The sequence below is a fragment of the Ixodes scapularis genome, unplaced genomic scaffold (assembly GCF_016920785.2).
Source record: "Ixodes scapularis isolate PalLabHiFi unplaced genomic scaffold, ASM1692078v2 PGA_scaffold6__148_contigs__length_123643588, whole genome shotgun sequence".
Classification (NCBI taxonomy): Eukaryota; Metazoa; Arthropoda; class Arachnida; order Ixodida; family Ixodidae; genus Ixodes; species Ixodes scapularis.
Window position 1 is genome coordinate 69,233,882 of NW_024609881.1, and position 71,741 is coordinate 69,305,622.

At 46.0% G+C, this 71,741-nt stretch overlaps 2 protein-coding genes and 1 non-coding gene across 4 annotated transcripts; all 3 read right to left on the bottom strand.

Annotated features, from left to right (window-relative positions):
• Positions 1-1,190: 1,190 nt before the first annotated feature.
• Positions 1,191-27,394, bottom strand: LOC8031463 (NADH dehydrogenase [ubiquinone] 1 alpha subcomplex subunit 6). The gene is made up of 3 exons (XM_029977606.2): positions 27,234-27,394; positions 11,545-11,660; positions 1,191-1,424 (listed from the first exon to the last, which is right to left on the bottom strand). Exons 1-3 carry the CDS (start codon positions 27,358-27,360, stop codon positions 1,299-1,301), a joined length of 369 nt encoding a protein of 122 aa, XP_029833466.2. The 5' UTR covers positions 27,361-27,394; the 3' UTR covers positions 1,191-1,298.
• Positions 27,395-32,937: 5,543 nt separating this feature from the next.
• LOC8031468 (diphthine methyltransferase) lies at positions 32,938-53,234 on the bottom strand. Of its 2 annotated transcripts, none has more exons than XM_040212776.3 (7): positions 52,959-53,234; positions 50,154-50,413; positions 47,887-48,044; positions 40,819-40,868; positions 36,581-36,646; positions 34,413-34,585; positions 32,938-33,168 (listed from the first exon to the last, which is right to left on the bottom strand). In XM_040212776.3, exons 1-7 carry the CDS (start codon positions 53,058-53,060, stop codon positions 33,147-33,149), a joined length of 831 nt encoding a protein of 276 aa, XP_040068710.1. In that variant the 5' UTR covers positions 53,061-53,234; the 3' UTR covers positions 32,938-33,146. The 2 variants fall into 2 exon arrangements, with proteins under 2 accessions (XP_040068710.1, XP_040068709.1); XM_040212775.2 differs by having other exon boundaries at positions 40,802-40,868.
• On the bottom strand, positions 34,726-34,800 carry Trnat-agu. Its single transcript has one exon. It is a non-coding gene; the product is annotated as a tRNA-Thr (tRNA).
• Positions 53,235-71,741: the final 18,507 nt, after the last annotated feature.

A 71,741-nucleotide genomic window follows, 5' to 3' on the forward strand; every position in this document is an offset into this window, starting at 1 on the left:
GCTAGGGGATTCTTTTCGGCTTCTGGTTGGTCAAGAGAGCATGCCAAGCCCTCTTTCCGACTCTGCCGCACGCCTCGACTCTGCCCGCACCTCCCATTGACCAAACTCTCTCAATACACGGCTCTGGGTACCGTGCGTGCTTCCATTCATTCGGCGTTCGTTGCCATGGTGACGGCGAGGAAAGCAGACGAACTTTATGTTGCGGAAGAACGCTGCGGCGCAGCGATACCAGGTGCGTTCTAAGGCCCTTCCCGCATGCTTTTCAATGGGCGGAAGGCGAACAAAAAGGGTTCGAAATAAGGACTTAACGCAGAAGGCTGCATTTCTCCAGGGCCTCATAATTTGACGAGCCTTGCACGAAAAGCATGTTTTTAAACCAGAGTTTAGAAATAGTTTTTTTTTTTTTTTTTTTACACCAACATGGGTCTTAAGTATTAATGTGCCGAGGATTTGTAGTAACATGCGTGCTTAGGCTTTTTCGAGCATCCGGAGACCAATACCGTCAATATAAGAATTACAGCCGGACAATGCCGAGGGCTAAATAGCCCCTATCCTTCTGAAGTACCGGAGAAATAAAAAGTGTCTTTTCTCCGTCTTTAAGAAAAATGCAAACTTCTAAGCAGCTTCTGCAGCCGCTAGCAGTTTTCCTCGGGCTTGATGGCGACACAATTGACCATTTTTAAAAGTCCATCAATGGATGGATGGATAATGGCTATAACCTTTGTGACGGGCGGCAGCTTGCGCCACCTAGCCGAACATTTCGTCGTCCCTTCTTTTTTTTTTAATTTGTATCAATTTTGTTCTAACACTCCCTCCCCCTCTTTTAAAGTGTCCCTTATTGGCCAAGCAATGGGGGTTGCCAATGTTGCCTGATGTACTTTAGAAAAGAGTCAATCGAGGCGACCTCACTCAATGCCGTCGCCCCTTCAACAGATGCTTGCAGAAGCACCGAATGAAGCTTCGTTTTTCTACTGTTTCTCGTGCAACGAAATTCCTCATCGGGGCACTTCTCAGATAAAAAATATTCGAGGGTTTCCAAGACACTGACAATTTCAGGTGCAAGAATTTCCTTGGTATTCCAAAGATACCTGGGAAGCCCCGCTAAATAAACAGGAAACCAGAACGAGTGTCAATAGGCTGGTTCACAATCAATCTATTCATAAGTTGCTCAAAGAAATGAGTACAAACGATCAGCTCTAACCTCCCTTTCTTTATTTCCTATGTTGCCATATGTACAACCAAACACGGGCATGGCCAGAAAAGAGATGGCAGTGCGACGCTTGGTGCTCCTAGACTCTTCACTGGCCAGACAAAAACTTGGACATGAAGTCTGCCGGTTTCGGTTCCACTGTGTCCTTGAAGAAGGCCATCACGTGCGATTTCTGCTTGAAGATCTTCAAGGTCTCGACCAACTCCATCTGGCCCTGTAGGGACAAGGGTATCCAACCGCAGAATAACTATGCTGTTTATTTAGTTGTAAAATTATACACTACATATATCAACCAATTGTCCGCTTGAGACCCACACATACAATATGTTCACTCATGCTTCCAAATGGAGGCCAAGGTTACAATCCATCAGCTTCCATCTCATGTCTCTTGACGTAGCATAGGACCTCTCTGGCAAACATCCGCCTCAAGTAGACCGAAACCATGTGAAACACCTTGGGGTACAGGATTTGGGTGGACAACTGGACAACTTGTGGATTTGGCTTCTATGCTCCCATTTCACCTTACGATAAACCGCAGCAGATGATACAAGCAATCCCAACCAACACAGCACTGCAAACATATCACGTGACTGCGTGCCCCGCGCGTCGTCGTGCCTTTCATGAAGGTCTCGTGTGCCACGTGACCTTTGGGTCACATGGCACAGCATTGGATTGACTTAAGTGGCTTGTAGGCTTCAATGGCTCACTTCGGTTCATCGAATGGTGAAATAAGGTATAGTCAAACGGGGAGGGGAACAGAGTACAGAGGTGTGTAGTGGTTACAGTTATTACGTCAGGCATGGTGCTTTAGCAGATCACATTAGTTGGTCCAGGGTGGATCTATGCAAGTTGCATATCCTTAAATACTCAGGTTCCTTCTACAATCAAAAGAGCAACTAATTAAACTCGCAGCTTATATACACAAGTCTGTTACAAAGGCGAGTTTATGGAGCACCATATTTTCTGCACTGCAAAGCCGAATTATGCATTGCTCAAGGCTGACCTAAGAAGTTATGGTCACGCAATAAAAAAGTTCAAGCGAAGAAGGGTATGCACTTGAGCTAGTTGGTGATTCAGAGTTCTGAGGGTAAAAGCGCTAAAAAAACAACGAACAAGTGAAAGAAATGAAAAACATGGAGTGCTCCTTGCAACTGGAATTTATTCACGGAAAGGCACATATATATATCGGGCAGTCCCAGTCGCCAGGCTCAAACTCAAATGGACCGTAAAAATCGACGCCTGCACGTAGCAATCTAAACTTTTCGTCAAAGGTGTATTTCACAGGTCGGTTTTTTCTTGTAAATTTACAAAGCGCAGTTCTCTTTTAGTAAAAAAATAGGGCCAAGAAACTTGCCAAGGTCTAAGGCGGGCGGCGACCCAGACGACTAAGTCCAGTTGCGGGGTATGTTTGGCGTTCGTATTGATAGATGGCGCCGGGAGCAGCGTCTGAAGGTGCAGCTAGAGCACTATATAGCTCCTTCGGAGCAGAGTAGCGCAATCGAGAACGCCATCTCTCGGGACTAGCGGCAAACGCCCGAGGGTTCCAACTCCGATCAGAAATGCATGGGGAACGTGAGAAAATCATTGTTTCTTCAATATTGGGGGGATGTACGGAACGTCAATAGTTTTTGACATAATGTAGGAAAATTTTAAAATAATTTGCGCTAAGTTGCGAGCCATGTAAGGACGTAACTTTTTTAAAAAAAATTGCCTGAACGGCATCATGCAGCAGACGACGCGGCGACGTCACAGCGACATCGCAGCGTCCACGTGACCCGCTCCGGCCAACCCAAAAAGTTCCTCTCCGCTGCGCACACAAATCGTCTGCTTCAAACGCCATTGCCTTGGAAATTGCCTTCTCGCAATTTTCACACGCTTCCAACATAATTAAAACTTTGATAAAGTGTTTAGTGCTTTATCAGCTTCACGATAGACTAGTTTCGAAAAGTGGGAACACGGCGTTTATTTTTTGATGTGTTGTGTCGATCTCCATGTATTCTCCCATAGAGCGGGCCGCCTCTTGGAACCCTCAGTACCACGCGACTTGCGCCGAGGTGCTCTGTCGGCCATGTTGTCGGCAAAACACGCGGATCAAAGGATTGCGCTACTGTGCTCCGTAGGAGCTATATAGTGCTCTAGGTGCAGCCAACCAGCGAAAGAAAACAGACGACACGCAGACGAAATCCGTTGGCAGCAAAAGCGCCGCCATTATGCAGATGCATTTTTTACTTTAAGTGTTGCTTTTATTGTTCGCATTTAATTTTTAGCCGAACTTACATTTCAAAAAGATTATGTTCATTTTAATAAACTGCGGTGGTTGCGAGCCGTCGCAATGAGGAAGTAGCGCCATCTATCAATACCAACACCAAACATACCCTGCTACTAGACCCCTGCCGTCTGCGTCGCTGCCCGCCTAGACACTGGCAAGTTTCTTGGCCTTATTTTTTACAGAAAGAGAACTACGCTTTGTGATTTGACAAAAAAAAAAAAAAAAAATCGAAGTCTGTGAATTACATTGTTGACGAAAAGTTTAGATTGCTACGTGCAGGCGTCGATTGTTACGGTCCATTTTAGATCCAGCCTGGTGACTTGGACCACCCTATACATTATGAAAACACGACATGTACGATAGAAATGCGACATCATCCAATCAAGGCTTACCTATCTGCTATCTTCTTTACAAAAGATTTAAAAAAAAACGCCACCTCAGCACCAAACAGGGCTATCAATAAAGCACTGACACACATGCCTTCAATGCACTTCGTTATGAAGAATGCTTCGGATATCTCCCTTGTCATTTTGTTTTGGTTTTGGGCTAAGATAATGGTGTTGTCAAATCCACGACTGCTACAGTGCAGAGCCAGATTTCCCGAGGGCGACTATCTCACTGACAGTGCATGATCTCTGGGCCTATCATTTCTACGACGACCCGATTGGACTATGTATACTTTGCCACATGATAAATGAATCTTGCATAGCACGCCTTCGCTGCACTCCACATACCTGGTCCTATGTTTTTTTTTATGACATACACCTACGCGTGGCTGCTTTCGTCCCACTTTTCCACACTATCTGCCCTATTTTTGAGGAGCTGAGAGTAATACAGGAACCCCATGCTTTTCTGTGAGTAAACTTAAGTTGCAAGTAGCGCTCTGTGTTTCATTTCATTTCATTTATTTTTCCCTCAGGGCCCGAGGGCATTACAGAGGGGAGTGGGTTACATAATATAAAGTAAATCTAAGATATGCACATGAAACAGAACAAGAAAAATAACAATAGGTTAGTCAAATTCTGGAATATAAATATTGGCAATACAGTTTTTAAACGCCACACCATCGGAAATCGATACCGCAGAGGCTGGAAGGTGGTTCCAGTCAAGAGTGGTGCGAGGTATGAACGAACTATGAACGAACTTGTTCGTTTCTTTCACTTGTCTGTTGTTTCTTAGCGCTTTTACCCTTAGAACTTTGAAGCAAAGAGCTGACGTGGCCTAAAAGAGGTTGCTGTTGGGCAGCAGAAGCAAATGGAGAACATCTATAGTCGGTGACAGGTTAAGAGGCCAGGGAAAGTTCCTCACATCTTTCCACATTAGCAGAGTGAGGGCTGAAGAAGAGGTAGCCTCCTCTCCAGTGTTCGCTCTAACAAAGTGGAAATAGGTGAAAAGAGCTCCCCATAAACCCTAAACCTGCCACCGACTATAGTTACCGTCGCACTTCTCACATGGAGCCACTAGCAATAGCAAGCAGACATGAACACAAGCAAGTAACAACAGGTTTCTGTGTTCACATATGCTATTCAATGCTATCATAGGCACTGGCACCAACTGAGATCCAGAAAAAAAAACAGATGCACCCACTCTGCTTCTGCTACCCGACGGCACCTTCACGTAGGCAAAACAGTCTCTTACTTCCAACTTTTTGCTAACTTAACCGCACATTTTGGAAATTCGCCATCTTATCCTAACCACTGGCTCAGCCTTTCGATCGAGTCTGAGCATATGGCAACACATAGGTCATTCTTGTGACGCAAGAAAGAGAATTTTTCGTTTGTTTTCTTGACATTCTGTACTAAAGCTATGCGAATCCAGGTATTGAAAGCCTCTGCACCAAACATACTAATAAATGTGAAATAAAGAAGCAAGGCAGTGTTATGTGGGGCTTAACACCAAGTGCTTGGGCAAGTGCATGCCCTCAGCTGATCAATACTGCCTCTAGTACTTGGGTGTCTTGTAAGCTTTGCTTGGTATCCAAACAGACGAATTCAGGTGTGCAGACAGACATAATTTCAATGCTATCTTAAAAAGAGTGGCCCGATTGTTGATTATTATTGATTATTAAGTGTTTAATGGTGCAAAAAGCAACATAGGCTATGCTGCACCAAAGAAATAATTAAAATAATCTATAGTAAATTAAAGGAATTACTATGCAGAAAATCTATAACTGAAGCAGGTAGCCAGTTTAAAAAAAAAATATCTAAAGTAGGAACTAAAGGTTCATCTCCCAGCAAGAAGGCTGGATGAAATGGGAGATATCGGGAAAATGAGGGGAAACTTGTTTGACGTTCTTGATCAAAGAATTTGCAGTGCCATAGAATGTGCAATATAGTTAGCAATCCACCGCAATGCTCGCAGAATGGGGTGTCCTCACCACAAAGAAGATGTCGATGGGTCACACAAGAATGCCCAATTCTCAAACAACACATTAAAACTTCATGGCGATGGTCTCTATGGTGCAAACTCTCCCGTACCTCCAAACGTGGTTTGATGACATGTAGCTTATTATCTATTTCTTTGTCCCAGTCTAGCTGCCAGGCGTAATAAATTGCTTTTTTAAAAACTGGTTTAAAATCTTCTTGAGGGAGCCGAACGGGTGTTTCCAGAGCATCCTTAACAGAGGCTGCTAGCCTATCTGCCTTTTCATAACATGAAATTCCCACATGGCTTGGTACCCAGCACAGGTTGATATTGTATCCCATTTGGAAAGCCAGGTTTAACTCTGCACAAGCCGATTCTTAGAATCATTGAGGGAACAGAGAGAGAGATTGTAGCACTCTGGGAGTCCACAAACAAAATTGCTTTCCTGATATTGTTGCCTAATATATATTCATTAACCATGAGCACAACATAAAGCTCTGCAGTATAAATGCTGGCAACAGAGTCAAGCCTTCACAAAGTGTTCTGAATATACAGCCAAACCGACAAAGTGTGGAGTTCTTGCACCATCAGTGAAGAATTGTGCATAGTTCTTATACTCAGCTTGCAAGGTCATAAACTCTTGCTGAAGAACTAGTGGCGCAACAGATTGCTTATTGTAATTCACCAGCGACCAGTCACAGGTACAGTGCACCGTTTTCCAAGGAGCAATGCTTCAAACTCTCGTCATCAAGCTACGCTCAGGAAATGGAAGCTGCACGAATGCAGACATCCTTTGAATGCGGAGGATTAAAGGCCGTACTATCCTTGGCTTGTTCTCAAGAACACATAAAAAAGGAGATGCCCGCAAACAGCAGAAGGATGGGTGTTCAGGGTCAGATTTGACCTTATAACTACAGCATAGGCCGAGGTACTGTTTTTGTTTTTCTAGTAGCATTTGGTACGTCTCTGCATACAAACTCAGGATAGGCGACGCTCGGAAGGCCCCCATGGCAAGTCGAAGTCCAAGGTGATGGACAGGATCTAGCATTTTTAAAGATGACGGTCATGCCAAGCCATATACAACCGCACCATAGTTGAGTCGGGAACGAACCAGCAAGTTGTAGAGTCGCAGGAGGCACCTCCTGTCAGAACCCCAGGACATGTGTGCAAGTACTTTGAGAACATTAGCAGATTTAAAACATTCGCTTCAGCTCCTTTAGATGGGCCTGCAAAGTGATCTTCTTATCAAAAATAACACCGAAGAACTTGTGTTCATGCCTAATGGTTATGTCAGTGTCATTCTTTGCAAGCTGGGATCTAGTGACAACCCCCACGTAATGGGAAAGGCACGCACAGTTTTTTTCTGGTGCAAACCGGAAATCATTTTTATCGGCCCACTTACTCATCTTATTTATTGCTACCTGAAATTGGCGCTCACAGATTGACAAGTTGTATGAGGAGAAAGCGATCTGGACATCGTCTACATACAACGAATAAAAAACTGATGGTGGTATCACTGCAGCAAGGCTGAAGAGAGTGGCCTGCTTAGCCCGTGCATCGAGTGGCAAACAATAATCATCTTCATGATAAGAAACGGCCAAGTTAACAAACAATCTGGTGTCTTCTCTCAAATACAAAACTGCTTCAGCTTTAAACAAACAGAGGTTGTCACAGACGTGAAGAGTTGACACTTATGGTTGCCCCACACATCCAGCACTGAATTCAAGAAGAGTGGTTGTTTGGGCGAGTTGGTTTGACATCTTAGACAATCTTGTGCGCAACAAAGACGAGGACAAAAGCAGAAAAGAGGACACAACAAGGTCCTCTTCTCTGCTTTTGTCCTCGTCTTTGTTGCACACAAGATTGTATAAGATCCAGCACTGACCAAGCTTCACACTAAACGTTTTCTTTTCAGCCTTTTTCAACGAAACCCTAGCCCTCAGTAAACAGTGTTTGACAGAGCAGAACACATCTAAACAATATGCCCATTTCAATTCCTGGTGCACATGAACAAAGCTAGCATGTTAAAGATCTAAGTCGAAAACCCATTTACTGCACCTTCAGAAAAGCCTTGCTGGCCACCCCAGCCATTCCAGTTAAGCCGGCCCAACAATAGTTACAAGTAGAGCACCAAAACGTTCTCAGAGTACCAAAGCTCCCGAGCTTCGTTTTAGAATCGAGTCGCGGCGCAGCAGTCGTGCTCCAACCCGTCTCGAAATGGAGCTGCCTTGTGCGGTCGAAGTGAGGCGCATACAGGTGGCGTTCGTTCTTGGCGAGCTCCTTGATCCACGTTCCTGGCCTATGGCAACACTGGTTTGTTTCTATTAAAGTTTTCTTCTTTGTTCCGAGCGGTGCGCAACTTGCTCCTTGCTGTCTCCTTTCTCTTGCCTCGAAACACATTGAAGTCGAGTGTAAAGGCCCGTTCACACTTAGCGACCTCTTAAAACTGGGTTCCTTGAAACCTCTTACAACGAGAGGACACACTGGCACCACCTATTGGGTAGCAGTGTAAACTTGGCGGTCCGGCACATTTTCTATTTCTCTGGTGCATAATACTTTCTTTCTTGGCTGGAAACCTTTTGTCAACGTTATAAACGAGTCCTTCTTATAGGTACTACGCACATTTGACTTCGGAAATCCCGCAAAACCTTCGCTCTTGTGAAATGCAGTTTCAGTGTCACCGCCTAAATGGCACCAGCGTGCCAGTGTGTTCTCTCGTCCTAAGAAATTTTAAGAGGTTTCAACAAGTCTCGTGTCTCTTGGTCGTACTCGGTTGCAAGAGTGTGAACGGGCTTTTAGGCTTATCGTCTGAAGCACAGAGTTTGAAACGCAGCATCAGCGTGATCGGAGCGAGCAAATGAGCTGGCAATCTTCTTTGGCGAACCAGATTAGCGGCTACTTAATATAAGAAAAAAAGATCTAGAGAAAATCAACGGACCTTCCGCTAGATCCTAACTCATCGATGGTCAGATATCCCACCCAGGCGAACCCGCCATAGCTGTGGTAATGCAGAAACGTTTTATACATATTTTTTGTTGCTTTGGGCTCCAAAATGGCCGACTGACAATTTCCGCCACAGGCTAAGCCAGTTAGTCAGAACTGGATTCTGCAGGATTGACTCCCGGTAAGCGGACTGAATGGAATTCGGTACTCTGGGAACGTTCAACTCGAGACCTGTATAGCTACTACGGAGCAGAGCAACGCAATCCTTTGATCCGCGTGTTTTGCCGTCAGCATGGCCAACAGAGCACCTTGGTGCGAGTCACGTGGTACTCAGGGTTCCAGGAGGCGGCCTGCCCTATGGGAGAACACATGGAGATCGACGCAACACAGCTGATTAAGAAATAAACGGCAAGTTCAAACTTTTCAAAACTGGTCTGTTGTGAAGTTGGTAAAGCACTAAACACTTTATCAAAGTTTTCATAATACTGGATGCGTGTGAAAACTTTGAGAAGGCAATTTCCAAGGCAATGACGTTTGAAGCAGACGATTGTTTTACGCAGGGCAGATAGACTTTATAGGTTAGCCGGAGCAGGTCACGTGAACGATGTGACGTCGCCGCGTCTGCTGCATGATGCCGCTCAGGCAATTTTTAAAAAAATTGTGTTCTTACATGGCACACAACTTAGCGCAAATTATGGTAAACTGTTCCTTTGTTATGTCAAAAACTATTGTCATTCCGTACATCCCCAAAATATTCAAGAAACAATGATTTTCTCACGTTCCCTATGCATATCTGACCGGAGTTGGAACCGGGCGTTCGCCACTAGTCGCCGAGAGATGGCGTCCTAGATTGCGCTACTCTGCTCCGAAGGAACTATATAGTGCTCTATGTTCAACGACTCTAGTTAGAGCCACTAAGCAATGAAGTATTTCAGGGACTCCGCATCTCTGACGCATGGCTACTGTGTTGAAAGTCCGCGCGTGCCTTTTTCTCTTGCTCCCGTTCGTCACTGGGGGTGTGTGAATATTTGAGTTTCTAACTTGAAGTGAACAATGACTATCCGAATAATTCTATTCAACTTTCAGACTTCTAGTATCCAACTTTTCGAATAACTTGATACACTGAATATAAGCACTGCTGGCAAAAATATAGGCCTATTCAGGAACATAATTGATATGGTTAAACAGCGCAGTATCCCTTTCAAACGCCGGGGGAATGTGTAAAAGAGTGCGCAATGAAAAAGGAGGATGGCACGAGACCCGACGAGGGACGAGAACGAACGCCGTCGGAGTTGGAGAGAAGGGCAAGCGAGATTGGTAACCAGCCTCGGCACTTGGGGGTCAATACTCGAACTAAGACTGGGTTGCCGAGTCTCGTGCCCACGGGACTTCCGTTCAGGTACAGCACCGAGAGTACCCAGGGCTGTGACAAGTCAACTTGATTTTTGTCCAACAAAAAATGCCCTCCAAGGAAGTATCCCAAAGACCCGGATGCCAATGCTCTACCGCAAAGCTCCCACCCTCTGCTAGTAAGTGCAGATAACAGATCAAAAGGAATGCCAGCAATGCACCAATGCCGCCAGCAAAGGTCAGCAAACAACCCAAATGGACACTTCTCATACTCTGCCGTAAATAGTTTGATTTATAGATTCCTTTTTCTTGCGATTAGCTCCTTTCTCATCTTACTAATTGCTGGAATTCATTTTGGACTCATCTTCCTTTATTTACGATCATTATCGTTGCTATGAACCTCGTGACAGAAACGCTTAGCAAGGGGCAAGTCCTCATAAGTGTGCCGTACAGATTGTCTCTAATTTCCCAGAACGTGCCACACTGATCCGTTTACCGCATATGTATTTAAATGCTGCCTCGCGGCTCGCAGCTGGCACATTTAGTTGCTGGCAGCGATCCTGCAGCGGCACAGCAGTGGAGGTAGGGGCGAGAAATGCCTGTTCCATCGTAAATCGCCCTGCACTCGGCCCGTCAAAGGAGGCTCGAACAACTATGAATTGGGACGGTACGATGACCGCAGCCTCGATGCCCGCTCACCCATTTCGCTGGCACATTTACGATGAACAGCCATAACCGTGGCAAGTGAGCAAACGTGCCGACAGCTCTTGTCACCGATTCGGGATTATTTTGAATGTGTGGGCGGAATTAGATACCAAAAACAACTGCCAAAAATGCATTTCAGGTGCTGTAGAATCTCTGCTAAACGACACTGTAGCGACATTTCCAAAAAAAACTGTACCTGGGGTGCTTCGTGCGCTAACAGTATGTTCTTTCCTAAAATTTCGTACAATGGCTCTAATTAACGAGAAAAATTAACGTTAAAATTTGATTAAAAGGAGCACGTGTAATTAGCACTTTCGGTTCAACACGCGCAGGGCTACAGCTGCGGTGCCGGAACTTTCTTCTGCACACTGCAGACGGTAAACTGCCTTGAACAGGCCACAATGACCGGGTCGACGTGTGATGGAACGTGCGAATGATGTGGAGAAATGGTTGTGACATCTGAAATGACGACCCACAAATCTAAAGAAAAAAAATGCTGTTTGCCCCAGGCCGGAGCAGCATTTCACTCGGGCGGCACAACTTTCTGCATATAATTGCAGCACCTTGCGTATATTTACACTGTGGCTCCAGCAAGTAGGGACTTACAGACATCAACCCCCTTCAACCACAAACTGTGTGGGGAGGATGATCTGTCCTGCACAAACAACATTAAAGATGAAAACAATTTAGTGAGTTAACTGGCCTTGATTACTAGGAGGTCGATGGTCCTGATGTCCCTGACATGCTTGTTTCTGAGGAACTCTTGGTGGAGCTTGGTGCGCCCCTGTTCAGCAGTCACCGGGATGTCATACATCTTGACTGGAACGAAAGCAGAAAAGAAGGCTCTATGATGTGTCTCTAAACCTAAATAGTATTAAGAAAACAAGGCAGGAGAAAAGGACAACACTGAGAGTAAAGAAATGAGACAAAATGTGATATTAACGTATCTTATTACTATTTCCTTCACAACAATTTGCACTGATCTTGTAATGTCCTACCATCTACACTTCACCTTAAAAAGCCACTGAAAAGAAAAAAAAAAGTTTTTTTTAAACAGTTTGTAAAAATGTAACTTAAAATAATTTTACAGGGAAAAAAAAATTTTTTAGAGCAATATTGACGGCGTGAGACGCAATTTAGTAGGTAGTCACCTCTTTTCCACTTGTTTCCTCTCTCGGCATTTCGAGCATATGGAGGAGAGGTGGATCGGCTTGGCCATCTTGCGCTGTCAATGCTGCTCTAAAAATACTTTTTTTTTGTGCGAAATTTATTTTTTGACACGCGTGTCCCAAACTGTTTAAGAAAATGTTGTTCTTCTTCAAATGCCTTTTAAAGGGGCACTGAAGTCGATTTTGAGATCGTCCTTTTGTGGTGACAACTCAATCTGGGCACTCTAAGCATTCCAACAAACCCGAAATCACAATCGTACAAAGCTTATTCCCTCGTTAAAAGCGTGTTCAACAATCGCGACACACCCTTTCTGGGAAGAATTTTCTTCCGAGTGAAGTGGTCGACGAGGGGCGCTTGTCGGCAAGTTGCAAGCGATGGCTTCACCCACGGTGAAAAAGAGGAGTCTCATTTGAATGAGTACCTATCAGACTCTTTTCAAAACGAGTTACAATAAAATCATTCGGAATCTGCACATACTGTCCGACTTTCACTGGTCCACACAATGTAGTCCACGAGAAAAAAGAGTTCACGTTTTTCTACTGCCCCGAGATGATTGGCGGTTTAGTAATATAGGACTTAGTATACGTGGGAACTAACAGATTGTAAACAATATAAGATCAAAAACGACCTTTGTCAAAAATGACTTCAGTGCCCCTTTTAAGAGAGCATGAATCCTGTGTTGTTTTTCTTTTTTTCCCTTTCAAAAAAATACAGATGGCCAGTTCTGCTACCTAGAAGTCGCTAAAACAACCATGATTGTGCAAGCGGTGTGAGCCGGTCTGCGGGCTATGCCATGTCTTTAATAAAAAAAAAAGTAGACTCCTCAAATGTGCTCTCTCTCTCTTGTGCATGTGCCGTTTGGTGCGGCTTTGAGTGTGGCATAACCCGCGCTGCTGAGCGCGCATGCAGGGAAGATGTGAGGTTGCCGCAGTTAATGACAGGCATCTTCGGCCACTCCACGGGGGCCGAGATCGGCCTCTGCGCTGTGCTGTTTTGTGCAATGGCACTTGCAGCTGCTGGAGGTAGGGTGCCTGGGAATCTGTCCGCAACAGTGTGGAGACATTCTTCTCTACATCAAGTGCCCCTTAGCAGAAGAAAAGTGCCACTTAGCAAAAAAAAGAGTCGCGTGTATACACCAACTCATGTTTACAAACAAACCGGAGCGCCCCTAGCGGACGTCACCGGCGCCGCGCATGCGCCGTGGATGGTGGGCAAGAAGCCCGCCGTCGCCCATAAACAAACCATTGAATTGCGTTGTTGTCGGCGTCGGTGGGAGTCCCCGTGCTCTTTTTCGCGTTGGAATTGTTGATTCTACGTCCTCCTAACAATGTCTGACTACTTGAGCGGCTTCAGCAAAACTATCGAGGCAAAACTTTGCGTGAATAATGTGACGTGCGGCGATTCATTTCACGTGGACGCCGCAGAATAGGCGCTAAAGCCTGACTCCCACGTCGAGATTCTGCTCGCTAATTTCAGTCGCGACGTCGCTCGGACTGCAAAAGCGTGGACCGTAGCTGAGATGGTGGACATCGATACTGAAAACCTCAAGTAGAATCGGGCATTACAAGTCGGTGATGGCCACTGGTAACAATGATCAACAACTCCTTGTATCTGTTTACACTTAGCCGACTTACCCCAACCAACCTTCAAAAGTGTTTTGAGGCCTGCACTTAGTTCTTATCGCAATTACCGGGTCAATGTTTGGTTTACGAGCCGCTGTCGTTTGAACGAACTGACGACAAAAAGCAGCCAAGTTTGAAAGAGCAGACGACAGTTGGAACGCACGCGCAATGGAGTACGGGCAAGAAGCACCGCGTCCCGCGTCAACAAACCATTCGAATGTCACGTTGTCGGCGTCTGTGTGAGTCTGCATACTCTTTTTCGCGTTGGAGTTGTCGATTCTACGTCCTCATCGCAATGTCTTATCACTTTAATCGCCTGAGCGAAATCATCAAGGCTCGTTACGCTGCTAAACTTTGCACAAATAATTTGACGTGCGGCGATGTATTTGCATGACCGCCGCAGAATGGACGTACAAAACCATGATGAGACTCTTCTAGCTATTTTCGGTTGCGACGACCCTCGTGCTGCAAAAGTGTAGAAGGTAGCGGCGATGATCGACGTCGATACTGAAAATCGGAAGCGGGAACAGACAAAGCGTAACAAGTAGGTGATGGCCACCGGTACCAATGATCAACATCTTGTATCTACTGCTTACACCGAGCCTACTTAAGTCTTTTGAGGCCTGCAATTACTTCTTATTGCAATCACCGGGTCAAAGTTTGGTCTACGGGCCGCTTTTGTTTGAACGAGCAGACGACAAAAAGCAGACAACTTTGAAAGAGCAGACGAAAGTTCGAACGATCAGGCGGCCGTGTGAATTTGAAGACGCACTGAATCCGTGGGTGGTCCGGACAACTTGGGGGTTTTCTCTCGGTCATGTTGGAACAAAGCAGATACATCTGGCGACTACAAATTGTGGCCCGCACACGCAATCGTAGTTCGACAGCGTCAGGTTTGCCCTTTTCACGGCTGCTATCGACGTTCTCGGACGAACGGAGGGTGCAAAAACACATGAAAACTGATCTTCAAACCTTCCCAGACTCTCTTTGTAAAGCCCCCATCGCAGCATTTTGACGAGAAGGTAGGTTTTTTGTCTCGTTTCTTCCAAAGGAACACAGGAATGCATGTCTGGCACGGCGACTTCTGCCCACCGCCCCAGACCGGAAGTGCGCCCGGCGCGCCACCACCGCGGCGTGACGTAGGAGAGTTGAGTTGGTGTATATGAAGACACTACTCGAAGGCTAGGCTTTGCCGTTTTCCAGCTGATCGCACGCCATCTGTGTGTGGTCGGTTGTAAACATTACTAGTTTGAGCATAGACTCTGGAGTTGCTGAACAGCAGCCGCATGATTTTCAAAACAAAAAGAAAAGACTGGTCTTTTTTTCACGACGTTGCTTTCTAGCTTCCGATTTTTATCTCCAGTGACGTACAAGTATCGCCTTTGGCACTGGTGTCGCTAGCCTGTCTTGAATTCGGTGGAACCTCCTACGTCGCACGTGCATCACTGGGGCAGGTGTGTTGCTGGGGCATGTGCTAACCCTCCTGGCCCACCTGATCATGCCGCTTAGGCCCGCTTCAGACGGAGCAACTATTGCAGCAATTTCGGGGTTGCTGGCGGGTTGTTCCCTCGTACACGCCGCTTCGTGGCAACCACTCGTACATGCCGCTTCGTGGCAACCAAAGTCCCAACCATGGAGGAGGCTCAGCCGTATTTAGGAAAGGCCAGCAACATCAGAACCTTGCCTTTTTCGGGAGCGTACTTTGCACGAGCGACTGCGAGTCAGTTTGGCATTTTATTATGGTCATACTTGTGGGCACCCTGGCGGCTCCCCAGCCCAGTCGCCCGACTGCGAGGCAAGGGTGCCAAACTTTTCCCGCGTGGCGGCGACGTCACGCCAGCCACGCGCACGTCGCGTGAGCCGCCTCGATAAGGCGCATCAGAGGCGGCGCACAGGGAGTCGCTGCCTGGACTCGGGCACCGGTGGTAACCATGTTAATCGTCTCGTCCATGTCCAATTAAATGTAGTTTCTTGTTGTTGAAACCGTTGGCTCCGTGTTATTCCTCCGGGTCGGGTATGCAGCAAGGCAAACCGACCACAATGACGCCCAACGTGGGGCATGACGCATGAAAGCATGACGCTCGACTTTTCTGGTCGTGGATACCGGCTGAGACAACAACCGGAGCTGACTCCGTTTACCGAACGGGAGGACTGCATCCCTAACCCGACCACTGCAGCCCACTTCACCACGGTGCCAGACGTCTTGCCTGCCGGCGTTAGAGAATCGTTGCGAAAGTGCCCCGCAAGCAGCCAGCAGAAGCAGGAGCTGCAAGCCGTCCTGCAGTCTTTCTAACCGATGTTCACGGAAACACCTGGAAAGACTGACATCCTGCTGCACTGCATTGAAACCGGTGACGCACCGCCTCGGAGGTGCAACCCTCGACCGATCAGCGTCCACAAAAGAGCACTCCTTGATGCGGCGCTCAAGGAAATGATCGACACCGGTTCAGTACGTGAGTCGAAGAGCCCCTGGGCATTTCCCGTTGTTCTCGCTCCGAAAAAAGACGGAACAGCCAGACTCTGTGTGGATTACAGGCGGCTTAACGATGTGTCCGTACGACACAGCTACCCTTTCCCCAGCATTTCCTCTGTGATGTACGCGCTCGGTAACGCGACCGTGTTTACAACGCTGGATTGCAGTCGCGGGTTTCTTCAGATCGAGATTCACCCGTCAGACGTTCCAAAAACGGCTTTCATCTGCCACAGAGGGTTGTTCGAGTTCACCCGACTGCCGTTTCGCTTGTCTAACTCTCCAGCCAGTTTTCAATGCCTGATGGATGTTGTACTTGGAAACTCGAAGTATGAATTTGCCATGGCATACATGGATGACGTGGTTGTTTTCTCGAGAGCTATTGAGAAGCATGTCGAGCACCTTTGGATTGTACTTGAACGAATGCGTAATGCTGGGCTCACGATTCCTCCCGGAAAGGTTCAGTTGGCCGCGCCCAAGATTAACCTCCTTGGATTTGTTGTGGATAACGGCACGCGCCGCCCCAACGAAGATAAGTTGCGCGCGCTAACGGAATACCCAAGCCCACGTGACGTAAAGAGCCTACAAAGATACCTCGGAATGATTGCGTTCTACCGGGATTTCAGTCCACACTGTTCCGAGATATCCCAACTGCTCAATCACCTTCTAAAAAAAGGCGCCAGGTGGTGTTGGGCCGAACAACAACAATGCGCATTTGCAGCCCTTTCAAAAGCCGTGACTGACAACGCTTGTTTATAGCTCCCAGACTTGAACAAGCCGTTCGTTCTGCAGACAGATGCAAGCGACTGTGGCCTGGGTGCTGTCTTGCTGCAGGAGTATGGTGGTGTGCTTCGGCCAGCTGCTTTCACGAGCCACACACTAACTCCAGCCGAGCGAAACTACAGTGTCGCAGAACGTGAATGTCTCGCCATTATTCATGTTTTGAAGCGCTTTGATATGTACCTAGATGGCGCAACGGTCCAGACTCAATCTGATCACTTAGTGCTATCATGGCTAAGGGGACTTAAGAATCCAGCTGGACGTCTTGCTCGTTGGGCGCTTACGCTACAACAGTACGACTACTCCACAGTGTACTGCCCGGGGTCAACCAACAAAGTTGCTGATGCGCTCTCTCGTGCTCCACTTCCCGAGGAACACTCGCAGGATACCCATGGCTTGGTGACCGTCGCGGCCACGACACGAGGATCCCAATATTCACGGTGGGGTACACTGGTGAGCCGCGAGGACCTCCGCAAGGCGCAGCTGGATGACAGGCTCTGCCAACGCGTGTCCGCTTGGCTGGCAGCAAGAGGTCCAGTCGACCGCTCAAGTGACGAGGAGTTTGACTCCTACTTGATGAGCTATGACGACCTCCTGCTGCGCTACATCCCCCAGGCCGACGACGATCCGGATGGCTCGGCGTTCTGGACCGTGATACCCCGCAAGCTACGTAAGCTTTTCATTCGATACATGCATGACTCTGCCTTGGCAGGACACAGCAGTGGGAGCAAGACTTACGAAAAGTAATCCCAAATTGCTACCTGGCCAGGCATGAGGCAAGATGTGCTCCGATATGCTCGAAGCTGCTCGGTGTGCCAGAAGGCAGAACCACGTGGTGGCCAGCCCCCCGGTCTCATGCAACCAATCGCGAGTCAGAGCCCTTGGCAGATTTGTTGCTGTGACGTCATGGAGCCCTTCCCATGTAGTACCCGCGGCAATCAGTACTTGTTCGTGGTGACCGACCGCTTCACGAAGTGGGTAGAGTTATTTCCATTGCGGAAGCTAGATTCGCAAAAAAATCTGGGAGTGTGTACTTGAAACATTCGCCAGGTTTGGCTTTCCTGCACAGCTTGTAAGTGATAATGCCTCCTATCTAACGAGTAAGGTGTTCGTGGATGCATGCGCGGTGCTGGGAATAAAGCACAAAAGAAGTTCCCCATACCACCCGCAAGCAAACATCACGGAAAGGGTAAATCGGAACCTTAAGATGATGTTAGTGGCCTACACAGAGCGCCACAAGGACTGGGACGCGAAACTGCCCGAGCTGGCATTCGCAACCCGTACGACCACTAATCGGTCAACGGGTCTCACTGCTGCCCAATTGAATTTCGGCAAGGAGCTCGCGTTTCCGCTTTTTAAGTCTCCTTTCTACAGAGTCAGGGGGAAGGCTTCGCCCCTACGTGAAGTTTGCAGAGGACCTGCGAAAGCGCTTCTCCGATAACCTTCGAGAAGCCCGAGAAAATCTCGACGTCACCCGAGTACAGCAGGCAGAACAGTACAACCAGGGGCGACGTGACTTGCAGTTCGAGGTGGGAGATTTCCTACTCCGGCGTACTCACCCATTGAGTGACGCCGCTCGAGGCTTCGCAGCCTCCCTCGCCAACAGGTGGGAACATCCGTTTCGGGTGCATGAAAAGTGCTCACCGCTCACTTACAAACTAGTTCACTGCGAGTCTAGTGAGGAAACCGGACCTGTTCATGTCACCGACCTTAAACGATTTTTCCAAGCAGAAGACGAAGATTCCTCGCAGGACCGGAACGACACTGACGGCAGTCCCGTTCCGGAAACCCCCTTGTCTCCACCAAGGCGGCGGTATAATCTGCAACGTCGGTGACACCAAAGAGAGAGGAACCTTTTTTTTTTGCCTCCTTGGCCTCTCTCGCATTTTGGGGGTTGTTTTCTACTTCCACGGATCTGCTTCCTTTTCAAGAGAGGGGGAGAAGATTGTGTGCCCACCTCAGATCCGTTATTTCAAACTTTCTGGAAGGGGTGCGAAGATAACATCAGGCTCAACCCTCAACTGAGTCCCATGTCGTCTGCTTCCTTGTTTTCTACGAAGCTGGCTCATGGACAACACCGTCGCCACACCCGCCATCTGAACGACACGGCGGCCGGTCTCATCGTGGACTGCGGCCACCCTCTACAGGACGGAGCGGCAGCTGGCTCGGATCAAGGAGGACCACATGGAGAGCAGTCACCTGCTGGAGACAGTCCAGAGCAACAAGGTGGCCGCCAGCCGAGCCTTGAGCAAGGAGCTCAAATGACAAGCTGGAGCTGACCGAGCCGCTACTCTTACGCATAGCACGCGTCCACCAACTTGGCGAGCGCGACCTCCAACGGGCCATCACGCTCGTTCAGCAGGCGCCGGTCGGACTTGCAACGCCAGTCCGCCCAGCAGCGCCATCCACCCACTGACGCCCACGACATCGTCTCGGTCATCAACATGCCGGACGAAGCTTGAGGGGTGGGGGGAATTATGGGCACCCTGGCGGCTCCCCAGCCCAGTTGCCCCACTGCGAGGCAAGGGTGCCGAACTTTTCCCGCGTGGCGGCGACGTCACGCCAGCCACGCGCACGTCTGCGCACGTCACGTGCGCCGCCTCGATAAGGCGCATCAGAGGCGGCGCACAGGGAGTCGCTGCCTGGACTCGGGCACCGGTGGTAACCATGCTAATCGTCTCGTCCATGTCCAATTAAATGTAGTTTCTTGTTGTTAAAACCGTTGGCTCCGTGTTATTCCTCCGGGCCGGGTATGCAGCAAGGCAAACCGACCAGATACTACACCCTGAATGAAGACACTCCTCATGCAAATATGTCGCTTAAAGGGGCGCAGAAACAACTTATATGGAAATCGCTGAAGGCGCGCGACCTTCAGTTGACCACCGGCGCTGGTGATCAACCGACAATGGCAATCTCTGCAACCCTACCCAATGCCTATACTCCGTTTTACTTTAAGCAAGAGCGTAACAGAAGCTACGAGAGTGTTATGTACATTTAATTACACTGAAGCTATGTACATATATACAGGTCAGGTTCGGGACAGTACATGATGGACTGGCGGTTCGATCAGCGGTGCGAACTGCACGAGCACGAGCACTCACAAACCTTGTCACTCGTCGTCTTCTTCCATTGACGCGAAGGTACGCTCGCATTCGCGCCTAGCAGGCGCATATCTTACACTCCTCCCTACTAGACTAAGGCACATAGTCGTTAAGATAAGTAGGGCGGCGTGTTGCTCTTTGAGGTCTCGAAGAGTTGCTAGGGGAAACTGTTGTAGAACCAGCTGGTTGGACTGCTGGTGTGGCATCGGAGTTAACGTCCGCTTCTTCGGAGACCGCTTCAGGTAGAGCAGTTAAACTCAAGTCAACTGAAGAGTTATCTTCCGAGTTTCCTGCAGAAGTTGTCGCTGGCTTCCTGCGCAACTGGTCAACATGGCGACGCCAAGATCGTCCATCTTCGGTTTCAATCCTATAGGATAGTGGACCGGTCACGGCTGTGACTACTCCAGGGGTCCACTTGGCACCGGACAAGTAATTTCTTGCATAAACGTTTTCACCTACTGTAAATAGTCGTGCCTTCTTCCCTTCCTGGAGAAACTTGTCCTCTTGTTTCCATGATGAATGGAACTGAGAATCTGGATGCAGGCGATCTAATGCTGTTTTCAGGCGTCGGTTCATCAATAGTTCCGCAGGACTCCTGCCCGTTGAGGAATGTGGCAGTGTATGTTGACGGAACAAAAATCGCGCCAAATCGACGTTTATGTTGCCTGAATTTATGTGAGTGAGTGCCTCCTTGGTTTCTCTCACCATTCGTTCGGCCTGGCCATTCGATGAAGGGTGGTAAGGTGCCACTGCCACGTGTCGAATCTGGTTGCGGCTTGTAAATTCCTTGAATTCGGCCGAAACGAAGGCTGTGCCATTATCACTGACAATGACGTCTGGCACTCCGTGTACGGCAAACAGCATCCTCAGTTTCTGTACGACGGCTGAGGAAGACATAGAATTCATAATACATACATCGAGCCATTTCGAGAATGAATCGACCACGATCAGAAAGATCTTTCCCTTGAAAGGTCCTGCAAAGTCAACGTGTAGACGTGACCAGGGATGTTGCGTCGTCTCCCAGGGATGCACTGGTGCCCGTGGCATTGATGGTTTGTATTCTTGGCATGTGGAGCAATTTGCAGCCTTTTCTTCAATGTCATGGTCGATGCCAGGCCACCAGACTGTACTCCTCGCTAGCGCCTTCATCCTTACAATGCCTGGATGGGCTGTGTGTAAGATGTTGAGTACAGTGGATTGTGCCACTTTGGGAATAACAAGCCGGCTTCCCCAAATGATGCATCCCTTATAAGTTGATAGTTCATCTTTCCTAGTTGTATAGGGTTTGAACTGTTCGTGTTGCTTGTCATCTGGCCACCCATGCATGATCCAGCGCTGGACTCGCGCAAGCACGGAATCTTTTCTCGTGGATGCTGCAATTTTTTCGGAGTTCCAAGGCTGTTCTGGAGCGGTCTCTAGCATCCATACGTCTGCGACTGGAATGTCGTCCAGCTCTGTTGCAGGTATAGGCAGTCGACTGAGTGCATCAGCGTTTCCTATCTTGCTTCCCGGACGGTACTGCAGATCGTAGTGGTATGCGGCTAGCATTAGACTCCACCTGAGAACTCTTGGTGACACCATAGCTGGAATTTCCTTGTGCGGACTCAGCAATCCTAGCAGAGGCTTATGATCGGTGATTATGGTCACCGGGCGGCCATAGATGTACTGGTGAAACTTTTTGACACCATATATGATCGCCAGGGCCTCACGATCAGTTTGCGAGTAATTTCGCTCAGCTTTGCTTAGGGTTCTGGACCCGTAAGCTATTGGTGACTCTTGCCCAGAGTCGGCCACGTGACTCAAGACAGCTCCAAGACCGTAAGGCGAAGCATCGCAGGTCAATAATAAAGGCTTGCTGATATCGTAGTGAGCCAGAACTGCCGTTGATTTGAGCAGTTCTTTCGCCTTGCGATAAGCCTCAGCTTCGAGAACGGTCCATGTCCAGCTCGCCCCCTTATCCAGCAGTCTGTACAACGGCTCCAAGGTGTGAGCAGCTCCCTTGAGGAAACGATGGTAGAAGTTAAGCAAGCCCAGGAATGACTGTAGTTCCTGTTTGTTCTTGGGCTCTGGAGCTTCATGAATGGCCTTGACCTTGTCTTCAGTTGGTCGCACCCCGTCCTTGTCAATCCTGAATCCCAAAAACACGACTTGCATGGTGTTGAACGTACATTTTGCCTTGTTAAGGCGTAAACCGTCTTCCTTGAATCGCTGCAGCACAGCTCGCAGGCGTCTATCGTGCTGTTCTTTGGATTCTCCGCCGATAAGTATGTCATCTAAAAATATTAGTACTCCTTCAATTCCGGCAAGTAACTCCTCCATATAACGCTGGAAGATCGCTACGGCGACGGATACTCCAAATGGAAGACGGTTAACCTTGAAAAGTCCCTTGTGCGTCGTGATGGTAAAAAGCTTTGCGGACTCATCATCGACGGTCAACTGCTGGTAGGCCTGTGCAAGGTCAAGCTGTGTAAAGCGACGGCAACCCGCTAAGTTGCTCAGGAGTTGCTCTGGCGTGGGCAATGGGTAAGATTCCCACTTCACTGCCTTGTTTACGGTACTTTTATAGTCACCGCAAATCCGCAATTCACCACTCTTTTTCAGGATTGGAACTATCGGTGTAGCCCAATTTGAGTGTTTTACAGGTTCAAGGATTCCCTGCTGGACCAACTTTTCTAGTTCTTGCTCCACTTTCGGACGCATCGCATAGGGAACTTGCCTTGACTTGCAGAACTTAGGTGCAGCAGATCTGTCGACCTCCACACGGATGGGTGGTCCCCGACTCTTTCCCAGGCCAGCGTCGAAGATTTCCTTGAACTCCTCCAGGAATCCGCTACCCTCCTGGGTGTTCCTGAGTTGATGGACACCTGTGAGGCCGATTCCTAGATGCTTGAACCAGTTTCGTCCAAGAAGGCTTGCGTACTCTCCCTTGACCACCAGAAGTGGCAGAGTTGCCGACCTTTCTTTGTGTTTAACCTCCACGAGTACTCTTCCTAGGACGATAACAGGCTCCTTCGTATATGTGCGTAGCGTAACCGTAGATGGTTTCAGCTTCTGATTTGGAATATGAAGTCGTGCCATTGTTCTCCTGCTTATGACAGAGAACATGCATCCTGAGTCAACCTCCATCGCTGTTGGCTGTCCGTCGATGTCGACGTCTACGAGGATAGCAGGTTCGTTGGACGAGAGGTTGTACAGCTCGTACATCTTGGTGGTATCGCCGTCTAAAAGATCAGCTTGCGCCGTCCCCCGTCTTGCTCTTGGAGGACTTTTCTTAGCCTTCTTTTGAAGACAGGCTTTGACAATATGTCCTTTGCGGCCACAGAACAGGCATGTGGCGTTCTTGAAGTGGCAATCCTGAGGAGAGTGTGCCCCGTTGCATCGATAGCACACGGAAGTCGCTTGCTTGGTTTCAGGCTTCGCATGATGTTGTGGAGGCGGTGACGGTCCAGGTCCATCTTTAGCCACGCTGTGGATTTGGCTGACGTCCTTAGGCGTAGTCCTAATCTCCATGGCATTGTTCTTCGCACATTCCGCTGCTATTGCCAACTTCTCCGCTTGAGCCAACGTAAGCTCGGCTTCGCTCAGCAGACGTCGTTGCAAGGCCTCATCTTTAACTCCACAGACAATCTGGTCGCGCAAACTGCTGTCAAGGGCGTCTCCGAAGTTGCAGGTAACTGCAATACGGCGTAAGTCCGCGATGAACGCAGCCATGGGTTCGTCGCTGTGCTGTGCCCGCTTATGAAACTTAAAGCGTTCCACGATCTCCGAGGGCTTTGGTGCAAAGTGATTTCCCAACTTCTTAATGATGTCAGCGTAGTCCGTCTCTGAAGGTGTCGTTGGCGCGCAGAGGGAATGCAGTATTGCATAGGTCTCGGCTCCGCAAACGCTGCAGAACACGGCTCGCTTCATCTTGGGTGTAGCGATCCCATGGGCTTCAAAGTGGAATTCCAGCCGTTGAAGGTATAATGGCCATGTCTCCGGCTTACCTGCCTGGAAAGCTTCAAATGTCAGCGATGTCCTTTCAACCATGATGAGTTGCCGGAGTCTCGCCCGCTTTTTCCGATTTCCTCGTCGCCAAATTTGTTATGTACATTTAATTACACTGAAGCTATGTACATATATACAGGTCAGGTTCGGGACAGTACATGATGGACTGGCGGTTCGATCAGCGGTCCGAACTGCACGAGCACGAGCACTCACAAACCTTGTCACTCGTCGTCTTCTTCCATTGACGCGAAGGTACGCTCGCATTCGCGCCTAGCAGGCGCATATCTTACAGAGAGCGAGCTCCGGGGTTTCAGCCTCTCTGCCAAGTACGTGCGCTCGTGCAGTACAAGCATAGTTCTGAGCAACATGCTCGTACGTGTAGCTATGGCTTCGCTCGCACATGAAGTGACACAAACTCTACACTATTTACAAATTACTTATACACGAGTGGGTTGAAACCAGAAATTGTATTATAATTAGGGATGCCGCGAACTTTTTTCGAATCGAAGTTTCGATGATCGAATCAAGCGGTTCGAAAGGTTCGAAAGATTTCGATTTTTCGAATTGTCTATATCGTAAAATTCAACGGAGGTCGAATTTTCGAACTTGTTAAGCTAAGAAGTTCGACGCTTTTCGAACCGTCGAACTTATTACGCTAAAAAATTCGATCTTTTTCGAACTTTCGAACTTATTGCGCTGCAAGGTTCGATGCTCGTCGAACTTTCGAACTTGACTGACCAAAAAATTCGATAAATTTCGAACTTTCGAACCTATTTATCAAGAAAATTCGAAAAGTTTCGAACTTTCGAATTCTGAAAAGTCAGAGGTTCGACGAACTTCGAACTTTTAGGGTAAAAGTTCGACGTTCGTCGAACTTCGAAAGACCGGCGGCCGGTTTCATTTGATTTCAAGGAGTGGGGTACATTCGTAATTTTTTTTTCTCGAACTTTTACACGCGGTGCTGCGTTCCTTACGAAAGACAATGTCATTTATTTCAATGTTCTGGCATGCTTAGGTTTAAAGAAATAAATCCCCGAAGGGGCGAGGACGGACGACGGGTTTTTGACGATTATCGTTTGTGCCAGATTTGAAGCACGCTGCAGCCGGAGCTATTTATGGTAGATATGTTATACTTTTTTAAGAATGATCTATGTATAGCCTAGGTAAGTGCCGTCTTAAGATGTGATTATTGTTATTCAACGTGAGTTTCGAAGAAATGTCCAAACATGTATCTGCATGCAATTATGACCTAAACTTGATATTTATTTTCGTCTAAGTTGTTTGAGGTATCGCATTTGAATTAGCACCACAGACAGTACATATCATTGCCATCTGCAGAATACAAAATAATATATTTATTGTTTTTTCACGTTAAGGAATAAATTAACTCATTGCAGAAGATTTCTAGTAGTGTTCAAGTTCAGCACGTCATTAAAAGAAAACTTTTTTTTTTTTTTTTTTTCGCTTCACGTTCCTGGGACGTGTTTCTTTTAGCCTGTACACATTTTGGTAAAAGAAACTTGTTTCAAAGTTCTGAACCTCTGAATATGCACGAATAGAACACTTCCGACGAATTCTTGATAGTTTTTTTTTTTTCTCCTGCTTTTTATTCCCGCATTTATTCGTTTTTTTTTTTTCTTTTGTTACTATCGGCACAGGTGTTTAGGTCGAAAAGACAGCTTTGAACTTCCGAACCACTAAGCATGTGACGAGCAGTGCCTTCTGACAACGAGTTTCTAACAGTGACCATCTACGCAACCTTTTATGCAGTGAAGAGCGACAGTAGCTATACATATGCATAAATAATTTCAGATTAAAATAAGCTCGACCACGCCCTCTTTCCCCGTATTGTTTTCTTTAACAGTCCGAAATACCTGCAAAGTAGAAAAGGAGGCTGAAGCCCCCCCCCCCCCGCTATCCTCTTTCCCCCCGTTTTTCCTCTTCTGACGCCACTTGTATGGTAGAACGCTCCTCGACCTCGAGTTGTGTCGGCTTTTGTGCTTTTTGCGAGGCGATTCCTCCGTCCCAGAAAATAAACGTCCAGGACAATTACAAACTTCACCGGATCGGATTACTACCAGCGTGCAAGGGGTGGCGAGCTAGTTTGCCAGGTCGCTTCAAGGTTTTTCTGAGCCTCAACCTCCTGCTCGCCCCTGGCCGTTTCGAACTGGATGAGTCTCGTAAAACAGTGTGTTCGTGCAATCACTACTGCGTGATAAAGACCCCCCCCCCCCCCTTCCCCCCCGGGGGGCTGGCGGTCACAATTCTGCACTGGCAAATATTCTAGCACGTCCGGGACACTCGTCGTCTCATTTAATTGCCTTACCAACTTCGCAGAATCTAGATATCACACCCTAACTTTTCTAAACTTGATTTTGTGAAAACAAGTGAGCCGTGAAAACGTTATTTGAAACTGAAACTGTAGAAAAACTTGAAAATCGGACTTCAAACTTTGAAAACTTGGATTAGAAAAAAAATCAAAATCTTCGAAGTTTTTTTTTTTTTTTTTTTGAATGTAGCGTTAAAAGAGAATCGAAACTTTCGAACTTTTCGACCTTTAAGCCAAAAGAAATTCGAAATCTTCGAATCGTTCGAACTTCATGTCTTTAAAAATTCGAAGCGTTCGAAGTTTTCGAATCTTTTTTACAAAGAGTTTCGAAATCTTCGAATTTATCGAACCTGAAGTAAAAAAATATTCGAAATATTCGAATTCGAAATTTTAGAAACCGTGAAAGCTTCGAAATTTTCGAATTCGAAGCTCCTCTGTGGACAAAAGTTGCGAATTTTTCGAAATCGAACCTCGGTCGGTACGAAAATATCGAAATTTTTCGAAATCGAACCTTAGTTCGCTTCGCAAAAATCGAAACCTTTCGAAATCGAACCTAGGGTGGTTCGCGACATCCCTAATTATAATAATGATACAAATAAGATACACACACAAGAAAAAGAAGCTTACAGTGTCTAGTTGCCGGTTTCTGATGTCTGTTTTTACACAAAAAAACAAGCGAGCAAAACTGCAAATGCGGCTCAAGCTCACCCAGATCACTCAAGCCCACGTTGATATTTCTAGAAACATAGCCAGTTTATATTTTTGATGCAAATTGGATTATTTACAGGTGAGGCAGCAAACACAAGCAAGTCAGCAAGAGTGTAATCGTTCAGCGAAGGTCAAAAAGTTCAGTGAATTGGGGTGCTGTCGTCGCTGGTCCACATTTTAACAGGATCGAAAGGTGTATTGGCAAATTTAACGGTGAAAGCTTACCTATGGAAGGCATCTGTCGGTACCATGCCTTGTATAAATTTAGCGCACGCCGCCTCGCTTCACCCTGATCGAGCGAAAGAAGCGGCTTTACAGTTCGGGCAGTCGACTTTACAAGGTTGGACGCCATCTTGAGCCGAGTGCGACGGCGCGACGGTGCGACGCCTTACGGTGGAGTGCAGAACTTCGGCTTGCTTTAAAACAGAAAACGAAACTCATAACTATTATTTGATTTATAATTTCAGGCAAACACAATTTTGATATATTTATTATTATATTTATTGTAAAACTTTTTATATTCAAATTCACATTTGGCAGAAAGGCACGCTCAAAACTAAATATCTCCGATGGTTCCCTTGGTCCTCTTTTCTGTCCCGTTCATTGGTTGTGGGCGGTATGGATTGAACGCACTTTCCCCTTCATCCCTTCACCAACGACTAGATTCAAGGGCGATAGGCACCACCACCCCTTTTTCAACAAATAAAACATTTTCTGAACTGATCTAGGGCTGGTGATTAAACAATTTATTTGTTATTGGAACAGTATAAATATAGGGTGGTCCAAGTTTACCAGGCTCGATCTAAGATGGACCGTAAAAATCGAAGCCTGCACGTACCAATCTAAACTTTTCGTCAAAGGTGTAATGGACCTTTTGTAGAAACATCGGTTCGAGAGTAAATGGTTCCAATACCCCCTCTCTCTTCCTTCTGGCCGAGCAGAGAGGGAAGATGGTTTCGTTGTGTCGACTTCGGGGCGGAAGATTACGCACGATGGGGACAAAGGCGAGTTTGGGGGAGCTGTATCTAGGTCACAACGACTCAATTATGGGTTAACAGGATGTAACTGAAGCCTTGGGTGTGGAACGGGTGGGAGAGGCCTTGCGCGCGCGTTGTTTTCTATCCACTTAGCCTTGAACCCAGTCGCGTGTCTAGGTGGCAGCACATATTCGCCAAGAAGTCCATTCACAGGTCAGTTTTTTCTTGTAAAATTACAAAGCGTAGCTCTCTTTCTGTAAAGAATAAGGCCAAGAAACTTGCCAGGGTCTACGGCGGGCAGCAACGCAGACGGTAGGCGTCCAGTAGCGGGATGTGTTTCGAGTTCGTATTGACCTCGGCTCGCGAACAGCGTGGTTTATTAAAATCAATATAATTCTTGAAATGTACCTTCGGTTAAAAATAAATGCGAACAATAAAAGCAAATCTTAAAGTAAAAAAAAAAACGCGTCTGCATAACGGCGGCTCTTTTGCTACCAACGAATTTTGTCTGCGTGTCGTCTGCTATCTTTTGCTGGTCGGCTGCACCATCAGACGCTGCTCCCGACGCCATCCATCAATACAAACACCAAACACACTCTGCTACTGGACATGGTCGTCTGGGTCGCCGCCCGCCATAGACACTGGCAAGTTTCTTGGCCCTATTTTGTTTACTAAAAGAGAACTACGCTTTGTAATTTTAAAAGAAAAAACCGACCTGAGAAATACACCTTTGACGAAAATTTTAGATAGCTACGTGCAGGCGTTGATTTTTACGGTCCATTTTAGATTGAGCCTGGTGACTTGAACCACCCTATACATTTCAACTAACTAGCCATTCTGTTTTCTGTTTTAACTTCAAACCTAGTTAATAAAAAAAACAGAAAATCGAAACTAAAAATACAAACATATACCTACACTTAATTTTTTTTTTTTCGCCAAGTGGATTGGACTGAAGTGATGGCTTCGTTTTGTACGTTGGTGCATGCCATAACCGAGGTGAACTAACCCAGGCCAGGCAGCTCTGATACGGCAAAATAAATTTGCAGACCCCAATCCTAGGCTTTCAAACAGTCCGCACTACGAGCGGACAGCCCTCACTTCGCTCGCGAGAGCCGCCAAGGGCTCGGCAAGCCAGGCCACAAAACGAATGCTGGTGACCAAGGTGATGTGCGCATAATGACGCTTTCGGCAAAGCGTAGCGAGGTGTGTCGATGAAATGAACACGGGAACCTTTTAAATATACAAACTGTCGATGAAACGTCGATCGACGAACTGATTGCCGCTGTTTGGAGAGGGTCATAGACAGCTTAAAAAAATTATGCCCTCTTACAATCAAACTCCAAATACACTCCAAAGTGGCGTGCGCAAAAGATACCATAAAAATGGCAAGTCTATTGATTGTATGCAATCTCCAGGAAGTAATAGTATTACAGTCGAGCTCGGTCATATATAATTCAGGTATTTCAAATTATTGTTTAAATCAAACAATCCGAAAATCCCCTTGCAAATCACATGCATTCCTATAGACCAACACGCGGCCCCGACGTCATGCAGCTGTGGTGGCACTGTCGACGGCACTGCGCATGCTCAGACGCTTCACTTCACATGAATTTGGTTTCTGTGCACGCGCAGTGCCCACACCTGGTGTGGGCAAATGCGGGCTTGTTTGTAAACAGCGTGTCGGTCTATAGGAGTGTTGTCTTTTTCTATCGAACTTTCATTGCGGGGACAATCGATATAGCGAAGGAAGCCCGGCAGCTTGTTGCTCCCCGGAATCTGATTGCACCAATGGAGAGCACACCGCCTGCGTTCGGGGGTTGGCAGACCGCCAAGCCAGCATACCAGTGATGTGATTGGCCAAAACCGTTTTGGAGCACCTTCTGGAGCAGCCAAAACAGAGTTTTGGAGCAGAAAAACTGGCTTTTGGAGCAGCTAAAACAGTTCTTCGGAGCAGCGAAAGTGGCTTTTGAAGCAGATATTCTTAGAAAAAAAAAAAGATATTAATTTTAGGTGGTGGACAAATGAAGGACACATTGCTCGCCGCAATCAACCGGTTATTGTCACGATAGACCACCTGGGAGTCTTTCAATAACACATTTTGCAATGCTTCAGTTAAATGATACGAATAAATCGGACGAAACTGCAGATATTAAAATTTATTTGAAAATGACCGGTTTAGTAGTAAATAGAGAGTTTTAGTAGATCGTTTTCAAAGGCCTGCTACAGCTACAGGCGCGCGCTTCAGAGCATGCATCGAAGGGGTAGCGCGAGCTCCCGCTACAAATAGCGTGACCCGAAAACACGATCTACCAAACCTCTCTATCATCACATCATTAGGTTGACTAGTAATATAAGAAATGGAAGCAGTCTCCCCGTGCAATGCGAAGTTGTCGCGCGAGCGGAGATGGCTGTTCGATCGAAACCATGCCACTCCGCTCCGTCTCCAACCAATTCCCAGAATTGTATGCAAAATGTAACTGTCCAACATAAGACAAAGAAAAAAAAAAAAAAACAGTCCAGCGGCACGTGCTTGCCAGTCCGGCAGGCGAGGTACAAGCTAAACACAGAAAAAAAGAAAAGAACCTGAGCGCATTCATGCAAGACATCGCGAGTCAGGGTCAAAAAGTTCTTGGAGCGCTTTGTGCAACGACTGAACTCGAGGCAAATAAGCAGGCTGTGCGGGTTCAGCCCTTCTTTGCTTTATCTCACTTTTCTCCCCCAACATCTTTCGCGGCTGATTTTTCACATACCGGGGTACGTCTCGAATGAAAGCCTACCGAGAGAAACCTAGGCAATCAATACTTCGACACTGCACTCTCTGAGCTAAAGGGATGTTTGTAGTAGCATATTAAACAAGAACAGGATTGTTGATGAACATGCGGCAGTCCTTACGTTTGAAAAGTTCCATAGCTGCAGTGATGTGGGGATGGCAACACCCGACGCCGCGCAACCATGGTGGCTGGCAGGCAGGGACCAAATATAGTTTGGCCACGGCCGTTGCTTTCAGGAGCGAGTGGTTCAGCCCATAAAGTAACCCCCGCCGCGCAAAAACATGGTTTCGTTTCACAGCACGACGGCATGGCTGGTACCCAGCACGCCAGCGTCGGAGCGTCAGCACACGCCCACGTTTATCATTGAATTTTTTTTTTAAAAGACGCGAGACGAGAGACGGCAGTAAGAATCATGCAAGACCGGATGAACGATTGATGCATGGTACTTTGTGTCGGATGTCTGCTTGCACCACCTAGCTCATATGTGCTCAATTACGGTACTCAGTTTAGTTTCGGTTTTCAAAGGCGACCGAAATTGGTCCTTTGGCGCATGCTTGGCGCAGATTACCCATATTTTGGCATAATGTAGCAGAATGTAGCAGGGTTAGTCCCTTGGCGCAGTTTGGCGCAATTGGCGCAGCAATCACATCACTGGCATACACGCGGTAAGATATAAGCCAAAGAGCAGTTGTGGAAAAAAAAGGAAAAGAATGGACCGTAAAAAAAAAGGGGAGGATGGCAAAAACAAGGGGGAAGGGCATGCGCACGCGTAGGGAGAGCAGGGAGTGGCCACTGTCTGAACGGTAGCCTGCTCCCTTTTCTCGAACACTGCTGATGCTGCGCGACTGGTAAAACCCAAAATAAAATAATAAAAAATAAAATAAAAGGTCTTCGGCAAGTCAAGTGTGTTGAGAACAACGGTTGTGCAGTCGCACTTCGAACACCTTATCTTTGTTTTCCTAGTTTCCACGATCGCAATAGGAGCAGTGTTAAGCTTATGACTTTCGCCTTCGGTTCCATTGGCTGGAGCGCGTCAACGGGGCTCCCATTGGCCGCCGTGCTCATCAGTTTCCACGACCACTCACCCCATGGTGCTGCGTGTCCATCAGCGCACTGTTAACACGGAGCGTCCAAGGTCAGCATGCCCAGGGGAGGATGCGCGCTGCCAGGCGACGAAAGGTACGCAGCAGACAAAAAAGGGAGAGGACGAGCGGCTTGCATGCTTTCGCATTCACAACTCATAAGTGCTTAGGTGTGTCTCGAGCTTCTGCCTTTCTTTTTTTACTGCTTAAATTTAGTGAGCTTTCTTTTTTGTTGCTTGCTTAACTTTTTGTTTTATTTTTATGCGTCTCACATTTTTTGTTTTTCTTTCATTTTGTTATATTATTTTTGTATTTTGTCGCTTATGCTGCATTAAGGTCCCGGGCCAGCCGCGCGTGTAAGCGCGACGGTGTTTGTGGTCTCTGCCAACTACGCTCTACTGTATTTAGAGGATCTTGGATGCTCTATTTGATAAGCTCCTGTTTGTTGCGACCTTCAGTATTAGCAAAGACGCCGGGAAATTTCAATTCGAGCTTAATTTAAATAAATTTTTGTATATAAAATTATTAATATAGCAAACTATTTTACGATCTCCTTTGAATTCAATATATCCGGGTTTGACTGTACATCAGTCATAAGCTTGCCAGCCTGGTGCGTTTTGAGCACGCCACTTTGCAGTATTTTCAGATGGATCGTAACGGGGCGTATTGTTTGAATGAGCCTATAGACCTTTCGGAAAAAGGGCTCCTGGCCGGTTCTATTTTCAGTATTTGTGCATACGGCACATGATTTGCTCGTTTTTCGAAGTGACAAAAGTGCACGTGCTGGGCTGAGGAGATTGCACGCTGGGCTGAGGACTTGCAAATATTAGAATGTTGTATAGACAATCTCATCCATTTCTAAATATCCACCTCTAAAAGCAATTTCATACTTCGGTCATAGCTCGGTGGGAGAACCTGTGACCATAGTTAATCACCAACAAAAGACACAGTTAGAACTTGCTTCATTACCAACACTGTTTCTGTTTCATAAATTTCCTGAAATGCGCAGGGAGCAACAGAGCAGCAGCGCTTCCCACGTCGAATCAACAAATAAGTTGACGGGCAAACGAGGCATGGAAAGAGACTTCAGAAGCCGGAAGTGCATAAACGGGGCAATAAAAATGTCTTTATTTGTAACAAGAGCTAGACATATTTTTCGGTTTAGCTGCATTGCATTCACAGACATGAGAGCAACACTAAAGCCCAGCATTCCACAGGTAAAGACTGTGGTCGTAAAAGGAACAGGAGGCCAGGGCACCATCTTCGGCCCAGTCGATTCCATACACCATCGATTCGTGCTTCGTGAACTTACTCACACACTGGGCTGTTTCTGAAAAGCAATAGGTGGGGGGTATAAACATAGCTTACAAAATGTTTTAAAGATCAACCACACTTTGGCCACACTTATGTCAGGTGGTTCTCAATACTGCAAACTCGCGTCGACGTAAGAGGTTTCAAGAGCCAAGTAAAGACTCCTGCGCACATTTGCGTAAGGGTGGTGCTTTCGGATGCGGCAGGCAGACGCAGAATGCTATGGAGCGCGTTTGCGTAAAGATTGTAAACACAGTTGTGTTGGAAGGCAGCCCACCACAGACAAGAGCCAATGAGGATGCACTATTGTTGCTTGCAGCTCACCAACAGACCCTTTTCCAAATTCAGTGCCATCAGGAGTTTCAAGAAGCAGTTTCACTTTTGACAAACTAATGGCAGTCACGAAACTGTATTTTGTTGGGCACCCTCACTTTAGCATGTCAATGGCAAATCAGAATTGGTTCTTTGGTCATCTCGTAATTCTTGATTTCTTTCAGTTTCAATGGTGTGAACATAAGAATTGACCGGTACAAAGCGGCGACCCATAAGCCCCCTGCTTAAATTTCTGCCATCAAAAGTCTTTAGAGTCTTTTGATACATGGGATTTAAAGAAGGAGTTCGAAGTTAGGTTCTCTGATTTTCAAAAACATTACAGTAGCATCCGAATCTTTCAAAATTCTTTTGTGAATTTAAGGTAGCACCCCAATCTTTCAGAATTCTTTTAAGGTGGAAAACAAAACAAAAACCCGTTACCATGGCACCCGCGCACATGCGCTTCCCGTTTGGTGCGTTTACTTTAAGCACAAGATAAACACCCGCTTAAACGCTGTGCTAGAAATATCTCCCTTTCAAGACATTTACAGAACCGTTCTTGCTGCCCCGAGGCACGAAATTAGGATCGATGACAAAGCCGTGTCCAAGCAGTGCACGTAATGCAAGCGTCAAGTTCTACATAACATGGCATGGAGAAAGAAACAGTTTTAAAGACAAGCACTTCTACCACACCCATTCAGCACCGACTGAAGAGTCGCCTGGTAGCGCTGCCCACAGCCACAGCAAGGAAAGGACTTTATCTGGCAACTACAATAAGAACAGTATTCCCACCTCTACATATCTTAACATGTGTTTTGGAACCACCAAGGCAGCTGTTTACCATCCCAAAAAATAGACCTGCGTCTTCACGGAAATGGTAAGACCGCGTGTTCCGACTCGTGACAGCGACACTTTTAAATACAAGGATGGTCAGACAAAGTAGGCCCTTACGCGAGTCGGCAGAGTAGCGCAGGACGCAGGCACCGCCGTGCATTGCTGCCACGGCCAAAAGCCGCGGGTCCCTCCGGTTCCACTTCAGACGCCACACTCCGCCGCCGACGGCGGACTCTCTGACCGGAGTTCGCGTCGTTCTCGTGTCCCAGAAGAAAACCGTCTCGTCGTAGCTGAGTTCAAGGCAGAAACCAGAACGATCGATATAATGATTTCAGGGTGAGACTTCAAGGTAAAGAAGAATGAACTGACTTCCGCCTGAAATGGAGTGCAACTCGCTCCCTCTAGGTAACTGGCAGCCGTTGAAGAAATCTGCCCGGTCCGGGATTCGAATCCAGGACCTCTCCAAGACTAGTGGAGCGCTTTACCAACTGAGCTAACCAGAAGCTAGCAGTTAGTAGAGCAAATGAATGTTAACAGTTGCCACCAGTCTTGAGCATAACTATCACAAGGGAAAATCACATGTTAAAGATTGATATAATGATTTTAGGGGAAGTCCGCACGGTGAGATTTACATAAGAATGAATGGCTGTACAGTAGGCTCGCGATAATTCAAACAAGGATATCTCGTACTTCTGGTAAATTCAAATTTCAATATTTTGGTTGGCCCACCATGTTTTCAATGTATTCATAAGGCACTTAACTTCAACTGCGTTTTCGTTTAATTCACACTTCTTGTTCTCGTGGTCCCGTCGAGTGCGCTCCTTTTTGAGCACCGGTGCACTGCGGAGAGGGAACACCCATGGAGCTTGCTTCTGCAGATATTGCTTTTCCGCAGTGCACCAGTGCTCGGTGAGAAGCACATTCTACAGGGCTCAAGCAAAGCACACCAGCTATGAAAACGGGCAGCCCGCAGAAATTTCCATAGAACCTTGCGCAGAAGCTGTGACGTGGCGGCATGGCATAAGTCCACCTCACAGCGTCCGCGCAAGATGCTATGAAAACTGCCGCGGTGTCCATTTTCATTGCTCACGTGTCCCCTGCTCAATAGTAAACATTAGACTTCTTGTCCTGATTATCGAACCTAATTTTTTTTTGAGCTGTCACGTGCTGTCTAAACAGTCAACAATAAACAAAATTTTTGAGGGATAAATAAACTTGTGTCATACATTTCACAAATATTTCATGAGTGGCATATCTGCTTATGATCAGTCGGCCTACGCGGAGAAAATCATCACATATCTGCTTTGCATGTACTTTTCATGTATTCATATGGCGAATCACAATTTTATCTTGCATCATATTTAGATGAATTTCTGATAATTCAAACGAAATTTGTGGCTTCCTAAAGTTCGAATTAATGAGAGTCTACTCTAGTGAGCAAGAATGAAATGGCAGTAGCCAGAATTCCCGGGCTGCCATACTGGCGAGCTTAAATAGACCACACCGGAAACTCTGACAATGATACCTGATACTCCTTTGGCACATATGCACATGGAGCGTGCCACTTTTGAATATCATTATCGGAGTCATCGGAACAATTAAATAAAACTCCTGAGCATTGTAATGCTCCAGTAAGACTTTGTTAACGTTGAGCTGGTTGGGGTGCCTTCGAATTTGTCGTGCGAATGTTTACAAAGCGAGACATTAGTTTGCCTTAAGAAGACGGTGTCTGGCGTCTCCACTGTGAATGGGCGATTTGGCTGGAGCACAGCAGCTGTAATTACATGACCACGCGTCAGAACTATCTTTATCCTTGTTTGATTGGGTTTGTCGTTAAGTGTCAAGTTCAAATACAGTAAAACCTTGTTATAACGAAGTTGAAAGAGCGGCCGTAATTATTTTGTTATAACCATTAGTTTGTTATAGCCAATGTCCATTTCTTCCCACTATTAGCAAGCAAGGGGAATTACAATTCCTTTGTTATATCCATTAGTTTGTTATATCCCATTTTGTTATAACGGGGTTTTAGTGTAGTGAGCAGCTCACTTGTCAACATTACAAGCTGAAAGAATTGTGACAGTCTTGACAAAAAGATCAAGGCTCATCATTTGCATGCTGGGCATGAGGCTATGGGACACTGCTTTCTCTTATGACTTTGCCACAAACAATGCATTCACAACATTTTCAGGAGCTTTGTCGAGTTTCTCATGACAAACATTTTTCTTGGTTGAACCGAGAAAAATATGTGGTTCTCTGCCTTGGCCCCGGCGTTCAATCAGCCTTACCCTCCGGTTGCCAGCAGATGGGCCGTGCTGGGATGAGACTGGATCGCAGTGACACCCATGGAGTGCCTGGAAAGCCAGACACCAAGTGTAATGTGTTTACACAACTAGACAGCAGTATACGAGTTTAGTCAGTCATTACATCACGACGGCTCACAACAAGCATCCACTAAAGGGTTAGAGAGAGGATTGGTGCATCCCCTCTAACTCGTGATAAATGAGAGAGAGCAAGGTAAAAAGATTTAATTGAGGTGTACTTCGATAAAACATATCAAACACGAGAGCGCAAGCACGCCGAATCTGATTTATCATCTCGAGAGACTACGCTGTCTCCAGACATTAAAGGGGCCCTCCGGAGCTTTCTGCGATAGTCTGTTTTTGTTGTTATATTGCGTAGTAGGTGCAAGTTAAAATGTATACAAAGTTTTAGATTACAAAACTGTTTATTAAGCAGATGGCAGAAGAAATATATCGGAACTATTTTCTCTTGGAAGACAGTCCCCCATTCCCTGCCCATCGCTAAAACTTGACCAATGGAAATGCTGCATCTCGCGGTGAATGCGAACGTTATTATTGCAACACTTTTTAAGCTTGTTGTAAATTAGAGTTTGAGAAAAACGTTAACTGATTGTGGTGCGGGAAACATAGTCCGCAATTACCGCTCCAAAACCAGCGAACTATGTTTTCTCCTCGCAAGCTTGTTGCTAGGGGGTGATGCGTCGGCGCGTCGGCTCGTCTGCTTCCCGGGGCGTCTGCAGGTGTGCGTTTGCGGGACACATGTTCCTTCTTCCCGTGAATCCCGACTCCGAAGCCAGCTTTGCGATCCTTCCACGTCAACGAGTCAAACTTTTCCTTGTCATCTGTGGAATGCGACTGCGTATTGCAGTAGCAGCGCGACGGTGCGGTGCGACGAACGACGACTGCCAAACACAAAGTCCGGAGAGATTCCTCCGCGGGTCGGCGGTCGGCCGCGTTGGTGATCCGCAGCGACGCCGGAATCCTTCGCTTGCTATTGGCTGACGCGTAAAGAGATGCCCCTCCCGTTTTCCGGGGTCATCTCAGAAAAGGGGGCGTGCCCGGGACTTCGATAGCAATTTTAATAGGGAAATCCGCCGCGCATGACCGTAATTTTATGATTTTTAGGATCCTTAGGGCCTGTAGATTCAGTTACCGCCATAAATAGACCATCGCAGAACGCTCCGGAGAGCCCCTTTAAATGCAAGGAAGACTCCAATCACCCGGGTGAAAATCAGTCTAAGCTGTAGCTGGATTATGAAACTGGTCCCAGGTAGAATCCTTTCCAGCTGGTTTCAGCTGGGATCGGTTCCATAATTGGATAGAAATATTAGATAGAGCAGGGGTTAGCAGGGGTTCTCAAACTCTTCAGTCTTGAGGAACCCCCATTTCTCTCGATTGATAGCCGAGGAACCCACCCTCTGGTGTCATTGCCAATGCAATGAAGCAGTGCAGAAGTCGATAGACCTTGTAAACAGTAATCCCCATACCAGGGGGTGTTTGTCACATTGTTACGCATCAATATATGACTGGGATATTTTAGAATATACAGTAGTGCTGAAACTGGAAGAACCCTTCTATTGGAAGCAGGGAGAGTCTAGAGCAGGGGTGCACAACTCAAAAATGACGTGGGCTAAAAATTGCTTTATTGGAAACTGCGCGGGCCGCACCTAGCGTGACACGTTACACCTTTTTGCTGCAGACAGGTTTTCAATGTCTGGCGTCATCGCACTGGTTGCCGTCTTCAGCACATCTCGCAGAGTCATGTCCGTCATAGAAGATCGAAGACGGTTCTTGTTGAGGGTCATCAGTGAGAACGTCTGCTCACAGACATATGTGCTCCCAAAAAGTGATGCGAGCTCCAATGCGTGGTCCACAAGGTTTCCGTACTTGCTCCTGGCAAGGCTTCTATAGAAGTCAAGCAGCTGAGACTCATGATGCATACTCTTCAGTTCTGGCGAGCACTGGAGGTCAATGAGCTCTAGCTGCAGCGTCGGACCTGTGTCTTCCGGTGCTAAAGAAAACGGATCGCGGAACAAATCGTAGTTACTCTTCTCACGTTCAAATGGCTTGAATCTTTGCTGGAACTCGGACAGCAGGTACTCAACCTCTGGAGCGTACGTCGCAGCTACCGTCTTCCGATTTTCGCCGGTGGGAAAGAGCTCCTGGCAGGTTGGAAAGTGAACTATGCTTCCACCCCCAAGCTGCAATTTGAAGAGGCGCAGCTTTCCCTGGAACGCGAAGATCGTGCTCACCATGTCCGAAATGAGATGGTCTTTTCCTTGGAGAGCTATGTTAAGCGTGTTCAGATGGCTTGAAAAATCGGTGAGGAATGCCAGATCCCACGACCATTGTTCTTCCTCCAGCTCTGGTATGTGTTTCCCTTCCTCTTGCAAGAAAGCGATGATGTCGGCCTTCAGCACGACGAAGCGACTCAGAACATTCCCACGGCTTAGCCAGCGAACTTCAGTGTGATACGGGATGCCCATCTGCTCACTATCCATTTCTTTCAGGTACTCTTAAGTTTCCTGTGCTTCAATCCCAGAGCACATATAAAGTTGACAACCAAAGTCACAACCTTCATCACATGGTCAAACTTCATCACTTTGGCACAGAGTGCTTCCTGGTGAAGCACACAGTGATATTGCTTCAGTTCTACACCACTGAACGTTTGAAATAAAACAACGGCTCCGTTTCTCTTTCCCATCATGGCTGGGGCTCCATCGGTGCAGACACCTGCGAGTTTTTCCCATGATAGCTTGAGCTTCTTGATGACGTCTTTGACCTCCTTGCTGATCTCTTTTCCCGTAGTCCGTCCGTGCATTGAGCAAAGCTCTGCCAGCTCCTGAGACACTTCGAAGTTTTCGTTCACACCACGGATGAAAACAAGCAGCTGTGCTGTGTCTTTGATGTCTGTGCTCTCATCTAAAGCAAGAGAGTAGTAGACAAAATGACTGCAACTCCTCTCCAGCTGTTTTGATAGATCGTTGGCAATGTCATGCACACGTCATTGTACTGTCATTATTGATAGGCTCAGGTTTTGGAAAACCAACTTCTTGTCCGGGCACATCTCCTCAGAAGCAATCATAAGACATTCCTTGATGAAGTTACCATTAGTAAACGGACGACCTGAACGAGCGATCTGTTGAGATATCTGAAAAGACGCCCGCGTGGCTGCTTCAGATGTGTTCTTTGTTTTTGTAAAAATACTTTGCTCAGCAAGCAAATTCCGTTTTTAGTCCTCGGACTTTGTTTTTCCCTCCGAATCCGAAAGAGCGCTGAAGTCGCGGGCGTGTTTGGTCTCGTTGTGGCGTCGAACGTTGTATTCTTTAGGAGCCGCGAGAGATTCTCCACACTCAAGACATAAGCACTTTGATGCGTTCTCAATGAAAAAGTACCTCCATGTCCACTCCTGGTTGAATTTCCGGCCCTCCTAGTCGATTTTTCTCTTCTTTGGAAGTGCACTCATACTCCAAGCGTGACACGACTAGTTTTTCTCTATTGGCAACAAGCTGTCACTGATTATGTCCCAACGGGAGGGGAGAGGGCTGTAGCCTCCTAGGAAGAAGAACTGGAACAAGGACAGGGGAGGGACGCTGTTAGGGGTCATAACAACACACTGGATGGCTGTACAGGCTTTGTATTGTTGTTTTCTGTGGTTCTAGTGGAGACGGAATATTTGAACTGAGGACGCGGAGTTTCCCCCCGGAAACGAGAACTCTGAGAAAAGTAGGTCAACGGGTTCGAATGCTTTCTGCCAAGTCAACGACCGCAGTGCATTGAATGACATGGTAAGCGGTTTCTGCGCTCAGCTGGGCCGCGGGCCACACAGAAAGTACAGTGCACAACATACGGCCCGCGGGCCGCATGCGGCCTGCGGGCCGTAGGTTGTGCACCTCTGGTCTAGAGAATCTGGGAGCTCTAGGGAATACCTTAACGGTATTTTGGGGAACCCTTGGATTCCTAGGGACCCAGTTAGGGAACTCACAAGTTAGAGCAGCAAAGCCCGAGAGCGACCTCTAACCAGAAAGAAAACACAGCTTACTGGTCGGTCCAGGTGGCTGCAGTCAGAAACTTACCGTATCTGCGTAACTCCCAACTACAGGAGCTGTCAGCATGATAGTATATACTACATAGTATAGCACCATACGGGCTCAACGTGTGAGCAAACAGATATCGAACACCCAAAGCACAACAACGGCAACGCACCTACGAATTGTCCTCACCCCTTCGGGAGATCTTGTGTCCCAAATTTTCAAGAGGCAGTCGTCACCGCCTGGAAAAAAAAAGGCACTGCCACTAATCACACGGGTCGAACCTCGACTTGGATCAACGACAACACTTCTCCACAGCAAAATTCTTGCTTTGCAGAGAACAAAACAATGCAATATTGAAGTATAATGCATTCTTTCAATAAAATTGTTCCTGTAGAGGGCAATTTTGGAAACACGGGACAAATTGCTCCTGCGAAGACTATGCATCGCACAGAAAATTGGTTGATGCCGTAGTGGTTCGTGCCAAAATGATTACCATTGAGGAAGATTTTTAACATTCAGTATGATTAGGTAATTAATTACTTCTTAATCGAAGGAAATAAAAGCATAGACTCGAGTGTGCTTTCTCGCTGGACTTGGAGGCACTGCACCAAGACAACATCTGCACGATCGGTATTCCGAGTGCCGTTTTCTCGAACCACATCATCGTGCCAGGAGGGGCAAAATATTCATGTTCCAAACGTGCCTTGTTTTCACAAATTCTAGTCATTGTTCTATTGTACAGGGTAAGACAGCCTTAAAGAAACAATGAGTCCCCCCAAATATATTTTTATGTTATGTGCCTGGAGAGGACACGTGCGTCACAAGATAATTATCGTAAAATGCATCGGAAGCGCCCACCTCGTTTAGTCGCCTACTATTAACATTTCCCAAACTTAGGAATTCTAGAAATTATACATTAAGCGCCCGGCTTGAACGGACAAGGGCCCATGTCTAGATGTATCCAGTTTTTAGCGAAAGTGGGGTGGGCAATCCACCAGGATTTTACGGTAGTTCCCTTTAAAGTTTTCTTGGTCTAATATTTACATTGCAAGGTGTAAATTTCGGGGTGTCTTCCCAAAATAGGAGCATGCTTAGAAATTCCTCCTAGAAGAGCACTCTTCTAGGAGGAATTTTCTGAAGCGCTTAAAAAACAAATATAGATCACAAAAAAAAAAAATAAAGAAGTTAGCGCAATATTTACGTTGTGACAGAAATTCTGAGTCAGGAGCAATTCTGAGACATGCTTCACCCTCGACAAGTTCCGAAATAAAAGCGCCAAAAAGAAGCACAAGCTGATAGTCAAAATCAGTTTAATGCAATAATGCGGCACAGTCGCCGACCGATTTTTCGGACTCGGAGGGGACCCCGAAATTGTCTGAAGAATCAAGTGGTCCGAAAAATAGATTTCAGCCCCCCAAATTATAAAATTTTCGCGCATATTCCATTTCGTACTGGCCACTTTCCACCTGCTTAATGTCAATTTTAAGTTCTTGTGCAACTTAAACTTTATGTTGTTCGCTTTTCACTTGTTTGTTGATGTGTTTGATTGCAGTGCTGCGCTTTGTCGGTGCCTTTGTTGGCACAAACGGCGAAGCTGAAGTTGGCGCCATTTAGCACTACTTGGAGACAATGTTTAGTCCACCAAGCTCTTCAATACTAATGTTATCGGCAAAGAACCATCGAGCTCGAAGACCACTAGATTGGCAAACGGCCACTCTTCTCGCCGTCACACCTGAAAAACACGCGCCACAGGAACAACTGGAAGAACCGTAAGAATGGGCAGACGGTGGCCACGTTGGCTATAGCGGAACCGGAAAACTCGTCTATAGCCTCAACTTAGCTTAGCGATCGAGGTTACAGGGTAAAATCAAAACAACCAAAATGGTGGCAACTAAACTCAAGGTGCTATTGCGGTGACTGTTTTGTGGCTGTAAACTGAGGAAATCACACAAATTATGTCAGAAATATTGAGCAATAAGGTTTATGACATCCAAAATTTCGGTCAATGTTATACATTAAGTCTCTGGGGTAAGTGACGGTTCGGTGAAAACGTCCAAATAATGAAACGTGTCTGAAAAATCGGCGTCCGAAAAATCAATTGGCGACTGTAAAACTTTTTTTCACAAAACGTTTCCTATGCAACATATTTTCTATCCAGGCCATATAAGAACAAAAACAAGTTTCTCTAGTTGAGTGTTTTCTTTAAAAGGGTTTGGAGATGCCAGAAATTAAGTATGGGATATCCATTTGCAGATACCACTAATAGCATATTCTATTTATGTATGTAAAAAATTTTTTGTTGTATTTTTCCTGTTTAATGAGTTGTTTTTTTCCAAGAGTGTTTGAGCGTGTTTATTCCCCGTTTCTTTGTTTTATATAACAATGTCCTCCAGCTTGTACCCGTACATTGTACGATGCCCATAAGGGCCTTCAAGGAATAAATGATGATGATGATGATGATAAACTTGTATGTCCCTATATTCTACTAAATTTATTTTGTAAGTGGCACGATAGTTTCAGGGTTAAATCTATTTTTGTATGGACCCTCGAATCGCCCCCACTCGGAAAGGCCGCTGTGTTTTGGTGTTTTGGTGGGACACCTCACCCAACATGCAGCGTCCGATCACATGCACTTGTGGACTTGGCTCTCTCGGCGTCTCGCGCTTCCTTTTGCATGTCGAGCACGCGGTTTCTAGATGATGACGTCTACGGCATCGCTCATTTTGTCGGAGTCTTTGACAATAATCGTAGCAGCGATGAGAGTAATTGCCTCCAAGGGAAGTTGGAAGTTGCCCATTTTGACTTCGACCTGCTGGCGATCAGCTCCGGCGACGGCGATAAACCCGTTGTCGTCTGCGATGACCTTGCACACGCGTGCCGGGCAGAAGGTCAAAGGGCAAGGGTGCAAGAAGCTGCAGTGATACCAAGTGATTTTCCCACCCCACCCCTAGTTTGTCTAAGGGTGCCCCTTGAAAAAAATCATCTGCTGAGTACAAAAATAGAAACACAAAAAACGCAATAAATTATTTTGTGCGAAACGTTTTTTCGAGCGTACTCGCTCAAAAGTGGTCCCTATATGGAGCACAGTACAGTACATCACAGTAGCATCAGAGCACAAGCTGTTTCGTTGCCCCTTTTCCACGCTGCTTAGCTCCAGGACTCCTAGTCCCATTAACGTGAAGGTGGACAGAGCACAGGTTTGCCCATTGAATACATATTCATTATTGACAATCACTGCGGTATCACAGCATTGATACCGTGACTGATATTTTCTGACATTGAATTTTGCTTTACTTTGCGCTTCCTTAAAAATACTATGCCTTCTTCAATAAATGTTTAAAATGTCAAGGTGAATGTAGAGTTACAGAGCCTCTGTTGGGCACCCCGCACGCATCTCTGGCCACACGCGAAAAAAGAGTGAAGTAAACAGAAAAAAGAAATTGCCTTTTTGGGCCTACACTCCCCCAGCCTCCTGGAAATTCGGACACCCCCCTAGTTTTAATTCCTGAGTAAACCCCCAATCATACTGCAGCAAGGCGAGGATGGGGGTGCCTTAAACGAGAGATTGTTTAACCATCACATGGTTCATGGGACAGTGGTACTGTTCGTCCAAAGACAATTCGTAGCAGGGCAATTGGTCACATAGGGCAATTCCTTCCTATGACAATTCGGGACACGAATGGGCGAAATGTGTTACGTCTATTTCATTTCTGCAATTTATCGAGCATATTGCTCCCAAATGAATAATCATAAGCCCGGCCTTTCATTGGCACATTTTCGGATCCTATATGTAAAAAGGCTTGCTGTAATGCTGTAAATTATATTTAATGTGAAGATCACATTTAGAAGGTAGGTGAGGTCCATACGAGGACAGAATGGGCTAAGAGTTATCTCTTTGTTAAGACCATCAAGGAATGGAATCCTCTTCCTAAAAAGATTGTTTGGTGTTTCACCCCCCACACAGCAAGAATGCCAGAGAAACGCCTAACTGGCAGAAGTTTGGCAGTCCCGGGCCTAATGTGGCTTTGGTAGAAGGCGACAGATGATGTCATAATATAAAATGTTGCAAAAAAAAAAGTTAGTGTATTTTTAATTGCAGAAATAAAAGTTTCGTCGCCAAACACTCATTCCTTGCCTTAAGCGCGAAACACATGTACGACGAAACCGTCCGATCCGACGTCCGACCGCGCAATATGACGGTCGGAGGCGAGGGTTTTCGTAGCATTGGAGAGCGTTGAAAACCCTCGCCTCCGACCGTCGTATTGCGCGGTTGGACGTCGGATCGGACGGTTTCGTCGTACATGTGTTTCGCGCTTTAATCTAACGCTAGTGGTCCGAATCAGATGCCAAAGTTTCATAACCGACCGCAATCTGATTCAAAAGTTCCAAGTAGTTTTCGGAACTTTCCTATGGGAAAACGGCGGCCGAGGGAGCTCTCGAATATGTGGAGCTGAATGGCACCATTACCAAAAACGGACCCCATTTTCCCATTGAAATTTTTCGAAAATCGCACTATTTCGAACGAGTTCATGGTTCATTTTGAAACTTCGGCGTCTGCTTCGGACTGCTAGCATTACGACTGAACGTTCGGCAATGCACAGTTCATTTCCACAATAAAAAAACAATGGAAACGTAAATGTTTTTTGGAGGACACCGTGTGCTGCTTTCTTCGGCTTCTCTATGGCTTTCCTCTGGTTTGCCACATAATTGCCAAAGTGCCATACTCGAGCCAAAGATGCCCCATATCGTCCAAACAACCAGCCGCGAAGCGGGTTTGCTACGGTTGATCGAATGTCATTTCATCGAAGCACGTTTTAGAGAACGGGCACGTTTTATCGAATCACGGTTTAGAGAGAGCAGAGCCTCAGTTTAGAAAAACGCCGTTTATCGAAAAGGGGGCGCTTTTTAAAAAAGCTTTCCTACTTCTCGCGTGTATCACTGGTGCGCATGTTAAGCCATGCCCCCCCGCAGGCTCCCGCCTCTTCGCGGCGGCAGTCTGCGGCGGCTCATTAAAAAAATTGTTAGCTCACTTGATTAACCCAAACACGCCGCTTCGCGGCAGCCGAATTCGCTAAAAGGAAGCTCAACGCCATTTTCTCTAAACTGCGTTCTCTATAAAGGCATTCGATAAGCCGGGGTCGCTAAAACGGAATTCACTAAAACGAGCTTCTCTAAACCGCATGCCTCCGCAGCGAAGCCTCATTCTGACGCTTGTTTGGCAATTTAGGCCCCAAAGCTCCTGCACGAAAACCAAACAACCAGAAGTGAAGCCTAAGCCTGGCACTTGTTTGGCGATTTAGGGCCGAGGTATCCAGAGTCCAGCCGAAGAAGACAAAGTTTTGCTCTAGATTGACTTCTCTGGGCTTCATCGAGGCCCTAAATTCTCGAACAAAATCAAAATTTTGGACCAAAGAACTGCGCTAACTGGGCATACTCTGGGCTGCGGTGTGCCAATGTACTTGGGTAACCGCAGTCCTGCTTTGAAGCTTGCACGCTAATACAACTGCGTTTTGGATAGTGAAGCCTGCCCCCAGCGACTATTCGCGACTCCAGCAAAACGGACGCCGCCAAGCGGAAAAACCGGGAACCAGTCGGTCCAGGTCGCTCCGCGCCCCGCCGCGTCTCTGATGGCTTTCGCGGACACGTGCTGTCGGCGCGGCGGCAAGCAATGTAATTTGACGAAGGTCCGAAAATTTCTTAAGTTTGCTTGAGTGTTCATTAGTGTGGTGAAGCCTCAGTAGATTGTTTCTTTCCATCACGTGTTTGAAAGCCGGTTTACTCCACAACACACGGTCGCGTGCTTTCAATTTTTTGGATGAGGAGGAATCACAGAAAAACGTTTTGATTTCTCGTCTGTCTCTAATAATTCAAAGTGACGACTGGTTGGTAACTGATAAGTGGTTTCTTTATAAGGGTGTAGAACAGTGGACTGAGGTCGACAGACGAAGTGTTTCACTGGAGGGAACACCAATGTTGCAGTCAAGTGAATGGGAAGGTTCGATAGCTGCTTTCCTTGAGTTTGGTTGTGCTCGATTAGCCTCAGGTTAGTTTAGCCACTAACGCCGGCCGGTGCGTTGGCTATTCATCTTAGCGGCTTTTCGCCGAAAAAGACCACATTGAAGGAGTTGGGCTAATTTCGCAATTACCTGATTCAGAAAACCTGCTTGCTGCATATGATTAATGAGGGAAATTATCTGCTTTCAAAAGGTGGGGGACGCGTCTCGCAAAGTTAGAAGCTGTCACGTCATTAGGATCTATCGCGCCTCCAATATTTATATTATAAGCCCTGTCGAAGCCAGCAGCAATATACGTCTACATTGCTCAGGTTGACCGGCCACAAAAAAATACTAATTTTTTCCGTTCAGGATTCGAAGTCAAGTTCAATGCACAGAGAGGTTCTGCGTGAATCTCCAATGAAGACTCTCTTCAGTTTGTCTGCACTCGCCTCCGTTCTACCGGCTAGAACCATTTGGCTAAGTTTAAGTAGTATCTCTCTGTCTGTCAAATATACTTTTATTCAGCAGTTCACCTAATAGTTAGTTAACTAAGTTCATATTTCAACCCGAAGAATATACTAATATCGCTTTAGTGGGGCATAGTACGTAATATAATACATAATTCGCATATTCGTCAAAATGACTTCTCGATTGCTACTAAAACCTGAATTGAAATACGAGTATCACTCGCTTAGTGAAGCGCCAGTGAGTTGACATGCTAGCTGCTTGGCTCAAGAAGCGCTTGCTTAATTTTTGTTATTTCCCTGCAGCCTGTGTTCTTGACCGAGCACACGACTGGAGCTGTTTCTTGAAACGCGGACAGGCACAAAAGCTCAATTTCGCGGACAGATAAATCGCATGGTCGAGGCATGCGAGTTAGCTAAAACTTACTCTCGGTGGAACAATTTTGTAGCCCTCGCCGCTTTCCATAGATGATCAAAACTAATTAGAGTCTATTACCGTTTCTCCGAAGCCCATAGTTTCGGTTTTTATCGAAGTCTCCGAAACGAAAGTTTGACATGAAAAGAACAAAAAACACCGGCAAAACAAAACAATGCTCGGCAAGTTTATGCGCACCGGCTACACTTAACAGTCTCAGTTCAAATACCCATAAAATTGGGCATTCAACAAAAGAAAATTTGTTAAATTGAATGCGCCACCCATTCAGGCGGCGCGGCCGATCCGACGCGACCTGGACTCAGCCGCCATGTTTGTTTGGTGGTGGCGCCCCCTATAGGTCGCTGGAGTCGCGAATACGCACCGGTATAGAAGACGTGCTGATCCGTCGAGTCCCAAGCGACGGTCCACGCCTCGAAGTCGTGACAGCTCCACGTCCGCTCGTGCTCCAGCTCTGACTCCGCGAACCGTAGCACAGACACCTCCCCGTTGGAGTAGCTTGTGGTGAGCTTCTCGGGCTCCCTGAATGGCATTTCCACATCAAAACTTCAAAGACGTTCTAAAAAAAAAAAAGGAAGCATGTGGAAAAAGCGTTATTACATGGTCACTTTGTGCACGTGTGCAAGAGACGAGGGCTTGGCGTTGGACGCAATTCAACGTGCACGACGACGTTCAAGCAACTTCAACACTACATTGTGGAAAAGCTAAATTGACTACCTAATTAACTTCTTTACAAATTGTTTTGCGAAAACATAGAGTGGGTTAACATTTGTTTGAGTTCAGGCTCAGATATACAGTAACATGTATCATAGCAGAATTTCTTCTTGGGATTTTTGCCAGCCCCAGTTATGTACAAAGTTGTGAAAGGACACGACAGCTAGGACGAAGCCCCAAAACTAAAGGCAAAAGGAAAGTGACCAAGGAGAAGGTAAAGCAAACATCTCAAACTCAGCCTGCCATCTGTTGCAGTGATGGAAACGGCATTTGACCTTTTGTAGCAGGTTCTGTAGCAGGCAAAACAATGGTTTGGAGCAGCCACTGATGTTTTTGGAGCAGATGCCAACATCTGTTAGCACATCACTTGAGAGCGAAAAAGTGATTGCATTTCAATGAGCTCATTTATGATAGTGGTGAAGAGTTCCTCTTTAATACTCAAGCATATTACTTATTATTATTTGTGATAAGAATAGATAGGACACAAAAGGAACAGTATTCTTAAATAAGGCTCTAGTCAGAGTAGGTTTCATTTACAATGAGTATAAAAAAATGGTTGAAAAGTGAATCATAGTGCAACACTTCATTGGGATAAATCTTCTGTCCCCTCTTCATTTTAGACTCAGTAGTTTGTTTAGCCTGTAAATATAATTTCTGTAAAATGCCAGCAAGAATCAGCATATTCACTAACATGACTACCAATAAAAGTGTGTCCCTACCAACCTACCAAACTCAAGACTCTAATATCACAAACAGCAAAAACAACCACCAAAAAATATTATAAAGTCTACACTTGCGCTTTAAAGGTGACACTGCCTTTTAGAGGCGTAGGAACCAGAGTTACATCAAAGCTCGCTGCTCTTTCGATTGACAGCTGTACCGTGACTATCGTATTCTTTAAATATATATAGACCCTTGTTTTCTTCTCTCTCTTTATCTGCTGTTTTCTTTTTTTAATTAGAGATTAATTTACAATTAGGACAAAGAAGTTTGACCTGCAATAATCCCGGGCATAATTGTGTGCCTATTGCGCTAAACCAGGCACTCCCCCAGGTCAGTCGCTGCTCCTAGCGTTCCGATGGGAAGAGGTGGAGCTCGAGAGGCGAAGGTTGATGTGAGCGGTGCAAATGATACAGTACTCTGCGGTCACGGAACGAAGGCAAGTGGCAGACATGGTAATCGAGTGATCTTATCAGGAGTACAAGATCCTGGTCCTGTTTTATCACATTAGCTGCAATCGGCAATTCTACTATTTTGCAACGTTTTCTCGGGACTCTTAGTTCCCGACGTCGATGACGTCGTCTGGAAATTTAGACTATGTCGGTGATCAACCAGCCACGACATCGACGGCTCTGGCCGGTTGATTCGCAGCATTGAAGCGTGACATTGTGGCGTTCGTCATTTCCTTGTGCGTGTTCGTTCATCGGCAAAACTAATCAAGTGCACCGAATGTCCCGTGACTTGTGCTTTTAGTATGTGTGTTTGTGGTTGTATGTGTTTGAGCCTTCGACTGTACTCTGACCTAAGACAAAACAAATTATATGGTGAGTAGAGACGCTGAGAAATTCATATTTGTAACAATTTTTCTTTCCTTCTACTTCTCTGAATAGTAGGGTCGATCAATAGTACGACTAATTTGTTTTGCTTTAAGCCCATCTTGGCACAGGTGTGGTGCAATTTTTAGCAAAAATGGCAATTTGGCGCAAGATATAGCAGACTTTCTTTCATGGCACAATTTGGTGCAAATGGCGCAGCACTTCCATCACTGCTGTTGTTTTCCCCAGTTACTGAGGTGGCACAGTAAGAGTACAGCAGCTTGCCTGAACCTAAACCGCAGCATCTTATGACATGCATACTTGATGATAACAATCTGGATAGATCAGGCAATCCTTGGAATCAAAGAAAGTAACGACTCACATTGAATTCCAGCAGACCGCCAAGGCCAACGAGCCGGCTTCAGACGGTCCAGTCTCGGCTATGGTATCAATGTTGACCGCACCATTGTCAGTGGAGAGCAGACGACGGACTTGAACTGCGCCATCCGAGAGCGCAACTGCGAGGTTGTCATGCGACCACTTCAAGTCCAAGACTCCTGGCACTTCATAAACGCCCACTCGATCGCAAGCGTCGCCAGTGCGCCGAAAGGCGACTACGGCACCATTGCGGTTCCTAGTCTCCTGAAAACAAAAGGCACGACGGAAGTCTAATGCATCAGTTATCGTCCTCGAAATCTCTACACGGAGAACAAGTTGTCTGCTTCTTGTGCAGGGGATGTGGTGACAACAGAACGACGGAGAGTTCTGATTGCCTTTGATTGAAAGGGTAGCGGGTAGACTTTGATGCTACATGTTTAGAGGTCTACTCACTATTTTTTTCGTTCAGCCAATAAGAGCTCAGCCTTCTGACATCATCACAACCCCTGTGCAAGAAGTAGACAAGCTTGCGCTCCACATATCAAGGTAGAGCACGAAAATGAATATAGAAGTGGTGTGTACGGAACTCCATCGTATTAGGGCTAGTTCGCACGCTTGCATTCACTTATGACCAAGTTCTTGCGATCTCTTACGATGAGAGAACATGCGGGCACCATTTATGAGGGGGCACTGGAACTGCATTCCACTCAAGCGAAGGCTTTGCAATATTTGCAAGATCATATGCCCATACTATACACGAGAAATGGTGGTTTATAACAGATGCCTCCAAACCCTGGTCTTCAGACTGGGCCACGTCTGGTCACGGTCGTTTTTATGAAGCCCAGCCTGCGACCCGCTTCCAGCAGACCCGCTGCTAACGGTGCAAAATTAAAGGCATATAAAGAAACGGCACAGTGACATGCTTTAAATAGGCAAACAAAGATGCCAGAAAGAATGATAGAAATTGCATCGGAATGCGAGTCCACCCGCCATATTTTTAATGGAACATTGCCATCACCAGCCACCATTTTGAGTCACCTGCTTCATGACAGTGAAACTATGTTAAAATTCCCTTGCATTCACGTGTATGCACATTGTGCTTAGTGTTCTCTGTCACAACCATTGCATTTTTTCAGTGTTAGTGTGATAATTTCCATTAGTATTTTGCACCGCACGAATGTGCCAAAGTTCTCATGCACTTTGATTCAGGCCTGGTGAGTTTTCTAGGTCACAATTGTAGTGTAATGTTATAATTAGCTAAATACTACTTTTAAAATGAAAGTATATCTATTCATGCCCCTTAGGGCTTTTATACACTAACTCTAACATTCATTTTTCTCTTTAAATGCTTATCTAGGTTTATTTATTTTCTTTCGTTTTTCGTTACTCCCCGTTCTTCCAGCCCTCAAAACCGCGACAAATCGCCAATCGGCCCGTTAGCCAAACAGTTTGGAGACCACTAATTTATAACATTATCAAGGCTTTCCCAGGCAATAATAAAGGACCATGGGCAATGAAAGTAGGAAATAAACAGAAGTCATAAGTGTTTCCACAAGTGTTCTCTCCTCGTAAAAAATCGCAAGAAGTTTTAATACACTCGATCGAAAGCAGTCGCAAGTGTGCAAAGTAGCCTTTAAAGTGTCACCAGAAAGAAAACGTAATACTGCTAAGAAACATCCAATGAAGCAAGTCGAATTATCACAATCCCGGTGATGTGATGTAGAAGCATCAATAAAACAGGCAAATACATAAAGCCATCTCTAGCACCGTGACGTCCCACATCGTTCCTGTCCGAGTTCTCGTAAGCTGACCGGCTGGGGGGCACGTTACGGCCAAAGAAGCACCTGCTGTACTCCGCATCTATTGATTACAGCCATAGCTCCTTAAACCCAGCACTGTTGAAGTGGTGCGACACGAAGCATACTTACGACGTTACCACATGCAGATACAGCCGACAAAATAAACACTAAATGAACCGATGAGTCGGCCAGCTGTCCCAGACGCCACGGTAAAAGTGAGGAAGTGGGGTTTAGGTTTCATAGAGCGAGGCTCACGAATGGAAGGGATCGAGGGTCGGTTCTTTACCCCACCCAGTGTTGGGGCTTCGATCGTTACTGTTAATGCGACACGCTTCAACATGGTTCGGAAGTAGCAAAATATTGTGCCGCTTCTTCGCCATTTCTCCAGCCAGCCAGCCCAACAAAGTTTCTCGAACAATCTCGTCACGGCCTATTCGCGGGAAAAGGCGATACACTGAGGAGGAGGGAAAAATTAACTTCAGCATTGGCAAAGCTCCTTTGCCATCGAGACAATTTGCGCGTCGGGTCGGAGGGAAACATGTCACTACTTTCTGGCAAAGCCACGAGCGGGAGAGGTACAACCCGTTTCTGTACGAATTTTGAGTAACGGGCTAATCTTCTAAGGAGAAAAAAGCGACCTCTGGGGCATGCGTAAATAAAAGACAGTACAGTACTACTGTGGTTGATGGTCATAACGTAAGAGGTTTATCTCGGGGATTAGTACATAGTCAGATTGAGGCACGAATATATTCCGTTCAATGGCACTCGTGAGCGCGCTTACGAGCTGCAACACACTCTTAAAGCGCGAAACATATGTACGACGAAACCGTCTGATCCGACGTCCGATCAGGCAATACGACGGTCGGAGGCGAGGGTTTACAACGCTCTCCGGTGCCACGAAAACCCTCGCCCCCGAAGTTCATTCCGGCAGTTCGCACGTCGGATCGGACGGTTTCGTCGTACATGTGTTTCGCGCTTAACGGCACCGAAAACTAGGAGTGCGACCTTACTTCGTTTAATTTGTAGGTGCCGACCACAAAGCATTCCGGTTGACTTGGGCAAAACTCGACGCTGTCAGCCGGCAGTTCCAACTTCGTGGACCATGTTTCCATCGCGTAGACGAGTACGGATCAATATGGGCTTGGTTTACAGTTCATTGCGGTCGGAGTTATAGCGTTCATCCATTTCAATACGCGAAAATCGAACTTCATGAACACGCCGAACACGCGTTGAGCAGCCCGCGAGAACGCGACGTAAACACGAGTGAGCTCCGGATTCCGGATCGAAATCGTACTTGGAAATCGGATGGACATACCAAATTAAGCACGCCCGGGATGTGGATTTCAAATTTTCATTACCTCATTACCTTGACAAATAACTATCTTTTGAACTTGAAGTTGTAAACATAAATTAACTTATATAATACTTGAGGCTGAACTGCGAGTTTAACTCAAAATTCTACCACATTAAATAGGTGGCGCGGATATCGCTATTGGGCGGCCATCTTACATGCAGCCAAATCAAGTTTATTGGGGTGTTGCAGAGGCTGGCGGCCGCGTGCTGAAGACAGGTTTTCTACTTGTTCTTCGTCATCCACAGAAGGAGCTTTTCAAAACACTGTGTAAACGGTGGGATTTGTCGTGGGGAACCGAGGAAATTTTCATGAAAGCGTAGTACCGCAGGAAAAAGGCACAACTCGTCTAAAGCAAGTTTCACCGGTCTCGCGGTGTGATCAAAGCTTCCTTGACACGCTGAATTGCCTCATTTCTGTGCCTTTGCACACTTGGATATCGATCAACAATCGACGCCACGGCAAAGTTTAAAGGGGTTATGACACGCCGGAAATAAAATATGAGATAACTATACTGCTGGGACCCATTGTATGTTCCTATAATCCTGCTAAATTTGTTTTGAAAATGGCGTGATAGTTTCGTGGATAAATCGATTACTATGCGTGTCCCTCGGAGGGGCGGATCCGGGCGGAGCTGGAGGTTGGCTACGTAGTCAGCCTCCAGCGCGGTGTCTCCTTGCACGCACTCACAGACTTGGCTCTCTTGGCGTCTCAAGCCTCGGCTTCTTCGTTTACCTTTCACGTTGCGAGCATGCGGTCCGCGACGATTATGTCTACGGCATCGCTCGCCTTGTCAAAGTGATCGACATTGATCGCCGCAGCAATTATAGTGATTGCTATCAAGAGATGTTGGAAGCTGTTCATTTTGACTGCGACCCGCTGGCGACCAGCTCCAGCGACGACGAGTTACGGACGAGCCCCCCGTGGTCACCGTCGTCCGGGAATATCTCGCAGGCGCATGCAGGATGGAAGGTCAACGGGCCGGGGGTGAGAGCGAGGGTAGCGTTCGGGTTACCGAGTTCCGTGAGCCGTTTTAATCGTACCGCGGCGAGGAGAGCTTGGGCGATCATGAGGGCGCCTAGAATAAGAGAGCGTTCATGGTCACGTGGTTTATGGACACCATGGTGCAACGTTACTAAAACACTCAGTTGGGAAACTCCCATAGAGACAGCCCTAAAAATATGGCTCCAATCTGCCTCCGAGCACCGAGCTAATGACGAACACAACGCCACCATTTCTCCCGCAGCGGCCACCCGAGAAACTGCACGTGACTTCTATTTTTGGCTTTGACAGGGGTGAACCGCCGTCTCCCCGGTGGACGCGCCACGTTGAACTACTGAAGTTAAAATGCACCTATGTCGGGACGCGCTACCTGAAAGGCCCGCTGAGGCATGGTTTTATAAAAAACAATATTAATTGTTCCGCAAAACCCTGCAAACTAAAGATGATAGAAACACCACGCGCCCATCATTTGGTACTAAACTCCAATAAATTTCATACAAAAAGAGTCTTTTCCGTTTGTTTTTACGCAAAAAACATGCTTTCTAAAAGCTCAAGGTGACCACAGTACACACAAACGATAAAGAGTGGCGCTGTTGTCGCATTTAGCTCGGTCTTGGTGGACGCCAGCGGCCAAGTTTCGACGGCGAGTTTCCCAACTGAGTGTTTTAGTAACGTTGCCATGGTGTGACTAACTTGGGCAGTGTGCCTGGTCTCCAGATGAAAATGATCAAAATTCATAAATTGAATATTGCAATTACCAGAGCTCTAAAAAACGCGTAACTTGGTGTATGTACTAAGTAGCCTATGAGCATTCCATTTCAAGAATAATCTATCAGTTTAATTTTCGTGTCATAACCCCTTTAAAGGTGTGTCGCACATATTAGATATCTTCGCAAGTCCGGTCTCAGGGCGCTGCCATCTTGCTCAGTGGGGTGCGCTCTTGGGTGCGGCCATTATCCGATTACGACGCCTTAGCAAGGCTTCATAATCAGATTATGATGCGTCCAAGCGCACCCCAGCCGAGCAAGATGGCAGCGCCCTGAAGCCGGAGTTGGAAATGTGCATATCGGCCACAGAGTTCTGGATCGTCCAGCTGCTCCCGCGAGTATCTATCAATAAAGGGAGAAAAAATCTGTTTGGTTGCTGTTATGCACTATTAACCATACTTGGGTAGTAATTCAATTACAGTAATTGAATTACTGTAATTTAACACCTTTTTTGGTAATTTGTAGCTGTAATTAATTAATTTAGGCTAAAGGAATTGCAATTGTAGTTTAATAACTTTCTAGCATCAGTAATTGCAAAATTTCAAGCACAACTACTATTACTTTTTGCAAGATTTTGCGGCGCCGAAGTAACCTCTCTGAAAGCCTTAGCGCTCGCACAAGCAGCCTAGCGCTCGGTAACACACTCGCACACAGATACGCGCTCACACCCACGCACAGAAAAAATAGCGTCGCGTAGTGTGTTGTTTTGTTGCTTACACTGCGGGCTGAGGGACAAATCCTCTTTGCAGTTACCTCAACGGCGCCTACCTCAGTGGTGCAAGCAGAAAATAATAGCGCAAACACGCCAAAATATTGAAAGAAATAAAATTGAGCTTCAGCTTTTAGCCAAAGTTGGGAATTTTAATTGTCTACGAAGTTATTTTTTCTTTGCCAGTTTTTTGCGTCCTTTTTTCAGTACTGTCGCATATTTGTATCTTTGTATTATTTTCAGGTTTATTTCCTGTTTGTTTTATTTCGGATATTATTTGTTTAAACATGTTGGAGACTGACCTCGCACCTATGACTATTGTCGCAATGATTCGGGAGCCCCGATTGGGTTCTTATATATTTCTGAGCCATTAAAATTTCAACTCCACCTAAATAATTTACAATAACATGGTGTTTTTATGTGAATATGGTCGTATCAGCGCATGTGGATTTTAGTTTTATATTAACACGTGTAAAATATTTATTTTTTATTTGCCTAATTAACCAAAGTTTGTCAACCCAATATTTTCTTTATCGATCTGGTGTATCGCAGCATATGAACTAATTTATTATTATTTCTTAAAAATATAAGAACGTAGTATTTCACTGCCCCAAACTGTCAAGTTTTTTTCATGAATTTAACAAAACTCGTAAAAGGAAAGCACAATGCGTGACATTTATGCAGCGATGCTTAAGCCTCCTCGAACATTGGGGCAAGGAATGAACAAATATGTTGCACACAGAATAAACAAAAAGGACGGACAAGGACGGACATCTTTCGACTTTCAACAACATGTACATGTTGTTGAAAGTCGAAAGATGTCCGTCCTTGTCCGTCCTTTTCGTTTATTCTTTCTGTAACAAGTTATCAAAACCAACGCGCTCACGTTCAACTATACGTTGCATTCTATACAACTAGTTTAAAGTTATATGGCCCAAGTCGGGTCACTTTCAGAAATAAGTAATTGTAAAGTAATTGCATTATTTCTAGAAGTAATTTTTATTGTAATTAATAACTTTTCACATAGTAGTAATTGTAATTGCACTTAAGCTACTTTGGAGCAAAGTAATTGTAATTAAATTATGTTTTGGAAGTAATTTACCCATATATGATTGCCAATGGCTATGTTCCAAACCTATTCTAATGGATCACATGGCAGCACAAATAGACCAACGCTATGGAGCAAGGAAGGTTTTCGAAGTCGAAAATACAAAACAAAAAAGCGCCCCCCCCCCCCCCCCCCCCTTTCCCCTTCTGTCACCACTGGACACTGGATCAAGCCCGTTTCTGGACTGCGAGTGCCGCAAGTTACAAATACCGTCAAAGTAAAACGCTGCTCCAGAGGCACTTACGGCTTCACGCACATTGCCCTCGCAAAACACATTCACACGGCGTCGATTCTTGATCGGTATCCAAGCATGCGAAGGTACCGAGGCGCAGCTCTTCGGCGTGCCAAGGAAGCTTTGATCACGCCGCGAGACGATGAAACTGGCTTTCGAAGAGAGCGCCTTTTTGCTGCGGCGCTGCGATTTTGTAAAGATTTCCACGTGTTCTCAACCGCAAGTCTCACCGTTTTCACATAGGTTTAAGAAACGTCTTCGGCGTGTAACGGACGAACCAGAAAAAAACGTGCCTTCAGCAGCCTGCCGCCAGCCTTTGCAACGCTCCAAAAACTCGAACTGACCGGGTTTCCACAGCCCGGAAGGGTGGCAGAAATTTCTGACTGATAGGGGTCGCGAAATTTGCAATATGGAGTTAGCCGGAGAGCTCTTTTGGATAGGTCTATAGCGCTATGCTCAGATAAGGGATTAGAAACTGAGATCGGCTGCTGCAGACGCTGCTTATGCGATGTCTCTACTAGGATCCGCACTGCGGCTTCACTGTCTTCTAGCACACTTCCCATAAATAACTTACTACTTCTGCCACATATAGAATCCAGGATTACCTTGCTGGCGGCGTCGACGTCTGTCCCAACCACTGCTCCAAAGCGTTGTCTTCGTGTCCTATATGTTCTTTCTTTTGTCCTGTTCCAAGAAAACGACGCGCGATATCCTTCTGTCGCTGCCACTGAAGAAAGACGCAACCGAAGGAAGGGAAGTGTCTTTTCATTTAGGGGTTTTGTTAATTTGTTAAAAAAAGACATGTACAGTGCTAGACACGTTTGATGTAAGGAAGGCACCGTTGCCATGGCATTCAGTCACATCGAAAAAGAGAGTATGAAAACAAACAAAAAAAGGTTGGAAATTCGCAGTGCGCAAGTGCACTTTCCGACTCCCATGGGTTCGAGAGTACGTGGTACGGAAACAGTCTCGCCATCTCGGCTACGGTGAGCGACAGCCTCGCTACCTTTCCCTCTTAGCAGAAAAGAAAAGTTTTAATATTTTGTGGAGAAATGTTTTTCTTCATCCAGACCGTTCAGCCTCCTTGACATGTCTGACACGAAAATTAACGAAATAAGATAAAGACACCTTTAATTGTGGAAAATACAAAAAAAAAAAAAAATCTTGGCATTGGAAAGTCACGAGTGTATCTTCATTATATTGAATATTTTATATTTTACTTACTCAATATCGCCTGCACGGTGCCAGACATAATTTTATATCACCACAGTGCTTTTTCTGTCAGGTGGACGGCAGGGATTTTCACGAAGCGAAGTTTCTTCGCACGTAACCGCAGTCCCTCGAGATGTTCACACGCTTCGGGGAAAGACTGCTCACTGATGAGCATGGAGCGCAAATTGGATTACGCCATCTCTACGAATCACGACTGAGAGGCCTGGAAAAGTAACCGATGTGTTACCGTGGACGAACGGGTCGAACTCAGCGCAGAGAGCGCGGCGTTTAGTTAGCACCTTAAGGTCCGTTCACACTCTTGCGACTGAATACGACCAAGAGAGACCAGACCGGTTTTTAAGCCTCTTGCGATCTCTTAGGACCAGTTCCGCTGCAGCGCATTCGGTCCTAAGAAGTCGCAAAAGGCTTAAAAACCGGTCTAGTCTTTCTCGGTCTTACTCGGTCGCAAGAGTGTGAACGGCGCTTCATTCTCAAAACCAGTCGTCAACTAAAACCAGTTGTGCAGATTTCCCGATAGACGACAGCACTCGTTTCAGAAAAAAAGGCGGTATGTAAAAGTACGATATCAATATTTTCTTGTTTCATGCGTCCATGCTTTCCACTGTACGAATAAGCCTTCGAAAAGTAACAAAAACGTTAGAGCAACTCTTGAAACAAAAATCTGCAGTCCACGTACTCTCGAATTTCCAAGCTCAAGGTCTGTAGTTCGTTTCCCTTCACGATGGATCGCAGCCGAGGCTACAAACCAACCAATCCAGTGCTCTGAACGCATCAAGGGATTACTTGCACCACGCGCCGCTGCACGCCCATCTCGAAGGTCACGTGACGCTCGTTGGATTGGATTGGACTGGCACTGGACTGGCTTCGATGGCTCGTAGCTTCCTCTGCGGTCTATTCTAAGGTGAAGCGAGGTATAGCTTTAGGTCGGACAGGACAGGGGTTGGTTAGGGGAGAGCGGGGAGTTGAACTCCTAAACCGTTTCTTGTTTTTTGCCTCGTCTTTGATTCTCCTCGAGTTACAAGAGTGGGCAGCGAAGGGGCTTTTAGCTGAGCGGAATCCGTCTGACGTTCCGAGTGCCGAACCTTGTAGGGACGAAAGTGCGGGGAATCCGGTTACTGCCCGCCCCGCTCTCGAAGCAGCAGAGAGACCGCACCGGCTCCCACTTCGCCCCACGCGGCCCCGATACAATATTGCACTATGTTTCGCCTCCCTGATGTCTGCATCGGAAAGTGAGCAGGACATATGAAGACGCGAGAGAGCTTTTGTTGATTTCTGTATCGTTCCCGAAGGTACGCGCGCGTCTGCCTTGCCGAAGGTAAATCTGCAGACTTCTGACACACAATACTGGCGAGCTTGATGCCTTCCTATACTAATATGTGGGCGAAGTCAGAAGAGGGACTTTTTTTTTTTCATTTTGGCTGAAGAAAGTAGTCCCTATATATTCACGACAACCCTTAATCCGTCCCGTGACTGGAGGGTTTTCTTGGGTCGCTCATCGTTGGACATCTTTAGGAAAATTCCCTTTATTAGTCGTTGGCAGTTTTGTGACAGACAGCGCGTCCTCGAAAGTAAATCACAGTGTTTTTTACACCCCAAAAGTAGACTACACATCGCAAAACGCTGAGTCTCCGACAACATATGTGTAGCGTCAGCGTCCCTAACGAAGTGGCAAAGCTTCAGAACTGACCGTTATCTATTCAAAAGTTAGAAATAATTTTTTTTCGTAATTTTTCAGTGCGAAATTAGGCCCGTTTCCAGTGGTTGGCGCCGTTCATCGCCACGTAGTCGTGGGCCTCGTCGGCCGTCCGCATTGAACATTTCCGAAACTCGCTTATCACTTTTGAATCAGATGACGGTTTATTCTGAAATTTTTTCATTCGCTCCGGACCGCCAGAGCCACATTTGGGAGGAGCCTGAGCATTCGGCAATGCGTAATTATTTCTTGCAATAAAAAATAAAAAAAACTTTTTTTTAGGTATTTTTTGGATACTGCGTGGCTTGCAATCAGATTCTCTATCGCTACGACAGAGAATATTTCTGCAAGCCATGCTGAATACGAGCTTAGTTGCCCGATGTGAAGTCCTCCTACTTTGTTCCTTGAGAGCAGTCATGGTTACTTTACTGCTGAAATGTAAGTGTTACAGTTACAGGGACTCGGGAAAAAAAAAAAACACCCTGCTACAAATACAGTTACAAAATTAAAAGAGTAACTTGTTACAGTTACAGTTACTTCGCTGAAATAACGCCGTTACTTCATCGTTGCTTTACAAAAAGCTTTAAAGAGCATTTAAAAAAAAACCTTCCTTATTATGCCTTTGAATTAGCATAGATTCTTTATAAGGTATTGTGTTGTTCGCGGTAGTGAATCTGATTTTTTGAGAAACTAAGACTTTCCAACAATCAATATCAACATATTTGGTTCTTCCTGTTTCAATTTTTGCCATAGGCAGCTCCCTGAACAAGACGATAATTAAGGATAATATTGGGGTAACTTCTTTGGCAATATTGCAGGCAACTTCAGTTTTGCGAAATGTTGAGGTAGCACATACCTTCTGATGATCCACGAAAAACTTTAAAATGAGTGCTACTACCACAAGGTATACACGACAGCACGCGTCTATATCTCGGGTATATCCAATCATGGTGCGAGTTAACAATCGGTCAATTATAATTTCGGATTTTTTTTCGATGAGACAAAATGAGATGGAAGCAATAAAAATCGTACAAATGGGAAGTCAATAATAATACGTCATAGTCATACTTGCAGTCAGCTTTGTAGATATTTTCTTATGCTACTACAATCCACTCCTCGTTCAAACCGTTTTCTCCTGCGTGCCCACAATCTTTCATGAAACACGAAGCTTCTCTTGGAAACTTGGAGAGCAATGATGGGGACAACATTCCTCCGTCGAACCCGCTGAACAAGGAAGCGGTGCAAAGGAAGCACTCATCGAGGTACAAACGACCGCTACGTGAAAAAAATTCCAAACGGCTGTTACGATTTTTTAACCGCCACTTCCGAAACAAATCGCACACCTTTGCGCTCCTCTATTTCACCACCCCAACTTAAAGAGACCACCCGCAAAGCCTACGACATGAATATCCACAAATCAAGTGATGACAAGTGCCTCTGGTCCCGGTCAAGAAGAAAACACAAACTAGACGAACGACACAGACGTTTCGAGCAAATACTCTTTCTCAAGTGACGGGACCCGAAAAGCAGAGCGGGGGGGAACAAGTGGGTGACGCCGTGACGGGAGGCAAGTCCGGCAACTGGGTTGCAAAAAAAGGGAAGCAAGGGTGCACCTGGGAGTTGGACAATTCAAATTAGAGGGGAAGGAAACTTATGCTTGGCGACAAAAAGGCGAGGTTCGGAAAATTTCTTGTTCCATAACCGTGCTGGCAGTTGGGGCGACAATCACCAAAAACTGTCTTCCGCGAAAAGCACTCACTAAATCCGCCGGACGAAGGAAAGAGAAACGCTTGAGATGCCGCGCTTTGTTACATTGGCGTGCGCTGTGGGCGATATACCATACAAGGTGGATACGGACTCAAACGTTCCCGTCCTTCCAAATGGATGGACGAGCCTGGCCAAACAGGGTCACCCAAAATTTAGCTTTTTTTTTTTTTGTGTGTGTTTCAGGCAGCTTTTGCAGCACTTTTTGTTGTGCATTTTCCTATCAGGATTTGGGACTCACGAGTTGCGAAACATTGGGCAATCATGTTTTCAATATTTCTGCCCATAAATTTTAGAAGTAACTGTAACGACGTTACTCTTTATAGTTACTTTTAAAAAAGTAGCCCTGTTATAGTTACAAGTTATATTTACTAAGCAGCAACGAGTTACAGTTACAAGTATCTGAAACGAAGTATAGTTACCGATAACGCTATACTAGTAACTATTTAGTGCCCAAGAGGGCTTGAGAGTCTATGTGCTTATATTTGGTTTTTCGGCTCAGTTCATGTGTTAGCAACCGGGCTACTTCTTAACCCGTATTGTTTCATATGAGCGGTTTAAATACACGCTGTAAATAATTTGATATTATTTTAATGTGGTGGTGTTTTCTTTCAAAGAAGAAATGCAGAGTTTTGAAGGGGCACTAAAAAGATATCTATGCTCGCCGATGTTTATATTTAAACATGACCTATCGGAGTCAAACTACCCGGAACACAATTTGCGACTCGAAATTTGTTATCTTTTTCCGCCCGGAAACAACGGTCGAGATTTGGCCGGTTTCCAGTCGCGCTCACTCTCTTTTTCATGGTCACGTGGCGTTCAAACCAAGAGTAACAAATATATTCAAAGTCGTGGGTCATCTAAGGCACACATTCAATATTAAAAATGCCAAAGAATATGAGCCCCATTTTCTGTGGCTTCCAAAAAACTGCAAAAATGCTTATTAAAAAAAAAAAAAACTGTTGCACAGGTTACAGGAAGTACATGTATTACGCCCTTCTCAATATGGTGACATACCACCAGCTGGACGACGCGGTGGCGGTGAAAAGCGGACCAATGTTGCGGCGGACGTGGGACCGCTACCTCGGAACTGTCGTTCGTGGTACCGGCCAACCGATCTTCAAACACAAAACAGCGAGCGGATATTATATAAGTGCGAAACAATCGCTCGACAAGCGGTGCACGCAACTTTGTCGTCGTGTGCTTCACACGCGAAAAGAGCGGAGGAACGGAAAAACACTGGGTAGGGAGCGACAGCCACGTGACTTCCGGTAACTCCCTCCTCCTTCACGCTTTCCCCTCTTCCTCGGTACGCCTAGTCGGCCATGAACAACACCCCCTAGATAACAAAGCTATAGTGTTGATAGAGATGACGTCATCAGCGGAGGCCAACGTCATAGATCAACTCGGTTGGGAAGGTCCTATTGGCCTCGAGATCGACCTAGAGGTGGCGCTACGGTCGCGCTATCATCATCATCAAAGCGGGGATAGGAGAACGGCCGCCCCATAGGCTCTCCACGGTCGCGCGCGAGACGGCGTAGATTCTTGCGTTTATTTTGTCGCATACTGTCGGTGGGAAAACAATTCTAGCGGAAATGGATGCAGTACTGTTCGGTGCTTCAGTGAAGATCGAATCGTGTTGTCAGCGTGCGGCCCAAATTTATATAATCGCTTCTGTGGGTGCGCGGTCTGCTCTAGGCAGACGTTGGAAAGCATGGATCACCACGACTGATGCCTGTCTCCGGCTGAACTGGAATATTTATGTTAAATATTTGTTTCTTTTAAAATGGCTGTATCGGTCCATCAACGCGGAAATTAAAAAAATAATAAATTCCAACCCAGATAACATAATACTGGTACTGTGGGCTGTGAAATCGCAGCTTCTATGCTTTTTTTTTTTTAACGTCTAGCTTTTGCAGTAATATAAATATTTAGAATGAAAATAAGTTAGCGCTGTATTGGAAATTACCGTGCTATTGAGTTCCACTGCACTTTTACTGTGCCATAGTGTGGGTAAATTTTTTGGAGTCTGAACAAATCTACTGCGTTGTGATGAGGAGAGAGTGCCTCTTCTAGTTAAGATCTGCAAACTGCACGGTTGGCAGGCAACTGAAACAAGTGGAACAAACTGTTCTAATATACCTTCCGTAACTGTAATAAACCAGTGTAACCGAGCAATGCAACAATGTTCTTATTATTAAATGCTTTTCTCGGTAGTGTGGGTTCACCCGCTTCAATTTTCTTGGTGATTGCCGCGGATGTCAAGATGCTAATACTATAAATTTCTGGCTAAATAATCTTGTATTCATACACGGTAGACTTTGCAACCCAAACAAACGACGCGCACCACGACACAGACAGCATCGGCCGCAGTGATACTCTTTTACTGATAAGGGCTAGCGACCTTCACGAGACTTTCCGATCACCCTCCGCCCTCACCTAACATATATCGGGACTGGGCAGTTCATCGATTAACTTTAGTTAATCGATGAACTGCCCAGTCCCGATAATGCCGTAAAAGTAATGCTTTAATTGCAATTTTGTGCTGGAGGAAGTCAACAAGGAGTAAAATATGCCTGCTTTAATATTTTTGACGACTTTACTTCTTTTGTGACACAGGCTTGCTCGGTAAACCACTTCAGCGTGCTTGTCATTTCGCCGAGGGGGATTATACTGTTTAAATAATAACTTAAAAAAAAACTTCATTTTAAATGGCTTCCCGTGTTCATATTGATGTAGGACTCACAACGTGAAGTTTAGAACGGGAATGCAATGTGCCATTTATGACATAATTAAACCAGTAAAAAAATGTGCAGTTCTAACGTCTTTCACGCAATATGACCGGGGAAAAATCAACGTACGGATTTATTGATTGATTAGCCTATTGAATGATAGCGATCAGTCGGGTTAATTTTCTAATCAAACCACAGACCCACTCAACATTCAATGCTTTACGAAAGCCACGCTTTGTGCGAGATAACAAAAATACGTGGGACCAACACACTAAGATTATGGAAGCTTCCGAGTTAATAATAATCGCTTTGCTGAATTTCTACGCATGGCAAACGATACAACACAGCCTTTAGTAAGAGGAAACGGCAACAAACACATAAAATATTTAATAAGGAATGTCAAGCTCAGCCTGAAACGGGCTTGCGTCGTCGAGATTCCATGCTTCTGAGCGTGCGCCCGTAGCAGACGACGCGCGGCGGTATCCCCGCTTTCGCGCGTTTCCAATTTTGGCCGCACGGTGGCGGCACGGTTCGATCTCGAGGCGAATAGAGCCTGCTTTGAAAATGTGGCTTCGATCCATACTCGAGAACCGAACTATTGGCGATTGCAGCGCCGCCATTTCTCCCGCAGTGGCCACTCCGGGAACTGCGCATCTGCATGCATCGATCGGTTCAGGTCGAGTCGCGCAAGGGCCGGTGGCGCCATCTCGCATTGCCATTTTGCAGTAGTAATATAAAAAATCTTTCATGTTTTGACTAGTCGCTGAAGAATAGCGCTGTTATCGTATTTAGTTTGGTCTCTGTGGACGCGAGCGGTCCGGGTTTCAAGGGAGAATTTCCCAGCTGAGTGTTTTAGTAACGCTGGCGTAGGCCAACGCTAGTCAGAGATTGGCCACGACGATTGTATTAACTAAATTAAAACTTGTTGTTGGCCTAGTTGGTTCATGATGCAGTCTGGAAGTTTTTTGCGCGACACAAGGGACAATCACAAGCGAGTAGACACGGACAAGCGCAACTTTCAACTAGTTTATTCGTGCTCTATCGACCACGAACATCCAGAAAGAGCATGCGCAGCACGCTACACAGAAGAAAAAAGGAAACGGAAAACAGATAGAGAAGTCACCCACCAAGACACATTCCACGATAGTCATTATCACATCAGCAACCCGGATAAAAACTGGTCTTCACTCTCAAACAAAGAAACCGAGGTGTCGCTAACGCAGTCACGTCCCTTCTTTATATAAAACGCTTCTATCAGTTTTCTGGCTGTGCTATCTTTGCTCCTACACAAGATCCTGATCTATTGAAATAGCGCCTCACACCCACAGTCCGCACAGTGAGTTGGCAAGTGTGCATTGCCTTCATTCCTGATTGACAATTCATGTTCCCGTGAGTGGTCATTAGCACAGCGTCCAGATTGACCAATATATGCTTTCCCACACGAAAGCGGAATCTCGTATACCACCGCTGTGGCACAACCCACAAACGGTCGGGCGTGCTTTTTGTTGCAGCCTCTCGTCTTCTCTTTCCCCGAGGAAATCCTCGGACAAAGGCCCGCAAGCTTGCGTGGCGCAGAGAACACGAAAGTTACATTGTACCTATTCGCTACCTTGTTGAGGTTGTGGGACACTTTATGTATATATGGCACAACTTCTGGTTTACACTTTTTTTGTGGCGGCTCTGGCCGCGTCCTCTGCTTTACTTTGGTCTTCTGGAGTATTACGGCGGTTGATACGTGTCTCTGCAGAAAACGTTTTATCGGGTAGTGTATTGACTCCGTAATAAATCGAAAAAAAGTTTTTTTTTGTTGCGTATCAGTGTCTTTTTTTAAGAGTAGGATTTCTTCTGAAAGCACGGAATCCGAAAGACATCTTTAAGTTAAATATGATTTTGTGCTCGTAATTGACACATGCGAGTACAATATTTACGCCATATACTTCGTTTTAGCTTGTCCTGACGCAGCCGACGGTATACGAGTTAATGGGACCAACCAAGCAGCGTCAAAAGCACAAGTCATTGTGCCTTTTCTGTTTATGTCTGGGACTGCAATGATCAAACACGCACATAAACATAACGAACACTATGATGGTGCGCTATTGAAGCTGTCTGATCGGTCACACCAGGACAAAGAATAACTTGACCATGCTGACGAAGATCGGGAATCTCAAGATGTGTTATATACGAGATAAACGCATGCTATCAATGTTTGTGACATCAAGTGACGTCATAAGGCCACATGACTGTGACGTCACACGACGTCATGGTATCACGTGACGCCCCAGTGTCCCATGATGTGATGTCACAGAGTAACGTGTCCTCATGACGTCACGTAGCGTCGCGATATTTTCACATCAGGATATCACGCGATATTATGGTGTCACTTATGGCAATGATGTCACGGATGTCACGGTCCTTGTGATGACGGTTCTTCGTTGCGGGTTTTCTCAAAATTTGTCTGTGAAGCTCATTCTGTATGAATATAGGAACCTAACTTTACTCCTCTTGATTTTGGCACTACCACAGCGGATTTCGGTTTCTTCCACAAGAACGCGCGAAATTAGCCTAGCAGCGCCACCAATACAGTTATATCGTTTTGTGTAGTTTTGTTGAGCTAAAAGTCAGCTGTGTAGATCTAATCGAAGCGAACTTTATTTGTCCTTGACGGATGATTATGATGTGTATTAAACATCCGCTACACGTCACGTTCCTCACATATTACACCTCTGAAATGCGTTGTTCTCTAAACATTGAGATGGTTTCCAGGGACATATGGATATAATAGATTTTCTTTAAAACAAACGCAAGCATAAAGGGAGCTAATTTTATGGAGGGTGTTATCGATGAGAACGTAACTATGACAGGTACTTTGTTAAATGTGCCTTTAATGCACCTCGGTATACATAATTACAGGTACCTTTTGGTATTTTGGAACATCATGTCAAAATATCTTGTAGGTACCTATAACTAGTTATTTGCACTTTTCCGCGTTTGACACATCTAGGCTGTTGTAAAAGTCACCAATATCTTTTTCAAAGGTGCCACAGAATAAAAAAAAAGTTACTATACTAGTTCGTTTTATGACGCTGTTTTTATCTGTGCGAGGTAAAGTTTTCGTGCTCTCTGCGTCACCTGTTCTGATTTGTTTGATCGCACAGTGAACGAAATACGCACTCTGGCATAAAATAGAAACCCAGAAACAGCTTAACAACAGGAAATTATCTCTGAACAAAGACGCATAATTGAGGGTATGCATCGCCATGAGCTTTTGTTGTGGGCTTCATAAATTTGCAGCACTCACTCGTCAGAAAAATATACCTGTAGCAATTCAATCAAACCAGATTGTTGGGGCCTCATTTGTATATGGGGACAGAATTTCTAAACACCCATTCTGGTGCATAATAATCACCCCTTAAATATACTCCAAAATAAATTACCAAGTACCAAGATAACATTTTATTGCAAGGTTCTAAGTTCAGCGTTTGGAATACCACGCCTTGCCTTATTATAGTGAGTAGTTTAATAACTTCCGCGAGTATCAAAATGAATTTCAGACGTGCAATAATATGATCTGATTGTCTATAATCCTGGATATCATTACAAGGCACTTCGTCCAAAAACACAAACTTAAATTACGATGATGATGATGATGATGATGATGACGATGTGAATGCGTTTAATGTCCCCTGTATTTTTCCTCCACCAGCCTTCTTACCTTCTTTTTGTGACCTCTACAGCAGGCCTGTGTGGCCATCTGCAGGTCGTCTGCACTTTCAATGCATAGCTCGTTGCTTGCACACCCAGCTCACACACCCCTGTCTCGTTCGTTTGAGGCCCTTCTTTTTCGTCAGTGAAGCCCAACACCTCGGCAAGCGCGCCAGGGGGCTTTGAGGCTCTGGGCCGTTGTATTGTGTTCTAAATGGCTGGAGCCGTACACATTCTAGTTCGATGAGTGCTACTGTTTCGTCGTGGGCCCCTCACACCCGGCACAGGCTTGTGGTCACCGTCGAGTCGAAATGTCGTCTGTGGGGCAGCGTCCGTAGTGCCCCGGCTCGAGCCTCGAAGAGCAATCGACTGCCCGGGCTGTTGTCGTACAGCTTAGTCTCTGATTCGATGGTCTGCTTGTTGGCCACGTGCACACGCGTAGACTTCGATTGGGCGTCATTTAGACACTGTTGCGTCTCCTGGTCGCGGACCCTTCTTACTTCTGCCTCCCAAGCCGTAGCTATCAACGCTTCTATGTGCTCAGCAAAGAGACCGAATTTACGTTCTAGCTGGTAGAGGCGTTTTTGCCAGAAGCTCTCAGCCCAGTCCAGTTGGTGTACCTCAAGAGTCTCTTTGCCCACGTTCAGTCATTCATATGTCGAAGGCGTCCGTCATCAGCGGTTTTACTTGTTGCTTCTCGAGCTTCAAGCGAAGACCAACAGATGTCCCCCTGACCTCATTGCTACAGACCCATGGCAGCCTAGCGCTTGTCTCCCAATCTCCCGATGCCTGCTGCTCAGATTGGTGCTTGGCATTAATTATTAGCGTCATCTTTTTGCGGCCGCGCGAACGAGACTTCCCTACCGATCCCGCTCTGCCTGAATCGCGTTCTTTGCGTTAGTTCTTATGATGTTTTTTTTTTTCTTTTTCGGATGTGGTGGTGGTGTTTGGTATTTCAAGGTGCGTTATATTAGCAATCCCGGTTTAGACAGTTGGGTTTGTTCCGTTCAAAATGACTGAAACGACGTCAACAATATAGTTACCGGAATAACTGGTTGCCGACAACGTGACAAGAAATGCGAGAAGTATAGCCTTGTGAAAGAATAATCAGCCTTTATCATTGCTGTCATTTCGGTTGTTGTGGACGCAACCGACACAAATTTGTGATGCAGCCTTGACCAGTCATTAATACAGTTATAGGGTGTTTCATATATCATGGGGATATCAACCACACCTTGTCTTATTGCCCGCGGTTGAAACAAGCGTCGCGGGTTCTGCCATTTCCATACTTGGATAGTCTCAGTAAAACGCTACGATTATTCCAAGTATCGCTATAAAAACTTGAGATTGAAAAAGGAATGTAATCTATATTTTTACTTTGGTAGGTTTCTTTATTCTGCGTTGATTGCGCAGCGAGACACATCAGCAGTGCGGCATCACTTTCCCATCGTAGCGCTTTGCCCGTAACCTCAAACATTGGTTTGTTTGTTTTTTATGAGGTTTCGGGAAAGGGGGGAACCAGGATATGTGTGGGCTTCAGTCAATGGGCAAGTCGCTACCTGTTTGTTGGGGAAAAAGGATAGAAAGAGGGAGGATAAAAATTATATGCAGAAAAGAGGAGTTAAATCGTCAATTTTTAACAACTAATCTAATTTAAATTTCCGCTCAGATAGCTATCAACGTAGTTCACAGCCTTTGGTTAGGGACCGAAGTGGAAGCAAATCACAGACTATTCGCCAGCTCAGTGTCACGAAAAAAGCGCATAAGAGCGCGGAAGGCTTTCTCCGCTATTCCTCTGGTTCTTCTGGGGTTCAAAAGTTCCGTAATAGTACCCTATAGCAGGCCAGATAGTGTGTAGTGATGAAAAAAAGTTTTCCTGGCCTCTTGATGTGTTCAAACGTTGGTCGCCATGCTTGAGGCTATGAAAGAAGGTTGTCGCAGCGTCCGACAGCTGGCGCGCAAATCTGAATAAGTCATATCATTATTCGCTACAAGTTTACTACTGACAGTTAGGGACAAAATTAATTTCTCGACATTGAATGATAGTAATGCTTACTGAACCAACAGGTATAGCACGTAGCACGCACTGCTCACCGAAACGATGAATAGACCATTTTCAAGAGTTTGCGCAATCTAGTAGATGCTGCGCCAATTACTTGAGTCTGCCATTGTTTGGACAAGTATTCTGATTATGTATTGGGCGCTAGTGCCGCGTCGGCAATCAACGAGGACCCGGAAACAACCACACGCTTTGTGATGAAGCCGAGGCAACCGCCGTTGTTCCTTGAAGAGGTATTGAAAAGGGTCTATTGTTGGCGAAATATGGTGTCCTAAACTTCACGCTCTGTCTTCTCATGGATTCCTCGTCATCGTCATCGTTCATCGCCATGATGAACGACGATGGTGATGACCTTGTAGTATGGACCCGTGCTGTAGAGATCAGTGTAACTGGGTTCAATATACTAATAGACCTTTCCAAAAAGGGGCTCATGGCCGGTTTTATTTTCAGGGTTCGTGCGCATGGCACGTGATTTACTCGCTTTCTAAAGCGCCGAACATGCGCGTGCTCTGCTGAGGAAGATTACAAGCTGGGTTGAGGGCTTGTAAATATTGGAATGGTGTATGGACCTCTTGCAAAGCCAAAGCGATCGCAGCGGCAGAGTGCCGAGCAAAGCATGTTGGGTACTTTTTGTCCACTGTTTCGGTTTCGATTTCCCAACCTCAAATTCGCGACATCCCATCACGACCAAATACAGTCCATGCAGTTTGAAATATCTGAATTTCCTTAGATGTATGGTGTTCCCTACCAATACGGATATAACCTTGAGGCACGTTTTTGGCGCTCCCGACATACCGAGTTTGTGCGCAGGTAAACAAAGGCAGAAATCTACTGGGACTATCATCCTGTTCCATCATCTCAATGTCTTAGGTGATCTCAGACTCGGGAAGGTCATGCTGCAATCTGGAGTGATAGTCATGCCCCTAGAAAGGTATTGGACGTGTCAATTTCCTTACTCCTACTCCTCGCTAGGTCTAGACAGGTCGCTACGGCCGCTAGAGGTTCGTGTTTCAATGGGGGCTCTCGCGAAGATTAATAGGTGCATTGTAAGCGAGTAATGACTTTATTTTCATGCAATGCAGAGAGGCAGTACTTCGTCAACGGGGCAACAGAAAGAAAAACTTTGCCTCTCCTCTCCTGTAATGCGTTGCATTCAGGGATTTTTGTAAGTAGTCAATCCCCACCCCTCCCCATTTTGGTATAAATAGGCATCTTACTGGCGTTCGGTTGTATATCAACTGTGTGATACAAGTTAAAGCCCCAGGATAGCAGGAGTAATGCACTGACTAAATTGCTCACCTACAGTGGGTAACAATGTTGTCATACTTTGTCTGACTAAACTCCTTCTATGCAAACAATTACCGACTCATTATTTTGTTTTAAATATATGTACATTTTTATAGTTGAATACAAGTTAAAGATGCGTAAAATAAACACCACC

Coding starts and splice junctions, on each gene's coding strand:
- LOC8031463 (XM_029977606.2), bottom strand. CDS start 27,360: ATGGCGTCCAACCTTGTAAAGTCGACTGCCCGAACTGTAAAGCCGCTT. Junction 11,661..27,233: donor CCGACAGATGCCTTCCATAG/GTAAGCTTTCAC, acceptor CTTTCGTTCCAG/TCAAGATGTATGACATCCCG. Junction 1,425..11,544: donor TCGACCTCCTAGTAATCAAG/GCCAGTTAACTC, acceptor TTGTCCCTACAG/GGCCAGATGGAGTTGGTCGA.
- LOC8031468 (XM_040212775.2), bottom strand. CDS start 53,060: ATGGAAACATGGTCCACGAAGTTGGAACTGCCGGCTGACAGCGTCGAG. Junction 50,414..52,958: donor GCACCTACAAATTAAACGAA/GTAAGGTCGCAC, acceptor TTTTGTTTTCAG/GAGACTAGGAACCGCAATGG. Junction 33,169..34,412: donor GCGCTACTCTGCCGACTCGC/GTAAGGGCCTAC, acceptor ATTGCTTTTCAG/AAACAGCCCAGTGTGTGAGT.